Below are 72,089 nucleotides of genomic sequence, written 5' to 3'. Positions count from 1 at the left end.
CTAGGGAGATCATTTACAACCGACACCCATACATCAAACCCTAGAGAAGATAGGAAGACTTCCATTCTGCAACTCCAAATAGCATAGTTTGAACCATCAAACATTGGAGCAGGGATTGAAACTAAACAAACCATTGTGCCCATAGGCTGAAATCTACCCAACCTGGAGAAAGCTCATCTAGCTGGGAACCTACGCTCTGATACCAATTGTTAGACACAATGCACCACGGAGAGGGGGCAGGGGCGAATCAATGGTTCTCTAATATTCTCCTTTTAGCAATCCTATGTGAGCATACCGGTTAATAAATCTAACTCAATAAAGACTTACTGGTTAGTGGGGAGACCAACACAAATGCAATCATACAAGGGACATCACATAATACCATGTACGAGGAAAACCCAAGATGGGAAAAACCTTGGTGAGCAATGCTGCTGGAGTCTATTGCTCCAATCTAGCCTCACAATGAAAACACAACTACAAAGTTAGGGTGCCAACCCATTGAGCTACAACCCCTACCTGATTTGTGGGCTACAACCCAAATGAGCACCAACCCTTGACTTTAGGGCACCAATCGAAGGAGCTACAACCCCTGCACCGAGCTACAACTCTGTGTTCACAATGTAAGCTTCAATCAGAAAAGTAGTTATCTTCTTATAAGTGAATCTTGCATCCTTATCATATATCTTACTCTATCGGTGAAATACCTTCTTTTCTACACTGACCCACTTCTCTTGCTTCTCTTCACCTGCTGCTTCTCTGGTGGTAAGCCCTACCAGTTCATCTCTCTTCTATTCCGCTCTCACTAAATCTCCTCCTCACTGCTCTTCTCTTCACCAGTACAAACACTCTGTCAGTTCTCTGTCTACCTTCTCTACAACTTCCTTCACTTCTGCTCGGTCGGTATGAACCCTACCGGTTCTTCTCTCCTATCGGTTGAACGCTTCAACCAGGTTCTCCCTCACTCTCACTCACTTCTTAGATGCTTGTTAAGCACTTGGCTGATTTTCTCTTACAAGCAGAAGTATCACAGTTCGCAGTAGCACCATATTCATCTATTCAACAACAACAAACAATATCTTTGGCCTTCATACTTATAGCCAAGTTTTCCCACCAAAACCCAATTCAAAAACTAGGTGGTTAGGGTTTCCTCACCATCCTCGAGGAAAACCAAATCCAATCAGATATTGCTGTGTGTGAAAAAGTGAACCTGTAGCTACAAGCGCAACACTTCAATTAAGTCATTATATGGATGGTTAGTAATCAATAATCAATAAGAAATAAACCATAGCAAAGCGACTAATTGCCTTCTAAAAGATGCGAGTATAAGATTGCTCTCAGATTTTTTATAAGCAATACTAGTGACTAGACTACACCAAGAGGAAGGATTTAATCTATATGATATTAAGCTATATGGATGAATAATTCAAGCAATAATAACCAATTCAAGCAACAATGGATGCAAGCAATAATGAATGTAAAATGGATGCAAATTATCTAAAAAAGCACAATAATTTTCAATGACTCCAGAGCAAAATTAGCGTGATAATAATCTCCAAGCGTGTTCTCAAAAATCTCCGGGGTGAATTGGAATGAGAGCTGAAGATTGAATTTATAGAGAATCACAAGAGAAAAAGCTCAATTTAGGATTAATTGAAATAATTGAGAAATCATGTTCAGTTAACCTTGATAGATTCCAATTACAGTTTAATTGAAATGCATTCAAATTAGAAGTCCAAGTTGCATTGGAAAATAATAATAAATTAATTCCATGTATATCTGATAAAAATAGATAATTCTTTAATTTATTCAAGAAAAAAGGTCTTTTCAATGCAACTGAACTTCTTTTTCTGTTTTTGAAAAGCTTTAAGTTCCAATTTTAGAGAATAATTCAATAATTCAATTAAATTGCTTTTCTGATTTCAAGTTCTAAATTTATAAAAAGAAATAATATCTCAAGTTTGATTTCTCTCTCAATTCAATTCTTTTTTTGTTTTATTTTCAATTCAACTCTTTGTAATAAATTAATCCTTTTTGCATGATTGAATGACAAATTTATTAATTAATTAAATATGCAAGGATATTTAATAAATTAAAATGGGATAATTGATCAAAATGATATTCTTGGAAATGATTTGATTAATTAAATAAATATTTAATTAATATTTAGTAGTTGATTTGCCATGTGATTTTTGATAATTAAAGAATTAATAATGTGCTCAAGATTAATTTAATTGCCTTTGGTTAGGACCTTGGTGATGTTGTTGAGATTAGGGGCCGATGGTTTAGATGACCAATTTTAGGGTATTACATTTGCCCCTCTTTGAATTAATGTGCGAGCAGCGATTTGATTCAAAGAATGTGTGATGTCTAGGAGATGCCATTTTTGAACTTGATTGATCATGAACTAGATGAAAAGCAAGGTGTTTAGCTTGATTCGAAGCGACAAAGCTGAATGAAGTCTGATTAAAGTGATACTGATCCTGAACTTGATTGAACTGAGGAATGATAGAAAACAAAGATACCAAACTTGAACCTGATTGATCAAGAAGCATATCTTACTGATCTAGAACTTGATTGATCTTAGATGCAGTGAGTGATGATAAAAAAAAATTGATCTTGAACTTGATTGATCAAGACACGATGAGCGAAGAATAAACCATTCAGCTTGATTAAGAAATGAATACTGAACACCTTCTTAGATTTAGTGTGATCAAAGAAACTCTTTAAACTTTTGATTGAGTTTAAATGAATAATCAGTTTGATTTGAAGCAATGAAACTGATTAACGTTATGAGATTAATTCAGATGAAAGACAAATGTCATCTTGATTTGAAGCAATGAAACTGATATGCCCCTAGCGATTGATTTGATTCAGATGATCGATAGATCTCAACTTGATGTGAAGCGTTGAAGTTGAGATGCCCCTTAGCAATAAGGATTTTTTTCTTTAATTGGAAAGATTTTGCTCGACTTTTGATAAAGATTTGAAAAATTTCTCGACTTATGAGATGTGAAGTCATAAGGTCGTGAGTATGCCCCCTCTGGAGTGAAATCGAAAGATAGCGAGGGTAGTTGATTATAGGCAATTTTGAGCGATGATTAGATATTTGAGCGCAATTTGATTCTGAGGATTTTTTTTTTTGAAAATTTCGGCGATGATTGATAAGAAATTGAGCATAGAATTGATTGTAATGTTGATGTGTAAAATGAAATTGAATTAAGATTCAGTGTTGAAATTGAGTGCAATTTGAAGAAAGAATGAGCATTTGATGAAAAATGTGCTAAGTGGTCAAAATTGTGAAATTGACTAGCAAGATGATCTCGAATTTCGATTTCGATCCCGAAAATGGAATCAAAGCAGGCACATTAGCTAAGGGTACAATTTTCATAACCATAAGAGCAAGTTGAAAAATTAGGTTTTTGGCTATATATAGGACGAAAGTGTCATTTTCAATTCATTTTTACCCTCCAAGTTTGAAAATTCAAAAAGCCTTCTGCGAAGAAAAATGGTGGTCCCTACTCGTCAACATCGATTTGAGTGCCAGAGATGTCACAATCGACCCCGAAACTACGAGCCAATGGTAAGTGATCGATCTTAAGCCTCTTTATGTTTCCAATTTTGAATTTTTTTGTTTATTTTTCATGTTTTTCACGGGTTTTAGGTCGGGTGTCGCGGTTTATTGTGCGAGATAGGATCCTATCTCATACGAGAAATTGGCAAATTGTATTTTATCGTTTGAAGCCATTAGATTTGTCGTACGGGATTCAACCTCATGTCATACGACAGGTCTGTTAAAAGACCATTTTGTCGTGCGATGTGTAAAAGTTTGTCGTTCGAGGCTGTTTACTTGTACGAGATTCTGTTTGACTGTGTTTTGTCATTCAGAAAACAATGTTCATTTTTGAAAATGTAAACATGAAATTTTTTTTTTGCATTTGACTTAGTTGGATTTGCGTGATGTTTAACTTATCTTGTAGGCTCATTTGGAATGTTTTCTGATGATCATTGTTGGTTTTTTTTTTTTTTTTTTTTTTTCTGCAGGTGTGCTTACCTCCTGTGCTCTCCAGATGTGTATATCCTCCCACTATGGCTTTGGTTCATGATTTGTCTAAGGTTGAGCAGGCTCATGTTGATATGTGTGGCTTGACTCACCTAATGAGATTACTTGATATCCGTGTGAACCACATGTTGCTCACAATGTTGGTAGAGCGGTTTCATTCAAAGCATAATACCTTTCATTTGCCAGTTGGGGAGTTGACTATCACTCTCGAGGATGTGTACAGGATCCTTCGTATCCCTTTTGCTGGGGATAAGGTGGATTATGATACTGCATTGTTACCTGGACTACAGGCTCCTAGGAACATATTCAGGGATCCTAATATCTTGACTCGTTCTATGAGTTGGGATATATTGATGGGCAGGTACAGTGAGGAGTATCCACTGGCATGTGTCCTAGCAGGTTTCATTGGTTGCTTCTTGATGCCAGACAGAGGGTAATAGGGTTTTTAGAGTGGATGGGGCCGTATGTTGGAGAGGTTGATAGAAACCCCTCAGAGACTTGGCTGGGGCTCTTGTTTGTTGGCCCACATGTATCTGTAGATGCATGAGATTGTCTATAGAGATGGGTGGAGCATGGCTGCAGGGGTGTACATTTTACAGGTATGGGCTTGGGAGCACCTTCCCATTTGTCGGCCGATAGTTGATGATAGCAGAGAGTTAGGGCAGCCGATTATTTACAGGTATGCTGGATATATTATGTAGCCCCATCTGGGCAAGACAGACTTCTGGCGACGATAGCTTGATGATTTGATAGCTGTCATATGGAGACCGTACAGGGGGTTGGAGTCATGGGATGACTGGCGGGCAGTTCGGAGAGATCTTTTTGTTACATGCCCACTGATTGGGAGGTCACAGACTATTGTGGAGCGATTCGTCGTTTCATGAGTGATGAAGCAGTATGACCGACCTCAGGGTATCTCTCAGGAGTATACAACATATGCTCGATACGCTGATAAGGAGAGACACCAGCTAACAAGTTTACATTGTCTGAGGTGGGATTACCTAGATGATATAGCAGATGCGGGGGTATTGCCCCAGTACAGGGATTACTTTCAACAACATCCATTCCCTCGCTTTACAGATCCAGGAGAGCATGCTCCTCATATTGAGGATGTGGAGGATGATGCCCCCGCACCAGCACAAGGACAGGGCCAGAGATAGGGCCATAGGCAGGGACAGGCACAAAGACCAGATGCTCCTCGACGGACTGGTGGTGATCCTGGTGCTAGCAGCAGCGGAGTGCGAGCTGATGTTGGACAGCAGAGGGGTGAGGGTGGATCCCTTGGGAGAGTAGGCATGAGGTTGGGTGGCAGAGAGGAGGAGCGAGCAGCTCCGAGGCAGGTCTGACAGCGATGGGATGAGCAGGGTGGAGCCACAGGTGGAAATGGCGGTGAAGATGGTGGCAGAGAGCCTGTGAGAGAGTAGGGGGTTGACACAGGATGGTCGATGAGAGCATGCCTTGCATAGTTGCAATCACAGTTGACAGTGGCTCAAACTCAGCTGGTAGAGCAAGACCGACAGTTGGTCGAGGTTAGGGCCGAGTGTGATCGCCAGATCACATCATTGAGAGTCGAGTCGAGAGCAAAGATAGAGTCTCTTCGACAGGAGGTGCTTCTCTAGAGCAGTAGGGCTGCATATTATGTGGTGGCATATAGTGTTGCAGTTCTTGTTGCACAACAGGTGCAACCCTATTCACAGTATATGGCTAGATCAGAGGGAGCACAAGCATCGCGCCAAGATCTTGGCATCAGGCTCCTCCTCCTCCACTAGGCAATGAGGGAGAGGGTGCCAGCTAGATGATTCTTTTTGTAGTTGGGATATGTTTTGTAGACACACCCATTTTTTTGTAGCCGATATGATTCTTGCTCCGATGGGAGTTTGTAGATGTCATTGGACATCATTTTTTACCCTTATACTTGACATTATATATATACGAGATCTGATTTGACTTCATCGTACTTGTGTTGATCAACTATGAGATGTTTCTATATGCTTTATTCTATATGTATGCATTTATTTCAGCATGAATGTATGTAATGCAAATGAATATGGATGTCTATGTTTTTGTTTCTTTTCATATGCAAATAAATGAATGAATGAAAATGAGTAATGAGTAATGAGTAATGCAATTTTTTCGTTTTTCTATGCAATAAGATCGGTGTAAATGAATAATAATGAAATGAAATGAATGAATCTATATGAAATGTTATGTATGCAGCTAAACATCTCAAAACACAAGTACTCAATCGAAGAAATAATGATAAAAAGACCACTTAGCATAAGAAATGATGATGCTTTCAGCTCTCATTCAGAAGATAAAGAGATTATTACTATATCGAAACCACTCTAGATCACAAAAATGTAGAATGAAATGCAAAATGATATGCGAAATGCAACCTAATCCTAGTCACTGGATTTAAAATACTTAAGATTCATCACTGAGCATAATGAACACAACAGGTAGATTAGAGTTCCTTTCTTTTTCAATGTGCAATATTAATTATCTTGTCCGCAATGACCCTTTTTTCATTCATATCCTTGGATAGATTTTTCAGGGACCTGAATTGCATCATAAAGAAATTCTCTCAAAACAAACAAAGAAATGATATGGACCTCCCTGTAGTATATAAATAAGCGGAGTTGAGGTATGTGAGGTGATTTCACCTTAATGTGAAGGCTCTTATCACAGACATCCAACTAATTTATATGGTTCCAGATCATTGGGATCATTCCTACAAGCAGAAAACAAAGAAAATATTATGCCCCCAATCCTTGTTTCTCTTAGTCACAATAGACTTCCTTGAGTTACTCAGAGGGACAATAATCAAAAATCAATATAAAAGACAACATACAAAGAAAATTTGCATTCATAGCTCAAACTGTTTAGCAATTGTTTTCCGTTACGTTGTTTTGCTTGTGAACTCAATGATAAAAACTCTGTAGTAGTCAGGAGACAGGTAACTGACTCGGAGTGGATGACCAGGTTTCAATGACAGAATAATGACTTGGTTGATACTGCTTAGGATATGTAATGTGCTTTATCGAGTAACCTAAGACTAGGACGTTGATCAGTTTCAAGTCATGAGGGTTCCAATGAACCAGGATGTCACAAAAGTGACTAAAAATATGTACAAGCGAAAGCAAAAGATGTTTGAAAGTGGGAAATGCCAATGTTGCGTTGATAGATGGAGTGATTGAGTACAAGAGGCGCCTGTTTGCCAGGTTTTCACCTGCTTGGCAGAGATTCATTTTTTTTTTTTTACCAAGGTGCCTGTTTACCAGGTTTTCACCAGGGAAATTTCTCTCTTTTTATTTTTTTCTTTTCTTTTCTATTTTTTCTTTTTCTTTTGGATTTCTTCAGGACTTTTTCTGATTTTTAGGATTTTTTTAGGACTTTTTCCAACTGTACAAGTTTGCTGGAGCAGAGAGTGCTAAGCGAAGAATTTCTTCATGTGGATGGTGTTAATAAGTTCATGGAGTTGATCTCCTTCCGAGTTTGAGAGTTGATAGGCACCAGGGTGGAATACTGCAGTAACAATGTAGGGACCCAGTCAGTTGGGTTCAAATTTCCCTTTATTATCGCGAAACTGTTTATTTTTTTGATTTTCTCTCAGAACTAGGTCACCAACTTGAAATTCTCTTTGTCAAACTTTCTTGTTATACCCTCTGAACATTCTCTTCTGATACACTTTGAGATGATCAAATGCCACTTGCCGACGCTCATCCAGCAATTCGAGTTCTTGCAATCTAGATATTCTATGATCTTCATCAATAACAAGACCTTGCAACGAAACTCTTAGAGATGGTATTTCTACTTCAATAGGTAATACTGCTTCGGACCCGTACACCAAAGAAAAAGGTGTAGCCCCAGTAGGTGTTCTGATACTAGTTCTGTAAGCCCATAGTGCAGGATTGAGCTGCAGATGCTAATCCTTCCCAGACTTGTTCATTGTTTTGTGCAAGATAGTCAGTAGGTTTTTGTTAGACGCCTCAGCTTGTCCATTACCTTGAGGGTAATATACTGATGACTAGTGTTGCTTTATTTTGAATTTCTCACAAAGCTCATCCAGATCTTTATTCTTGAATTGTCCTCCATTATCAGTCACGATGGACGAAGGTATCCCATACCTGCAATATATATAGTTTAGGATGAATAAGGCGACTTGTTTACCAATTTCCTTGGTGAGCGGAACTACCTCTACCCACTTGGTGAAATACTCAGTGGTAGTTATGATGAATTTATGTCCGTTGGATGAAGCCGAATATATCTGACCAATGAGATCAAAGGTCCATTGCTGAAAAGGCTAGTGTATTATAAATGGTATGAGGCCCCTGTTACTACTTATCAAATTGCCATTAGTTTCATATCCAAAGTCATACTATATTCTAGTCGGTTAGCATTACTGAATCATGCAGTTGGTACACACAGAGAAGTCGGTATGAACAGTCTAGTTGGTTACTGAAGAAAGCAGTCACAGAACACAGTATTCACCGAGCTGTTTATCGAGTAAAGGTTCATGGCTACCGAGTGGTAAAGTTAACTCACCAAGTGAAATGTTTTACTAGATATATTGAACCTAGACATGCACATGAAAACATGTTACAAGATTGAGGCACATCTAACCGTTTTTTGCATTGGAAACTGCACTAGGAGATTTTGCATGATTACAAGATCAATCTAACCTATGAGATATTTTGTTTAATCGAAGAATCTTTTTGTAAGATCGAAGCAATGAATCAGATCACCGCTGTAAGAGATCTATATATACAACATAATTATAGGGTTAGATATAAGACATGATATGATGTGATAAGAGATTCAATGAGATAGCAGTGTGTATACATGAAGGAATACTGTTACAGAGACATAGAGAGGTCACCGAGAAGGTTATCAGTGAATAGTCAAAGAACAGAGTAAACAGAAGGGTTTACCGAGTTCCATTATGGGTTACCGAGGTATGCTACAAGCTAGGTAATCTTATTCAGAGCACATAGAATCTGCTTTAACATTTCAGATGTAAAGTTGCAGATATTTGTAATGATTATATTGTAATATTTTGATGTTGTAAGAGAAACCTTTAACAGGGTAAAAGACTCTAACCAAGTCTATAAATTGTAAATCCTTTAGTAAGGTAGATCTAACTGATTTTAATACTCCTAACAGGGTAAGCTATCAGAAATAGCTAAATGTAGCTCTAACTGAGCATTCTTTATTATTGCAGTAGTGAAGTTGTGGGTGCCATCCCCACCGCAGTTTTTCTCTCTAACCAAGAGTTTCTGCGTGACCAAAATATGTGTGTTATGGAGTGAATCGTGTATAATTGCTATCTGTTGATTATAGTTTTATTTTATGTTACTGCACTATTCTGTTTATGCATAACAGTAAGGTTATTACAAAGGAAAAGTTTTGGAGTACTGATTCACCCCTCCCCTCTCAGTACATTAGCTTTCTATATTGGGCCTAACAATCCCTTGCTGGGGCATGTATGAGATTTCCATGAAGCTAACATTTCTCACAAGTCTTAGAAAATTTTATGGCGTCTTTTTCCGTATCTGGCCAGTAGTAGCCAGCCCGTAATAGTTTCTGAGCTAAAGTAAAACCATTCGAATGAGATCCACAAATACCTTCATGGACTTTTGATAATGCACGTTTAGATTCCTAAATTTCTAGACATCTAAGAAAAGTACCGTCCAAACCTCATCTAAATAAATCGTTAGCTATTAAGTTTCTTTTCTCGTTATGAGTAAGGTTTTCAGGGATAATTTGATCACATAGATAGGAATAGATGTGGCTGTATTGGGATGAGTCGTGTCCAATAATAGAACAAACTATTTGGGTCTTAGGAGAATCATAAGCAGGGTAATATAACTCCTCCACCAGGAAATCAAAGTGAAAATTGGACTCCTGTAGATCAGGTATAGATGCCAAGGTAGCCATAGCATCTGCTGCTCTATTCGCTGATCTAGGAATCTGTTGGAATGATACAAAAGTAAACTACTTCTTGAGATCGTCTACCATCCTCTTGTAAGGCATCAATTTTTCATCTTGAGTCTGATATGTATTGTTGATCTGATTGATGACCAGCTGAGAATCTCCATAGATATGTAATTTAGCAACCTTCCATTCAAGGGCTAGTTTTATTCCATTCACCAAAGCTTCATATTCTGCAATGTTGTTTGTGCAAGGGAATAGAATCTTATAAGACTTTGGAATTGAATACTTTTGAGGAGTAATGAATAGTATGCCAGCACCTGAACCATTTTGAGTAAAGGAACCATCGAAGAACATCTTCTAGGGTTGTTGAGTAAGATGCATTATTGATTCATCTGGGAACTCGATGTGTAGTGGTTGAGTATCCTCAAGTGGAGCTTCAACAAGTTGATCAACAATTACCTGTACTTTTATGGCTTTGTGTTCCACATTTTCAATGTCAAACTCTGTAAGGATCATTACCCACTTTGCCAATCTTCCGGTGAGTGTCGCTTTATTAAGAAGATACTTGAGTGGATCAATTTTGGCCACCAACTTGATTGAATGTGCTAGCATATAGTGCCTCAGTTTCTGTGATGCAAAGACTAATGCCAAGCATGTTTTTTCTATTATACTGTATCTCATTTCATAAGACACCAATGTCCTACTAATGTAATAAATAGCTCATTCTTTTTTGTTGTCATCTTGTTGCGCCAGAAGTGCCACCAGTGATGAATCAGTTGCTGATATATATAAGATTAGTGGCTCACCCTGAATAGGTGGCATCAATATCGGTGGATTAGATAGGTACTCTTTTATCTATTGAAGATGTTGTTCACACTGCTGATCCCAATTGTATATTATTCCTTTTCTCAATACTTTTGTAAAAGGTTGAGCCTTTTCTGCTAGTTGAGAAATGAATCTTCTAATGGATTGGAGACGTCCCTGTAGACTTCTCATTTGACTGATGTTCTTTGGAGGTGGCATTTCCATTATAGCTTGGACCTTCTCAGGATCAACCTCGATGCCCTTCTTTGAAATGATGTAGCCAAGTAGTTTACCAGATGTCACTTCAAATGCACACTTCTTTGGATTTAATCGGAGCTTGAACTTTTCCATTCTGTCAAGTATAGGACCTAACTCTTGAATATTCATTGATCTTTTCATAGTCTTCACTAAGGTGTCATCAACATAATCTTCAATATTCTTATGCATCATATCATGAGAGATAGTTGTAACTGCTCTTTGATAGGTCGCCCCTACGTTCTTTAACCCAAATGACATAATGTTCCAGCAAAAGGTTCCCCATGCATAGGTGAAAGCTATCTTTTCTTGATCTCCAGTAGCAATTTTAATCTGATTGTAGCCGAAAAATACATCCATTAGTGAGTACATCTCATACCCAACTGTCATGTCGACTATCATATCAATATTTGGCAATGGAAAGTCATCTTTCAGACATGCTTTGTTGAGATCTCTAAAAACTGTACAAACTCTGATAGATTTATCTGCCTTCGACACAGGTACTATGTTGGAAATCCATTCAGCATAATCTATTGCTCTGATAAATCCAGCTTTGAGTAGTTTCTCTAGTTCAGCTTTGACCAATAGTAGGACATGCGGGTGCATCTTACGGAGTTTTTGTTTAACTAGTTTTACTCCTGGTGTGATTGAGAGATGGTGCATAATGAGATCAGGATCCAAGCCTGGCATATCAGAGTACATCCATGCAAAGTTTATTTTCTTCTCTAAGAATAGCTGAGTGAAATCCTTCAATTCCTCTGCTGATAGTGATTGAGCTACGTGAATAATTTGTGGTGTCTCTTGATTCCCGATATTCACTGGCTAAGTTGGCTCGATCAATATGGAAGACCGCTCCTAGAAATTACTGGGTAGTATACCAAGTATCTCACCTTCAGGCGCCTCAAAGAGGTTTTCACCTTTAGGTACATCCTTTATTTTCTCTTTTTTAGATTCTGACACTGCCACAATATGGTTTTCGCCATCAGATCTTTAATTTTTATTTTTCTTGTTTTTGCGACTAAGATACTTGATATCCTCTTCAGTCATATTTTCACTCCATTCACTGGTGGAAGAGTTCATAGGTTCGACTGCATTGAGATAATAGGATAATGTATAGTCATTGGAAAAAGTAGGTATATCCATGGGTTGATTCTGTAAAGTACAGTTAATCAATTTGGGATGTACTAAGGACAAATTTTGGATAGGTTCAAGAGCGTTCATGGTATTGTTATACCTTGCATAAGTGTCTCGAGACCAGGAAGAGTCAGATCATGATTATTAAAGTTCACATTAATATTTAATCGATCTAATCCAATAGACATACTTGTAACATTGTTTACTATGCCGGACTGGACGTCATATCGTGGTTTAACAACAATAAGACTAGTAGGCAACTTTTCATTATTTGTATCAGATGATTCAAAATTTGAGGCTGAGTGGGTATCATCATGAATAGGATTGTCATCTGAGTCATCTGAGTCATCAGAGTCATTGGATGAAGTTTCCAAGTCTCTTTTAGGTGATTTAGTAAGCATATGTATGGTATCAATACTAACATCTTTAATGCTACAAGTTCCTTCATATTGTGGTTCATTTGTTATTTGTATCTGACACACCTGTCGACATGATCTCATTGTTTCTGTGATTTTTTGTTGTCTACTCCATTCAGCTTCTTCTGGACTGATGACTGGTTCTTGTTCTGTAGCTTCTAACTCTTCCTGTGTAGTGCTATAACTAATTTGTTCTATTTTAGGATAAGGACACATAGATGAGAAGGTTTCTGGTATTGTTCCTTCTTTCAATGCTTGTTCATAATTTTCTTGCCTCTTTTGTCTAATGTCTTGTATTTCCCTCTCCATTTTTATGCACATCAGCTCTTGAGTATCATCTATGACACCACTAGATTCTTTTGGAGTTTCTGTAGCGAATTTGTTTGAAAGATAGTCAAGACCCCATTCATACTCATTTGAATCAGTCTCCGAATCATCTACTTGTTGCCTGCCAATATATGTGACTAGAACTTTTAATGGTGCAAACAATTCTCTGATTCTGTTGACTTCATCTCTTATATCCTCAGGAACCTCAACTTCTTGTATTATCGTAGCTGATACCGTCGAAGCTTGAGCACTGACTATTTCTTCTTTCTTGACCATTGATTCCTCTTTCTCTTTTCTACACTCTACTTTTGTTTGTTTAGTGTCTGCTTAATGTAATGTTAAAGGTGATATCTTTTTCGAGCCTTTAGACTTAGAAACATGTTTTTGGTCTGATGTCTTTTTCGGATTGTATCCCAGTCTAGCCTTATCATGTGTGGATTTGGTTTGTAGCTGAATTGGTTCAGTAATACCTTCTTTTTGTTTGCCGAAAGGACCAGTACCTGAGTACCCCATGCACTAAATCATTTTATAACCACGACCATATTGGTTTGAGGAAATCTCACAATGTCGTACCTCCTCATTTGGACTATCTTCCTTAAAGAGCCAGTTAAGCACAACATCCTCTTCTATTTCATCCGCCAAGGAGGTAGAAGACTGTATGAAGCGACCATCATATATAGTATTTGGAGCCAAAGTTTGTGTCCTCATAGCCTCTGATGGCTTGCCCAGCTATTTTGGTGATGGAGGGAGAGAAACTAATGATAGTACCGGTTCTATCTTGTAGCCATCCATGCCGATATCTGTAATCTTCAATCTCTTTTCTAAGTCTTTCATCAATGTTTCTGGATCTTCATTTGGAGAGGCTACCCTATTATGAGGCACAAAAGTATCTGCACCTTTTGTCAATGCATTACAGATGACATTTGTATCAGCAAGAATACCGACTTTAGCTCTGTTATAAGGAAACTTTAAGCATTGGTGATATGTTGACGGTACTGCCTTCATTTCATGAATCCATGGCCTTCCTAGTAATATATTGTATGACAATGGAATACCAAGAACCTGGAAAAGGACATATCTCTCCACCGGTCCCACTCTGATTGGTAATGATACCATACCTCTGGAGGTCCTCTCTTCTTCATCATAGGCTTTAATTGTTATTTTCTTGCCTGGATCAATGACATTTTCAGAGAATCCTAGTTGTGTAAGCAGATGATAAGTACAGATATTCAACCCCACGCCTCCATCTATCAAAACATGTTTAACTTTGTGTTTATGGATCATGGCTTCAATATGCAATGGCTAGTTATGTGGATGATTTAATGAATTGTCATCTTCTTCAGAGAAGGTCAAATAGCGAGGTGAAGTCAGATGACTCACCATAGACTGAAATTGATCAATGTCTAAATCTTTTGGAACATTGGTAGTGAGCAATGCTTTGTCTAGGATTTCCTTGTGAGCAGATGAGAGCTGTAGCAATTCAAAAATTGAAATTTGAGCATTTATCTTTTTTAACTGTTCAACCATGCTGTATCCAGAGGATGATGATGAGGTTAATCTTTTAAATTTATCCAAGGTTGATTCCTTTTGTTTGTTTGGCAAGGCTGTTGGATTTGATGTTTCTTGAGTCGGGTTGGAAGAACTAGCTCCTTGGAGGGTAACTTTCTTTTGAGATCTGGTCAGAGCTTTTGCATATCGTGATTCATTTGGTTTATCTTGAACTATAATCACATTGCAATATTCTGAGTGTGAAGGTTCAATCATGTTGATAACGTTGTCCTGGCTGGCATAAGTATAATTTAACTTGGTACCTCCTTTGGTCTTTGAGGAATCACCTTGTTCGTAAGCAGGCAAAGGGTCTTTAAATGCTTTATGATTAGCATTGGTTGGATGATTCCCAACAACAACTTTACCAGCGTCTATGAGATCCTGAATCTCATGTTTTAGCTTTATGCAATTGTTTATGTTATGACCCTTATTTCAATGGAAGTCACAGTATTCATTTTCTCTCCACCATCTTGGTTTGACATCTGGATCATATGGTCTAGAGTTATTTGGCAGTGTTATCAAGTTGTTTGCCAATAGAGTTTTGAAAGCAAATTCATATGATTCTTCAAGAGGAGTAAAATCATGCTTAGGTTTGGAAAGCCAAGGCTTTTCTTTGAACCATTCCTTTGTTTTCTTTGGCGGATTCTCTGCTGCAATCTCAATAGCCTTAAGTGCTTGTGTACCACTAGCTAGGTTGAATATTGTGGATTTTGAGTTGGTTTTGACAGTGTCTACTACCCCATCATTAACAACATTCTTGTTGTTGTCTTTGGCAAATTTCCAATACTTGTTCTTCTCTTTGGAGCTAGATCCTGTTTGTGTTTCTTTCCAAGGTGTGATATCCCCCTTCTTTATGAGCACATCTTCCATTCGAATGGCATTATCTACCATTTTGTTAAATGATGGGTGTACTTGCATTTGTACACTATATTTCAGTTTAGGGACCAAGTTATTGACAAATATATCCATTTTCTCAGAGTTTGGAATAGGTCTTGGGTACCTAGAGAACATCCTCCTCCAGCGTTGGAGAAAAGTAAGAAGAGGTTCCCCTATTTTCTATTGAGTATTACAAAGATCAATCATAGTCATAGGATGTCGAATGTTGTATGAGTATTGCTGTAAAAATAGTTGGATTAGTTCTTCGAATGTTTTTATTCCTTTGGGTAGACTTGAGAACCATTCCATTGCTTGACCCCCTAAACTCCTTGGGAAGAGACGCATGAGGTACATTTGATCGTGCATGAATTCCATACAAGCAGCACTAAATTCCCTAACACGATCTTGAGGATCTGAGGTACCGTCATATTTGTCAAATTTTGGGATTTTCACTCATGAAGGAAATGAAGGTATGTGTAGATTTTTGTCAAATGGAAAGGGACATATTGTTTCCAGAGAATATTATTTCGGGGATTTGTCCTTATTCTTCAGCTCTGTGAGCTCCATCCACAAAGCTAGTAATTGTTTGTGTACCATGATTATAGGTGAGTCTTCCCTTTTAGTAACAAGTGTTTGAACATCATATCCAATAGGAAGTTTGGCACCTTGTTTTGCTAGTTCTAAGAAATAGTCTTCCTTTTCTCGGGTCATGATAGTTTTCATCATTTTTCTAAAGTCTTTGTCTTTCTGATAGTCAAGGATTTCTTTCTTTGGAGGTTCAACATCTTCATCATCTCACTTGATGATGAGGAGTCATTATGATTTTCTGGAATATTACAGTCATTTTTGTTTCCATCATTGTATTCTGTCTCATGTATAGTGGGAGATTTCGGTTCATCAAAAATTAGTCCACCTGATGATGATGGTATGTCAGTGAGTGGATCCTTCATGTAGAATGGATTATCTTGATAGGTGAAGGTTTATTCTTTGCCTTTGGCTTGTTTCTTACGAGAACTCCTGGTTTGAATATGCATCTTTGTGGATTTGTGTGACCTAGAGTTGTTTGTGATGCAGAGGTCAAGATCAATTTCAGAGCTAGTTGTTCTGTTTAGAGTATTGTTTAGGAGAAACAACTGAGATTTTGTCTGATTTCAGGAATGATCTATCCTATCTAAGATGTTATCTAAGTTGATTCTAAGTGTAGTGTATGATTCAGTCTGGTTTCAGGAACAATCTATCTTGTATAAGACGTTTATCTAAGTGATTAAAATTTGATAGGTAGTTGATTGAACTAGCTGAAAGGTGATCGACCAAATCATGCAACGCAAATGGTAGAGGTACACTGTCTTGATTTGTTTATGCTTAGGAAAATGATAACCAGTATTATGTTTGCTGTAAGCTATTTCTAGGCAAGTTTGACTATTCTGTTCTGACAAAACCAGAGACTCGTATGACAGGATTTTCTGGACCGGACGACAATTTAGAAGCTACAGGACGATAATAGTTCTGTTTCATACGAGTTGCTGCCTCATACCATACGACAAACGGGCATGTGTAGGATGACAAAAGACTCAGAGCAGTTCTGTTTCATATGACACGAGATACAAAGCCAGACGACAGAATAAAATGACTCGTACGACACAGAATTGGGTCTAGGACAACAAACGAGAAAACTCGTACGACATAGGATGTGATATAGGACGATGAATTATGAAACTCGTACGACTGTTCACAGGACATAGCCTAGAAATTTTGAGTTTTTTCGATTGCTGATTATGATAACTGAGTATGACCAATTCTGAGATGGACTGATTTTTGACCAGGATAAACTAGTTTCTGACTCGGACAGAGTTTCAACTTAAAATGGACTAGTTTCTGACACAGACAGAGTTTTGACTTAGGATGGACTAGTTTCTGACATGGACAGAGTTTTGACTTAGGATGGACTAGTTTCTGACACGGATAGAGTTTCAACTCACTGAGTTGTTTTTGGTCTTCACTGATTTTTGGTATTTTAGTTTTTGTTTCAGGGATGAAAACATATAAAACAAGTAGTATGTATAGTGACTCCAATCACAACATGCAAACCCTAAGGAATTTGGTGAGGAAAGAAAACCTTTGCTTGTAGACTCAGGTACACACCCAATAGCTAATTAGAATATGGCCGCTGAGTCTCATGCAATGGATTCTCAACACCATATTATCCGACTCCAAACGCTAATGGGGGCATGAAATGACAAGTATCTTGGGAGAGTTACTATCTCTCTTGCACAAAGATTATCCCCCTTTTGGAGATGAACCAGGTAGCTTCTAATTTTAAATTGGATTTAGTCAGGGATCCGTTCAGCACATCGAGGTATAAACTCAATTAAGAGGTCTCCCAGCCTTGAAAACCAAGGTTTAATATACCCGAAGGTAAGGAGGAGAGCTATTCCCGAGCATTGTCGTTGACTTGATTTTCATCAAATCACATTTATTTAATAGTGGGTTGGAGTACTTGGCATCTAGCCATTCCCACTTAGGTCGCTCCCCTCACACCGGCCATAACGGCTTTAAGAGTTTTTCAACCCCTCGGGAGGGCAGGCCTGCTAAAGATGTACAAATCTCAAACAAAGAAAAAACTTCAAGGGTCTGGATTTCTGATGGTCTAGAAAAAGACAAGAGCATACTCTCCTACCTCTCAGAATCTTCTAAATGCACAAAAGACAGATTTGTTCTTTAACCAGATAGCAAGTTAGGTTCCTAAAAATGAATTTAAAGAATACATGATGTTTTGTCGATTCTCCTTTAGGCAACCTGCAAAGACAACGAATCAGTAGTCATATTGTCTTTGTGTGACAAGCATATTCTTCGACAAGCATTCTGCAAAAACTAGTTAGGCTGTAAGAAAACTTTGAGATAGACAAATAAACAGTCAGGGTCAGTCATCAGAATAATCAATCAGAAATGAAAAAAATATGAGATTTGCCTCTTTTACCAGAAAATATAGAATCGTACGACATGAACTTGACTCGTACGAGACAGGATTTAGTATTATAGGAAATAAAATTGCTGATGATGTCGGCTCATACGACAGAGAATTTCTGCTCGTACGATAGAGTATCTGCTTGTACGACAGAGGATCTGCTCGTACGATAGGATATTTGCAATTCATGCGACACCTACAGTTTGTCATTTGAGTCTTTAAAAATTGTCGTACCAGAGGTACGGATGAAAAAAAAAACCGAAAAATCTGAAACCTGGAAAATAGCAAAAAAAAGTGATCATTCTTGGAGGTAAAAAAAAATGTAGTCTTCGTGCCCCACAGTGGGCGCCAGAGATGTGTGTGAAAAAGTGAACCTGTAGCTACAAGCACAACACTTCAATTAAGTCATTATATGCATGGTTAGTAATCAATAATCAATAAGAAATAAACCATAGCAAAGCGACTAATTGCCTTCTAAAAGATGTGAGTATAAGATTGCTCTCAGATTTTTTATAAGCAATACCAGTGACTAGACTACACCAAGACGAATGATTTAATCTATATGATATTAAGCTATATGGATGCAAGATGGATGAATAATTCAAGCAATAATAACCAATTCAAGCAACAATGGATGCAAGCAATAATGAATGTAAAATGGATGCAAATAATCTTAAAAAGCATAATAATTTTCAATGACTCCAGAGTGAAATTAGCGTGATAATAATCTCCAAGCGTGTTCTCAAAAATCTCCAAGGTGAATTGGAATGAGAGCTGAAAACTGAATTTATAGAGAATCACAAGAGAAAAAGCTCAATTTAGGATTAACTGAAATAATTGAGAAATCGTGTTCAGTTAACCTTGAGATAGATTTCAATTATAGTTTAATTGAAATGCATTCAAATTAGAAGTCCAAGTTGCATTGGAAAATAATAATAAATTAATTCCATGCATATCTGATAAAAATAGATAATTCTTTAATTTATTCAAGAAAAAAGGTCTTTTCAATGCAACTGAACTTCTTTTTCTGTTTTTGAAAAGCTTTAAGTTTCAATTTTAGAGAATAATTCAATAATTCAATTAAATTGTTTTTCTGATTTCAAGTTCTAAATTTAGAAAATGAAATAATATCTCAAGTTTGATTTCTCTCTCAATTCAATTCTTTTTTTGTTTTATTTTCAATTCAACTCTTTTTTTTGTTTTATTTTCAATTCAACTCTTTTTAATAAATTAATCCTTTTTGCATGATTGAATGTCAAATTTATTAATTAATTAAATATGCAAGGATATTTAATAAATTAAATTGGGATAATTGATCAAAATGATATTCTTGGAAATGATTTGATTAATTAAATAAATATTTAATTAATATTGAGTAGTTGATTTGCCATGTGATTTTTGATAATTAAAGAATTAATAATGTGCTCAAGATTAATTTAATTGCCTTTGGTTAGGACCTTGGTGATGTTGTCAAGATTAGGGTCCCATGGTTTAGATGACCAATTTTAGGGTATTACAATTGCTCGATCTAATCACTCTGACATCCATCTGCACAACTCCGCCATCAACGTGCCTTTTAGAACATGCCTTCCTTCTTCAGCAACCTGCAAACAATCTATCCGCATACTTCTTGGTCAATCACCATTAATGGCATGATGGGTTGCTTCAACTACTTCGATCTGCTCGACCAGTCTATCCTTGATCCTTTATGGTCCATTTAATCTCGAGCCGCGCACTTCTGTAACTTCACCTCGAGCTTTACAGTCTCCTTTAAAGTCGACCAACTCTACACCTACCCCATCGGTGTACATTCCATCTTTATCTAATGTAGGTTTGCCACCTCGATTCCATGTGGTATCCAAGTCAACCAGCTCTGCCACCTTGACTCTTCATGTCGATCCACATAGTATCATCGACCAAACATTCTATCGGTTCCTCCTTTTTGCCGATTTGGTAACCCTACCAGTCTCTCTCACTTTACTGGTTACCTCACCATGTCTTCCCTCATCTTGAACTGTTGATGGAACTCCTTGACCAGTCATCAGACATGTCCATCTAGAGCATGCTCATTCCCACAAAGTGGGAATTGTTCTTCATCTTCACCTTGTCCATTTTACCGATGAACATACATACTGGTAAACACTCTTGATGACAACATGTCATCCATCTTCATCAGAATTCATCTTAGTCAGGCCACATTCTACTCTGACTGCATCTGGTCAGCCTTGCCTTCTCCCTGATCACATGCACTTAAGGCCTTCCCTCAATTCATCGGTAGATCCGGTGTGAACCTTCAAGTACATCCTTTTACCTATTCACTCTTATCTCACCAACTATAATGCACATAATGCATAATAGGAGATAAGATCTACTTACCGGTGGAGTGACACCTTGTCTTCTGCATCTTGTAATATACTCATGTGGCTTCCTTGTTTGTGCAACATCTCTTCAAATAGGCACATGTGATCTGATATGAGCACATTCACTGTCAGTCATTGCTTCTCATGATGACTGCATCTTCATCAGGTGGGAGTCCTTCTGTTCTGCAACCTCACAACATACCTGTGATCTGTTCATTCTCCTCTTCTGGCATTGATGTGATTCAGACAACATTCTGCCTCTTCATCACAAACAACCGCTCAAACACCTTTCTATCTCATCACACAAGTAAGGCACTAACTTGTGTATAGGTGACTCCTGAGATCATCTTCCTTACCTTACTGGTGTTCTACAACACAAGGTGATACCCAAGATATCACATCCTGTACTCCTCCATAGCAGTGTTGCACATACATCTCTTTTACTAGTAGTCATCCATACCGGTTGACATCAGTGACAACACAATGCCAACAATTATCTATATCAGTGATCCCCCTTGTGTCCCTCCTCTTATCACTGATCCCCCTTGTGTCCTTGTGGTGTCCCTTGTCATAATATCTATGTACTTGTTTTCTATTTTTTAACATATGAGAGTTGCCCCCTTATGGAAGTACTTATGTTAAAAAAAAGTATAGTTTTCTAATATATTATGTTGTTATAGTTTCTTTTGCTCTATTTGAGGTCTCCATACTCGGTATTTTTTCTAGTGTTTTTCTATTGGTCTTGTTAGATATTGTAAACATTAATTAGTCTTCACTAGCTCTTGGTTACAAATTAGATGATGGTTCTTCATGTGTTCTTCACCCTAGTTTACTAATTATTTTCACAGACAAAATAGTGCTTTCCATGGTCGACATTATTAAATTAAAATAGATGAATGAGAATAATAGTTAAATGGAAGGGGAGGCTTAGGATAAAGTTTTGTGATAATATTGATAAGCTCTGTGTAGAAATGTCGAGTGCAGAAGGTGAAGGTGAAGTTCCACATGGCGGGCGTCACGCAGGCAATTCAGGTGCATAAGAGCAGAACTAGGCTGGGCGAATCCAGTTCCACAATCAACATCTAGGAGGAAGCAGTGAGCATTCGAAGGAGCTCTTATGGAGTGATGAGAGAAACCAAGTAATTCCGATGGAGGCAGTCAAGGAAAGAGTCAACAATGGATGGTGAGCATTTGACAATTCGGGTCATGGATTAGAGATGGAGGCTAGGATGCAACCAAATTTTGTTTCGGATCACCAAACGAAATATAGGACACAATGGATTTTCAAAAATGGGCATTGGGTTGATTCTCTCTCTCAGACTGGGAACAAAGGACAACCTTTTCCTCTTGGAGTACCTAGATCCTTAGGATCCATAATGGGTTTTCAAGAAAGGAATCGAAATTTCACCAAACCTCCTTGGACTCAAAGAAGGAATCAATTTGGATCCCACTACTCTAATCAACCTACTAGCAATTGGCCCTCTAATTTGTAGGAATGGAAATCCAAGGACTTTTAGAGATGGAATAATGGATGGTTCAGAAAAATGCCGGTATTGGAGGTGGATATCTTGTGTAATTGGAGATCTAGTCACTTCAAAGATGGACCTTCAAATGGCCGACCTGATCATAGCTTGAACACAACTATCAATGGAACTAATCACCATCCAAAAAAGAAGCCAAAAATTGGTAAGGACTCTCTAACACACACTTGATCAATATCTATTGTGGATGAAGTAGTAAAGAAAAACAAAGAATTCCTGGAAAAAAATGGGCTTTTCATTGAATGGTGGGGTTTAGATGGAAAGCTATGAGGTTATCAATGATTGGTGTAAAAGGAAACGGGGAGAGAGCATAGCAATTAAGCTGATTATAAATGGTTTTTATCTAATCTCCTTCTATTCCTTGGAAGACAAACTAAAGGCCCTAAACTCTGCCCCACTTTTCATAGATGGAGCCCAGATGCATCTCTTTGATTGGAAACCAGGTTTTAACCCTAGGGAAGAAGCTATCCTTGAATCATCAGTATGGTTCCATCTATACAACTTGCCATCAGAATTCTCAGGGGATGGGATCTTCAGAAGTATCAGTAGTAAGGTAGGAAAGTTCCTCTATCTTGACAATCCCTTAGAAGATCAAAACATGGGAGTTTATTTAAGGATTTGCATGAGTGTATAAATGGATGCAAAGATCCCATTAGAAACTGAACTGATGTCAGACACAAGCATTTGGACCCAAGTGATTGATAGGGAGGACAAGCTTAATTTGTGTCTGCAATGTAAGTCACTATCCCACACCCCGAACAACTACCATTCCAAAGTCTCTGTTAGCTCTCTCCATAAATTTGACCAATTTTTTTTCAGTATCTCAAAGATTAACCTGGGTAGGGATCCAATTTCAGATATGAAGAAATATTTGATTGATTCAATATGGCTAGAGAACTTAATCTAGGAGGTTGGGAATATGGATAAGTATAGGCGAGATCCACAAATTCCTATTGTCAACTCTCTTAATGACATGGCGAGCACCCATAACAATGAGGTGCCCATTGCACAAACAATAGTTGAAGAGGAAAATGTTTCAGAGAAGACAAAATATGTTCATAAGATAATTGGACCCCTCCAGGTTGATTTGGATGGACCAGAGTTTCTGGGCTTATCAAAAATACCATTGCGAAATATGGAGGCACAATTTGAGGAGATGATATTTCAGCCATTAGAGAGAAAATTGGATTGTAGAGATCTAGTGAACTCCGCCTCGAGGGATGTGGAGAGGCAGGACCTTGATGAACCTCTAACAAATGTGGATGTAGGTGAGTTTAACTCTAAGTCAGACATGTATGATAGTTTCAAAGAATTTCAGGATGGAATATTGGAGGTGAGGGTCATAGAGAAAATTTAGTCCACTTGGAAAACCTCTAAAATCAAATAAAAAAGGTAGAGGGGCCAATTGTATAACAAATCCAAGTTGACAATGGTTGGATGTTGAAAAGGGCATACTACACTTTTTCAAACAATTCTTAGAAATGGGAAGGAGTTACCCCTTCCCAAGGAGCCATGAGGATCTAAAGCTGGAATGCTAGGGGCTTTAATGCCCCTAGAAAGTGGCACCCTTTCAAGTACCAAATTGAGTCTAGTAAGGCGGATCTAGTGCTGGTATAGGAAACCAAATGGAGTAAGATGGAGTAGGAGAGAAAGATGAAGTTTTGGAGGCAATGCGAGGGTGTTTTTGTAGAATGTTTGGGGGCTTTAGGTGGAATTGGAGTTCTTTGGAATCTTGCAAAGGCTTGATGTTCTATAGTGGAGGCTCACAGTAATTGGATGATGGTAGTTTTTCAAGCATTTTGGGATAATTAGTGTTGGAAGGTGATCAATCTGTATGGACCCATCACCACACCCGTTAAGAGGGAGCTATGGCAAGAACAATCCAGGAAACTTAGTTCTGATAAGGATGATAAGATTATTATTTGGGGGGATTTCAATGCGACCCTTAATTGTTCAGAGAAAATAGGAGGCTCAATGCTCAAGAATCGAATCCAAAAAGGTTTTGAGGAATTTGTGGATTCTAATCAATTAAGGGAAATAGCGGTAAGCAATGGCCAATACGCTTGCATTGCGGTAAGAATCGAAGGCAGGGTTTCACTTGCATTGCGAAGAAGTTAGACATATTTTTTTCTCTTTGGAGACTAGTCATTGGTTCCAGACATGGTGGAGTCTTCAATTCTTCCTTTCAGTATATCAGACCATGTCCCAATCCAATTGATATTTGCTTCAGACCCATATTCTGGTTGATCTCCTTTTAGGTTTGAAAAGATGTGGATCAGGGATCCCTCCCTTTTGGATTCATTGAATCAATGGTGGAAGGAATGCATAATTGGAAATCACTCCAAGATTTTTATTTTCCACAAGAAACTCACATATATTAAAGCCAAACTCAAGGAGTGGAACAAGGTTCAATTCAAGAACATTTTCATAGAAAGTCAAAGAATTGAAGATGAATTGAGAGATCTGAATGATGTGGTCATAGCTCATGGTATGAGAGATGAATAATTCATATTGAAGCAAAGGCTAAAAGTAGAACAAACAATAATTTTGGTTAGGGAGGAACAATTTTGGAGACAAAAGTCACGAGAGCTATGGCTCAAGGAAGGGGACAAGAACACCATTTTTTTTCACAATTCTGCAATTACAAATAGAAATAGAAATAGAATCCTGGAATTGGTCAAAGAAGATGGGACTGTGATCTACTCTAAAGATGAGATCAATCAAGAAGTGGTGAATATTTCCTAAACCTCCTGAACTAGGATAATCAAAGTGTAAATCAAAGAACTTTCAGAAATGATTTGCTCAATCAAATTGCCAGCATCATTTCAGATGAAGAGAACAAGGAGTTATCTAAGATGCTCACTCTGGAGGAACTCAAAAAAGGATACATTTCAAGTAGCCCTTGATAAGGCCCCTAAGCCTAATGGATTCCTAAGGTTCTTCTATCAAAATTTGTGGGAGATCATCAAGGATGATCTGCTTAGGGCAGTTGAGGAATCTTGAAAAAAAGCAACAATTTTGGGAGCCATCAACCATACCTTCTTAGCCCTCATCCCCAAGAAGAAGGAAGCAACAAGTGTGGGTGAATTTTGACTAATTTCTTTATGTAATAATTGCTATAAGTTAATCACCCAAGTAATGGCAAATAGACTAAAGAAGGTGTTGGATAAGATCAATTCAGAGAAACAGAGTGGGTTTTCCCCAACTAGGTCTCTCACAGAGGGGATAATTATTTCTCATGAAGTAATTTACACAAACATGAAGCTTAGGAGTCCCAAAATGATCATCAAAGTGGATATTCTAAAAGCATATGATCTAGTATATAGAAGCTTCTTGTTAGATGTTTTAGCTAGATTTGGTTATGATCACCCCTAGATTGAATGGGTTAGAGGATGTATTAAATCTTTGAAGTTCTCCATCCTTATCAATGGAATGGCCAATGGATATTTCAATACTAGCAGGGGTTTAAGGAAAGGAGACCCATTATCTCCCTACCTTTTCATCATAATGGCAGAAGTGTTGGGCATGAGAATCACATCCACTAGGATACAGGGATAACAGAAGGGTAGAGATCACCCCTAGTATTGAGCCAATCACACATCAACAATTTGTTGATAATACCATCCTTTTTGGAGAAGCTTCTAGGGGAGAAGACAAAAGTATGAAGTCCATATTAGACAATTATAGTAAAGCTTTTGAACAAACTATCAATTGGTGAAAATCCGAATTTTTTTATCTCAATGTTCAGCCGCATCTACAACTAGACATAGCTAGAATCTTGGGTTTAAAAGTGGCACAATTTCCTGGGTAATTATTAGGCCTTCCTCTATTTGGAGGTATCATAAAAAAAAGTGTTATTGGGATAGATGGATTGAAAATTGCAAAAAAGAAAATGGAGCTTTGGAATGGAAAATGGCTAACCTTTGCGAGAAGATTGATCATGCTCAAGGCTGTCTTATCAACTATTCCGATCTACTCCATGGCCTGCTTGAAACTGCCGACATCAGTTGAAGATAGTCTCAATCAAATTCTAGGAAGATTCTTTTGGACTGGACCTCATGATGATTATAAAAAACCCCTTCTTTCCTGGGATAAGGTTTACAAACCATGGAGTGCTAGAGGTGTTAGGATTCGACAACTCAAAATTCTAAGAATAAAAAAACCATCCAAAAGGCTCAGCCATCTAGAATTTCATATGTGAAAGTAGGGAAATAGTGTCAAAATACATCACTTGAGAAGTTCGCAATGGCCAATCAGTATCCTTTTGGGATGACTCATGGGATGGACATAAAAAACTAGGGGTAGATCAAATCTTGAGGGAGATCAAAGCTGCCACTTCCAAGGTTTGGGGAACTAGGGTATGCAATTTTGGAGTAGTTAAGATTGATGGAATGGATAAATAGTGTTGGAAATACGTAGATTGCATCGATGCCCCCTAATGTAGAAAGACTCTCTAGCCAACATTCTCAAAGATAGATCCATTCCAGTCTCTTAGGAAAAAGACAAAATCAGGTGGTGTGCATCAAAGGATGGGGATTACAAGGTAAAACCTGGGTATAAGCTCAAGAAGAAGATTTGGAGGACAATCAATGGCCAATCAAAATCCTTTAGGGTAAAGATGTCCTACCCAATGTAGGTGTTTTCTCCTGGTTAGCCATGTAGGGTAGAATTTTGACTTAGGATAGACTTGCCAAAATTGGGATTTGTGGACCCAACAGATGTCAGTTGTGCAAGATCAATGTGGAAACTATAGATCACCTTCATTGGACATGTCCATATGCTCAATTATGTTGGAAATTATTCCTAGAAAATTTGGACCTCCAACATTCAGAGCCTCAAAGCATCAGAGAGTGGTTCATCTCTTGGCCAACATCGATCCATAAAGGAATGTTCAGTAGCATCCAAACAGTTCTCCCTTCAACATTGATATGGGAAATCTAGAAGGAGAGGAACATGAGGGTCTTCAGGGACCAATCCATGCATAGGGGAATTCTTGTGTCAAAAGTGGAGGCAAAAATTGTTGAGTTGGTAAATGAAGTGCCCAAAAGACATATTAGATCCTCTAATGCCTTTACAAATCAAGACAATGAGCTAATGAAGAAATTTTTAGGATTGGTGGTTCCTATGGGTTATGACTTGTCTCAGTTGGAGGTTTTAGACAAGCACAAATATATAAGTTGGCAAGCTCCAGAGAAAGGATGGATAAAGATAAAATTTGACGGAGCTTCCTTGGGTAACCCAGGACATGTAGGTGCAACCTGTATAGCTAGAGATGACCAAGGTATCATTGTCGGAAGGTCAGTTGAATATATTGGGAAGACCATGAACAACATAGCAAAATTTAGAGCAGCCTTGAAAGGGGTTGAGCTTGGTAGGAGATTGGGGGTTGGAAAAATCTACTTAGAAGGGGATTCTCTTTTGACAATAAATGCAATCAGAAACCAATGGGTAGTGAGAGAGTTGGCTTCCTCCAATAACATAAGCGCTCAAAAGTTTTGAATAATTTAAAATATTCTATATATATCAAGAAGGCAACAGGCTTGTAGATGACCTGGCTAAACATGTTGCAGAGCATAAAACCATCATCGACTCTCTCCACTTTGAACAATGATTTAGATATGACAATAGTCGGATGTGGAAAAGATCACGGGTATGAGAGTTATTTCAATGGGACAATTTCCAAGGTGGCTGGCATGTGGGGATGTGACAAGGGAGGACACAATATACATGTGGCATGTTTGGAATTTTGACCAAGTGACCAACTTATTAATTCAAAAAATCATCAAAATGTTTGGTTTGCATTGGAATCCGTACAATTATTAGATGGCGATGATTTAAGCCTCCATGTCATATGTGAGGCATTATAGTAGTAAAGGCCTTTCTCAGGATTTAATTTAAGTATGGGTTGGGGGATGATCTCATTATGGTAGACAATCATTTTGAATCACATCCATTTTCAGAGTTGAGAGCTATATATTTGGTAAGTGTGGAGGCAATGTCAATTCATAGTTCCCAACTTTTGAGTGATTTGGTTGTCGTAGCCATGGTTACCCTTGTTCTGCTGGAATCAACCAAGTAGCAAATGGCCTTTCTTGGGGATATTACGGAGAAGCATCTCCTAATGGTTCTAGAGTCAAAACATCCTCTAATTTTGCATGCAGTCAGGAAGGTTTTGGGTGTGGAGTTTTTGAAGGCGACTAACAAGTATAGGGTGAACACGAGCATTTTGACTATGTTTCTGGCAACATGCATTCAGTTGGGAGTTTACAAACCCAAAATGAAGAAGGTTTGTGAGATGATATTTTGACATTCCTTTTTGGGGGAAATTGATGCAGTTTTGGATAACATTGACGACCAAATTCAGATTTTGTTGGCCCATTAATGTAGAGAGGATGCTCACTCCTATTAGGTTTTCTCACTCTTGTTGTCTCCTTAGGTTGTCTCTTGAACCATCCAATGGTTCCACTCTTTCCAACCTTCCAAAGGTTGTAGGGCCCACCCTTAACTGACCTTCTTAAGGTCCTTATACTAAGGTGACCTCCTCTTATTTAGTGAGTGTCCAACACTCCTTATTAGAGACCTTCCTACTCAACACCTTGACCAAGAGCCAACCCTCTCTACCATAGGATATTCATTACATATGACTAACACACTTAGGGATGATTTTACTTAGTTTTCAAACCCTAACCCTTCATTTATGGACTTTTGTGTTTACCGGTTTCAAGATTTAGGACCAATTTTCTCTTTTAGGCCTACTAGGAGACCTAGTCCAATTAGCCCTACCGGTGAGGTATTTTGCACTTATCTGCCCAAAGCCCTAAAAATTGGTATGAACTCTTTATCTTTTAAGATACCCTTTTGGAAGCTTCATATAATATCACAAAATCAGACATGGGTTTGGTCGCTAACCATCCTAACCCTTTTTAGGCCTAATTCCCTCCTTTTAAGCCTACAAAATAGGGTTTTGCTCAAATGCCTTCACCAGTCCAAATGATAATAGATTATGATGATTTTTTTAGGTCTATACACCCATGAGGATGTACAATCCAACTTGGAACCAAATCCATCCAACAGATTTACCCATCTAGGGTCTACTGTCCATGATCCCCATTGCTTGCCAACTCAACGTGCAAGCCTAGGGTATGGTGGCAAATCTAGAGTTTATCCTCCTTTGTCTTTAAAAAAAATTGAAAGCACACTTTACAAGACCTCCTATCATTCCACAAGTTTTCAATATGAAGTTCCACCCTGGAATGCTAGGTATGCACCATAGAGTCTTCAAAACCCTTGTTTTAAAGGTCTTTAGGACCCGCCTGCAATAAAAATGACAAAAATTACAAACTGTAACACTTCAAGACCTAAAATCACCATGAAATGAAAGGTATTTGTCTTCTCTAACAATTCATGCCTTGTTCTGGGCTTGGAAATCCATATAGACCATACAAAATCAGTTAAACTCAACTACTACTTGCTGAAAACACAATTTTTGAAAGGCTAAACTTTCATTTCTTCCTTCAAATCTTCAACCGCCATTCTCATCAATTGTCCCAAGCATTATATTGGTCTTGGGTTGGTTACAAATGTATTTTAAATGAAAAAGACAACCAACTAGCCGTTGGTGTTTGGAAAATGCAAATGTTGCAAAGTTGCTATGAGCAACTTTTGCAACTTTTTACAACTTTTACATAGTTGAGCAAATTTTGCCCAAATAAAACCTAGGTCACTTCTAAAGGTTCACATGACCTTAAACCTCCTAAAATTCATCAAACCAACCTCTTCTAACACAATACCAACTTATTCTACCAAATGCTCTATCTGGCACCCTTAAGAGCCAATAGGCCAACATTGGCCAAATAATAACTCCTAGGTTCCTTACAGCATCTGATCACTTATTCAAAAACCTATTGAAATTATTAAAAACCAAAATCACATGATTCCAAACTCCCAAAACCTACACAACAAAATTGCTCAAGTGCTCCTGCACCATGCTCCGGGGGTAAGAAGAACTCAAGTCTCTTGAGTGGATAAAGCTTGGACAATGGTACCATGTTGGATGATGTCTCTCTCTAACATTCATGTAGCTTCTAACTCTAGTAGCCTTGCCCATTTGATCAGATAGTCTCTATAGACTCCTTTCCTAGTCTTTTTCACAACCTTAGAATCCAAAATGCAGTCCAATATGACCGGTTGGCTTGGAGGTAAATCTTGTAACCAGTCTACATCTTCTATAGCAGTAGGTTCATCTTGATTTGCAGCTATGTGAGACTCTTTGTATGGATACAAATCACATACATTAAACATTGGGGATATGCCTAAGATTGGACGTAACTCTAACTAATATGCATTATTGCCAGATTTATGCATCACTTTAAGAGGTCCAATCTTCTTCATTCATAGCTTACTAGGTTGTCCCTTGGGTAGCCTCTCCTTCCTCAAGTAGGCCAACACTAGATCACCAACCTTATAGTGTACTTCTCTTCTTCTCTTATCTGCTAGTGCCTTGTACTTCTCATTGTGCTGCTGCAATGTCTTCTTGACCTGCTCATGTATCTCTTTTATATTCTCTACAAAGTTTTCTCCTCGTGCACTTCTATGGTCCATAGGACTAAGGTCTCTAAGTTCTAAGATGTCCCTAGGATGACATCCATAAACAATTTCAAAGGGACTCTGGCCTGTGCTTCTATTAACTGAGTCATTTTAGGCATACTCTACTTAACCCAATACTAGATCCCAAGCTTGTCCATGTTATTTGGTGAGACATCTCAACAAGTTACCTAAGGATCTGTTAACCACTTCAGTTTGACCATTTGATTGTGGATGGTATGCTGATGAAAAGGAAAGTTTTGTGCCTAGTTTCTTCCATAAGGTTCGCCAAAAGCGACTTACAAATTTAGTGTCTCTGTCACTCACAATGCTAAGCGGTAAGCCATGAATCCTCACAACTTCCTTGAAGAACAACCTTGCTATGTAAGAGGCATCATTTGTGCATTTGCAAGGGACAAAGTGTGCCATCTTGCCGAATCTGTCCACTATGACAAAAACAATGTCATACTCTCTTGGAGTCCTAGGCAAACCAAGTACAAAGTCCATGCTCAAACATTCCCAAGGTCTGGTTGGTATGGTCAATGGCTAATATAAACCTGCATTGTTGGAGGTTTCCTTAGCTTTCTAACATATGGGACATTGCTCCACAAACCTTCTAACATCTAATTGAAGTTTAGGCCAATGATAAAACTATCCAACCTGCTCTAAGGTCTTGTCAAGACCAAATTTACCTCCTAAGCTACCTTGATGCTTCTCCTTGATGATATTGTCTCTCATAGAGCATTAAGGTATGTAAAGTAAGTCTCCTCTAAAAAAAAGGCCTTCCTACAACATGGAATCAAAATATGCAACATGACAAATATTAGTAAACTTGGTGCAAACATCATATGTTCACCAAAATCCTTGTCACCTTGGTATAGGTCTTTGAGATCACTTAACCCCACACTTTGGAGCTGCACCTCTTGGATGGTAAGAACTCTTCTACTTAAGGAATCTTCTACCTTATTGGTGACTCCTTTCTTGTGTTTTATGGAAAAGGTATAGGCTTGCAAGTGCTCAACCCATTTGATGTGTCTTTGATGTAACTTCTCCTGTCCATTCAAGAAGCTAAGTGCATGGTTATCAGTATAAACTATGAATTCCTTGGGAAGTAGATAATGCTGCCATTTCTTAAGGGCTTGTACCATGGCATACAACTCTAGGTCATAGATAGAATACTTTTGTTTTGCCTCATTGAGCTTCTCAGAGAAAAATCCTACCGGATGACCTTCTTGGCTCAAAATTGCTCCTATTGCCAACTTGCTAGCATCACACTCCACTATAAAGAGCTGATTGAAATCAGGGAGCCTAAGATAAGGTAGTTCTGCTACTTTTTGTTTCAACAACTCAAACCCATTGTCTATTGCACTAGTCCACGTAAATTGGTATTTCATTCCTCCTTTGATGGTGATCAATATGGGTGCACATACATGGCTAAACCCTCTAATGAACTTCCTATAGAATTAAGCTAGCCATTGAAAAATTCTCACATCTCCTATTGATTTAGGAGTAGGCCAATTAACTATTGCATCTACCTTTGTTGGATCCATTTTCAAACAACCTTGAAAAACTACAAAACCAAGATATACTAGTTCAGTTTTGAAGAACTCACAATTGTCTAAGTTGATCATCAACTTTTCTTGATGTAGCTTCCTCAAGACCTGATCCAAATGTCTGATATGCTCCTCCCTTAACCTGCTAAAAACTAGAATTTCATCAAGATAAAAAATCACAAATTTACTAATAAACTCTGTAAGCACTTCATTCATGAGTCTCATGAAGGTGCTAGATGCATTTGTGAGCCCAAAGGGCATCACCAACCATTCATAACGCCCCTGATTGGTCTTAAAGGCTATTTTCCACTCATCTTTGGGTCTGATCCTTATTTGATGATAACTTGATTTGAAATCCACGTTTTTCAAGTAACAAGCTCCTCCTAGGTAGTCCATGGGGTCCTCAATTATTGGCATTGGAAACTAGTATCTGATGGCAATCTTGTTGATGGCTCTTGAGTCGGTGCACATTCTCCATTTTCCATCTTTCTTAGGTACCAAAATAGTAGGTACTGCACATGGGCTTAAACTCTTCTTTATCAACCCTTTATCTAGCAACTCCTTGCTATTTCTTCATTTTGAGGAGGGGTCATTTTGTAAGCAGCTTTGTTTGGCAAGGTAGCTCCAGGTATGAGGTCTATCTGATGGTTCACATCTCTGTATGGGGGTTAAACATCTGGTATCTCATTTACAACAATGTCTTTATATCGGTTCAACAAGATGTTCACTTCTTGAGGTACTACCGGTTTGGGTTCAGTCTTTGCCTCTTGTTTTGGTTTCACTATGCTGGCATATCCTTGGTCCCCTTCATGCTTCAACTCTTTTAGGAACTCCTTCCCACTAAGTAACATAACGCTTGAACCTACATGTCTTTCTTCTCCCTGAACAACCAAAGGATCCATTTGGAGCTTCCTCCCTTCCTTGGTGATAACATAAGAGTTCTAGTATATCACATAGTACTCTGTCCTTATACTCTCCAATTTCAAAGTCTATCCAAGCTTTCTCATCAACTAACACATGTTGTCCTTTACTCAACCATGATACCTTATAAGGATTGGTATGTGGCAACCTTTTCAACTTGAGTTTGTCAACCATCTCAACTGCTACAATGTTCTCAATAGATCCTAATCCACTATGACCCTACAAATCTTACCATATGATCTACAAGTGGTTTTAAAGAGTGTCTTTCTTTGAGTAGTTTCTTTGACCTACAGTACCTTCAACTAGGTTCTCCTTAACATTAGGTTCTCCCCATTGAGAACTGGTCCAACTTTACTGATTGGTGAGGTAACACTTTGATTGTCTTCCTCCTACACCAACCGAGTTCTCCTTTCACCTACATAAGAACTTGAAGTCTTTTCAGGACATCGGTTCATTGTGTGGCCCACTTGATGATAATGAAAGTATTTACTGGTGAAGATTGTGGGTCCTCTTCCTGGGGTACCAAATCTACCCCTAAAATTGTTTCTTCCTCTAGAGATGCCTCTAAATAGACCACTCTTGCTAAAGTTATCCCCACTATGTTTAGATTGATTGCTTTCTTCATTCTTTCTAGAGTTATGTCCCCTTCCAAAGGTGCCTCTTCCTCTGAATCCTCTAGCACCTTTGCCTCTTTGATTGAATTCACTTTTCCTCTTGATCTTGTCCTCTGCTCTCAAGGCCAACTGAAAACTCTTATGAACTGTCTCAGGTGCCATCATGCTAATTTCATCTTGAATGTTTTCTCTAAGGCCATTTAGTTATCTTGCTACCTTCTCCACTTCTTCCTCTTGTTTCCTTGCTCTTAGAGTTAGTTTGTTGAACTCCTCTATGGAAGCACTCACATCCATTTCCCTTTGCTTCAAACTCATCAACTTCTTGTGTATCTGCACCTCATAATCTAGAGGTAGGAATTGAGTTTTGATTTTGATTTTGATTCTCTCCCAAGAGTTGATTTTCTTTCTCCCAGTTTGTTCCCTTTCTTCTTGCATCATGTTCCACCACACTAGAGCTGATCCTTTCAACTTTGTCCTAGCTAGAATGACCCTCTTTTCTTCTATAACCTCCTTGTATTCAAAATGATTGTTCAAAGCTTCTATCCAATCCAATAGCTCTTCCCCATTTAGGCTTCCACTATAGACTGGTAAACCATATAGGCTATCTTTGTTGACTGATTTAAGGGCATCCAAGAAGATTTTCTGATCTTTATCCAACTCCTTCTTTTCTATTACCACTCCTATCACATCTACATCTTCATCATCAGTTTCATCACCCCACTCTGTGATCTTGCCCTCACCTTTCTTGGAGTCTTTCTCCCGAGCTTCACTAAGAATGTCTTGGACCAACTTCCTAATGGCCTCTTGACTCATTGCCTTAGGTGGCATGCAACTGGCTTTTGATTCTACCTCTTGGTTTGACATACACCACTTTGTTTACTCAAGTGGCTCTAATACCAATCTGATGTAAAGAGGATGCTCACTCCTATTGGGTTTTCTCACTCTTGATGTCTCCTTAGGTTGTCTCTTGAACCATCCAACGGTTCCACTCTTTCCAACCTTCAAAAGGTTGTAGGGCCCACCCTTGACTGACCTTCTTAAGGTACTTAGACTAAGGTGACCTCCTCTTGTTTAGTGAGTGTCCAACACTCCTTATTAGAGACCTTCCTACTCAACACCTTAACCAAGAACCAACCCTCTCTACCATAGGATCATTCATTACACATGACTAACAAACTTAGGGATGATTTTCCTTAGTTTTCAAACCCTATCCCTTCATTTATGGACTTTGGTGTTTATCGGTTTCAATCTTTAGGACCAATTTGCTCTTTTAGGCCTACTAGGAGATCTAGTCCAATTAGCCCTACTGGTGAGGTATTTTGCACTTATCTGCTCGAATCCCTAAACACTGGTATGAATTCTTTATCTTTTCAAATACCCTTTTTTGATATTCATACAATATCACAAAATCAGACATGGGTTTGGTTGCTAACCATCCTAACCCTTTTTAGGCCTAATCCCCTCCTTTTAAGCCTACAAAATAGGGTTTTTCTCAAATGCCTTCACCAGTCCAAATGCTAAAGGATTTTTATGATTTCTTTAGGTCTATACACCCACAAGGATGTCCAATCCAACTTGGAATCGAATCCATCCAACGAATTTACCCATCTAGAGCCTGCTGTCCATGATCCCCATTGCTTGCCAACTCAATGTGCCAAGCCTAGGGTATGGTGGCAAATCTGGAGTTTAGCCTCCCTTGTCTTAAAAAAAATTTGAAAGCATAATTTACAAGCCCTCCTATAATTATACAAGGTTTCAGTATGAAGTTCCACCCTAGAATGCTAGATATGCGCCATAGAGTCTTCAAAACCCTTGTTTTAAAGGTCTTTAGGACCCGCCTGCAACAAAAAAGACAAAAATTACAAACTATAACAATTCAAGACCTCAAATCAACATGAAATGAAAGGTATGTATCTTCTTTAACAATTCATGCCTTGGTCTGGGCTTGGAAATCTGTACAAACCGTACAAAATTAGTTAAACTCAACTACTACTTGCTGAAAACACAATTTTTGAAAGGCTAAACTCGCCTTTCTTCCTTCAAATATTCAACCACCATTCTCATCATTTTTCCCCGGCCTTATATCAGCCTTGGGTTGGTTACAAATTTATTTTAACTGAAAAAGACAACCAACTAGCCGTTGGTGTTTGGAAAATGCAAATGCTGCAAAGTTGCTATGAGCAACTTTTGCAACTTTTTACAACTTTAACATAGTTGAGCAACTTTTTCCCAAATCAAACCTAGGTCACTTATAAAGGTTAAAATGACCTTAAAACCTCCTAAAATTCATCAAACCAACCTCTTCTAACACAATACCAACTTATTCTACCAAATTCTCTATTTGGCACCCTTAAGAGCCAATAGGCCAACATTGGCCAAACAGTAACTCCTAGGGTCCTTACAACATTTGAGCACTTATTCAAAAACCTATTGACCTTATTAAAAAACAAAATCACATGAGTCCAAAATCTTGGAACCTACACAACAAAATTTCTCAAGTGCTCTTGCACCACCCATCAATACTATATGTCTCGGGATGCTGGGAGGGAGGTGAGGAAGTTCTGTTTTCTTCAGACTATGGAGTGGGAGAAATACAATCAAGGTTGTACAATGAGAAATATAAATTTATCTTTTATTATCTTTGTGACAGGTAGTCTGGAAAGGTTAGAAGGGTATGATTTGGGGAAGTATGTGAGGGAGGAAGGTTTGCAGGGCAAGCGAGATATGAGGGTGGATGAGAATGGTGCTATTGTAGAAGGGAATGACTTGGGGATCCGTAGAGGGGAACTGTGGATTCCAAATGACATGAGGCTTGTGGAGAAAATGGAGGATGGGGAGGATCAAGGGGACTGCAAGAGAGACTGCCCAATTGTTGTACAAGCCCTTGCTGCTCAAAGAGTATACGAGAATATCTCTAGCCCCCCTTAGAAAGCGACTGATGATGCCTTTGTTTCAGGTTTTTTTTTTGTTTTCTGTCAAATATCATAGTTTTTTATATGTTTCTATTTGTAGCGACGTGAATATATAATAGTAGTAGAATGCAGGTGGGAAGAATTTTTTTTCGCCCAAATTTTGTATCCGTGGCTAGAGTAGTTTTGTAGAATAGGTGCTATTTAGTGGCCTTTTTTGTGATTTCCTGTTTTGTTGCTAGATCAAACCCAACATTTTGGATGGAGGAAATGATATATAGAAACGTTTGGTGGATGTATAATTCCTCTTCTATCAATATAGGTGTTGACCTATCCATCTATTTACTTACTAAAAAAAAATAGTTCAATGGAGGGACAAGAATTTTTCTATATACCTTATCAAGTATTGTTCCTTGATCCTCTTCAATTGTAAATCTTGATAATGGCTTGAAGTTGCAGGTTTCCATGAGGTTTCCTCCCACTTCACTACTTAGCCACTTCTCGCCTTATAAATGAACACTATTTGACTTGAGATGAATATTATCTAAATTCAAATACACATTTAGTGCATTCAACTTGTCGTCTGTGGCGCCAATGCCTAGCTATGCTGAAATTGTTCTCACTTTGCCCCTACTTCTGAGTGAAATACACTCAGATAAACAAAGGACTCGTTGGTGAAATTTTAAGTTTTGACAAAGTTCAATCTCATCTTTTTGACTTGATGATGCATATGTGGATGCACACATTAGAAGGGATGACCATCGACAAAATATTTTGTTGTAGCTAAAGCTTTTGAAATACTTTAATGACCCAACGAGAAGGTTGCAAGTGACTTGGTTGTAGAAAAAAAATACCTCGTGGATGTACACATGCCCAGAGTAGATGAAAAAGATGATTCTTGAAATGTCGGTGATGATTCTCACATGTCCCAATGACTCAGTGATGGAAGAGGTTACTTGACCATGATAGGCATGTAGGATCGTTATAAGAAATTTTTGACTCCCGCATTCCACTGATGATGACAAATGTGGAAGTCCCGTGTCCAACCCCTACTTTTGGCATTTGATGAATAAAAAATGTCTTTGAATATTCATATAAGAGATAACATTTTATAAAACCCCTACGTCCTTAATATATTTGCAATATATTGCTTCAAATTTTTGGGATATTAAACTCCCCAATATGAACACATATGATATAATATTACCTAGTGGGTGAAGCCCTCGTGCTTTAACAAAGATGCCCATCGGTTTTTATATGAAACATTCCACCAGAGATGGTGGGATTTTACAAGTGTCTTTTCTTTTGCATATTTTCCGTGTTTCCTCAACAATCATGATTGTTTCTTTAACTCCTTGCATGTAGAATTAGTTTTTACGATGACTCATGCCTTAGGCTCAGGCATGGCCACCATTTGGACATTTCATCATTTTTTGGAATGAAACGGTTTTATATGTGCCTTTTCTATTTGGAAATTTATGCCATTTGATTATGTTTTGATCTGCTAGGTATCCAGGTTCATTTTCCAGTTTTGACCATGGGCATGCTTGAAGATCCTTTTTGAAATTGAGACATCGCAATTAAACTATCACTTGGCCTTCTCTTTGCCTTTCAGAATTTTTGTTTCAAACTTAGTGGGGTTCATTCTTAAATCTCCACAAAATTTGCACATATCCTAATGAAATGCAACATGATAGTGGAAGCTTTATGAGAATTATCTCTTCACTCTGTCCCGATTTCCTAAATAGGCGACAAGTGGAAATTCTTTCGGAGGCTTCCCTTAAAGATTTTATAAAGACATGAAAAGGATATTGGTGATGAATTTGTCCCTTTTGACATGTGGCCCATGTAAAGAAATCGCAATCATTGCCTTTTAGGAAATTGAAGCTCTGCAAAACCTCTGTGTGGTTGACCTTTAGGAAGAGCCCATGCCTTTAGAAAATAAAACCATGTAGGCCATGAAGTTGTAGATCAAGATCGATTGATCTAGCTTTAATAAGAAGATCTACATATTTTGGAAACTCACATGGGTCATTTGCTTGAGAAGGATGAACTTGTTGGCATTGTGTTGTCATTTATGTCAACTGGTATATGATGGCAACCAGTATAAGAGATGTATGTGCAACACTGTCATTTATGCATATTGGATGTGATGTCTTTGATGTAACCTAGCTAAGCGGGTAACCGATAAGGAAGAGAATTCCATTCAGTACAATGGCCATTGGAGTCACCGATATAGAAGTTAGTATTTGACTTGTGTTGAAGATATGGACGTGAGACCGATATGATATAAAAACCGGTAAATGGTGACATCTCTAAGAGGGAAAGATGTTGGGATGTTGATTGTGATGAAGACAAGGAATGTTACAAAAACTCACATCAACACCAGAGGTGAAGTATATGCATTGCCACCGATATGTTGTTGGATGTCAATCTGCAGGACTTCCATCGAATTAAAAGAATTCTGATAGAAGCAGAATGAGATGAAAAGGATCCTCTCCCACCAGTAAGTGGATCTTATCTCCTATTATGCATGGAATGCATCATAATCCTCCAAGATAAGAAACAAGAGTTAAAGTAAGGTGATTGAAGGCTCACACCAGATGAATCAATGAAACACTAAGTTGCCTTAGGTACATGAGATTGGAGATGTGCACTAGATCAGCCAGATAGATATGATGAGTTGACGCTACAAAGATTGAAGGATATAGTTGTCACTTTGACAAACCAATTGATAGGAGAACCAATCTATTGATGAAGAAGGCAAGTTTGAGCAGTTGCAAACATATGGAGTTTGTTGAAGTTTGATGACATGGTGTCATCAAGGTGGTTACCAATAAGTATGTCCATCAGTAAAGATGAAAAAGTACATATGCAAAAGGCTCTCATCTATTTAAGATGTGCATGAGGTAGGTTGGCAAGTGTGCTGACTGGTTTAGGTGTTCTAATGGAAGAGAAGCAAAGTGCAAGGGTAAAACAAACCAGTTAGGGTATAACTGACAGGGTTTGTGAACTGGTAGATGAACCTGGTTGTGTGATTGGTCAGTGATCTAATCTGGACCGACATAGAAGACCTAGAAAAGGTGGATGCTGACAAATGGGCCACATGGAGTTGAAGTGGCATGCATGCACAGGTCGGTGTGGTGTGTTGGTGAAGTTATTGGTGACTTGTCCAACATTTATGGCGTCTGCGAAGCTCGAGGAATGAAGGAAAAGGATTGCAGCTTGAGATCAAGGAAACAATGAAGATCCAATATAGACTAATCTTGCAGATCGAAGTGGGTGAAGGAAACTACATCATGCACGTGATTGACCAGACACAAGGCCGAAAATCATGCTACAGATGGCTAAAGATAGAAGATGTGAATTGCAAGGTAAACAAAATGATGATGCTAATTGATGGAGTGTTGATCATCAATCAAGGACATGATATCTGATTGGATATGATATGTCATGATGATCAGAGATCAGATCGGATGCAGATCCAGTGCATGGCAGAAACCCTAGCGTGCCAATATTCAAACTCACATTTAGGCGGGAAAAATTGGCTATAAGAGTGCAAGCCAAAGATGTAGTTGTTGTTTCTACATCAAAGAGAAAATCAATCAAGTGGTCAATGACAATCAGAGAAGAGACTGAGTGTGTGAAAGAGAATCGATCTGAATAGCATAACTGACAAGAGTGAGGCAACTGGTAGTCTGCCATTAAGTCTGATAGAGGAGTACATTAGTTGTGACTGAACTGACAAAGAAGAGCCACAAAAGATTGAGGTGAAGATCTGGTAAGCCGAGAACTGACAGGAATCAGATAGTAGACAACTGACTGAGTGAAGTAGATTGGTGGTGGCTAGCAGTGGTGTGATCAGAGAGTAAAACCGACAGTGAAGAAGAAGAGGCTAAACCGGTAAGGTTGTAGGAGAGAGTGAAGGAGAGGAGGATCTAAGTGATAAGAGAACCGACAGAGAGCAGCGAAGAGGAAGACCAATTGAGAAGAGTAGAAATGGAAGAAAGATTGTAGAGATTACATAACACATTTGTAACCGGGTATTAACTTTTGTATTTGATATATGACATTGTAATCACTGAGGTGGAGCTCGGTGCAGGGGTTGGTGCTCCTTGGGTTGGTGCTCCTTGAGTTGGTTCCCTAAAGCAGGAGTGGTACTCCTTGGGTTGGTGCCTAAAATGTTGTAACTGAATGTTTCATTGTGAGGCTGGATTGGAGCAGTAGTCTCTAGTATCATTTCTCATCAAGGTTTTTCCCATCTTGGGTTTTCCTCATATATACTGGTGTTATTTGATGTACCTTTGTGTGGTTGTGCTAAGTAGTTTTGTTTTATCTTACCAGTAGGTTATCTTGGCATTAGGATCGATAACTGGTAATCACTCTTAGTTTTAAGAGGTTAGAAGAATTGGAAACCACTGATTCACCCCCCCTCTCAGTGCAATCTTATGTTCAACAATTTGTATTAGAGCATAGGTTCCCAGTTGATAAGATTTCTCTAGCTTGGATAGATTCAGGTATTTGAACATAATGGTTTGTTTAGTATCAACCCCTACTCCAATATTTGATGGTTCAAACTTTTGTGTTTGGAGTCGTAGGATGGAAGTCTACCTATCCTTCCTTGGTTTTGATGTATGGATGTTAGTAGTAAATGACTGCCCTAGCAAAGTCAGTCCTCCCACTGATTCAGATGGAGAAATAAGAAACCAGTGTAATTATATAGAAATGAAGACTATATTCTATGGGTTATCAGATGATTTTTTCTCACAGGTGGACAGGTGTAGATCGACAAAAAGCTTATGGGATAGATTGAAGAAGCTCTATGGAAATGAGCCCGCTAATGCATAACCGGTTTGTGAAGACAAGATGAGAAATGAAACTCATGTTCCTATAGATGATGAAAGAAGATCTGTTAGTAGCCGCAACAATGATGAAGAAGGAACCCACCTCTTTATGGCTCAAGAATTAGAAGATGAGAGGCACACATTGGAGAATGATCATGCAAATCCTTCCTACTGGTGAGATGTGTTTGGAAATGATAGTGAAGGTGAAGATAAAGATGAAGCATAAGATGATCTTGAAGGAGAACTTGTAAGTGCACTTGAAGAAACTAGTAGAGTGAGGAATGAATACATGTTATTTAAGAATGTTGTAGTTGTGGAACAAAACCAGTTGATCAGATCCCTTGAAGAATTTGAGAAATGTATCTTAGAGTTGAAGACTCAACAAGAAGACACCAAGAAGTGCCGGTGTAAATATCTAGAGTCTAAGTTATTGGACAAGGATAAAAAGTATCAGTAGCTAGAAGGAGAAATGGAGAATCTTCAAAATGACCTTGAGAAATGTCAGGATGAGCTCAAGGTAAGAATTCGGTTTGATGGCAACAATGATGCCTTGGAAAAAATGTTGAAGAAGCAAAATCACTCCAAGGACACCAAATGATTAGGAAGTGGTGCAGGTGAATGCTCCACCAACAAGAATGTCCCCCACAATGACATTTTGTTTGTCTCCTCAAATGGATATAACAAGGGATATACCTTCACTGTCTAGAACTCTCCCCAGAAGAAGGTTGATCTAACCACAACCGGTGAAGACATGAAGCTAAGGATGAAGACCGGTGCTACAAGAAGGAGAAACAATATAGATCCCAAAGGAAAAGGGAAGATAGGAGTTAGAGGAAGATGCTCCGGTAGAGATGGTGGACCGGTGCAGGAAACTGGTATGTGCAGTATGGTACCAACATGAATACTAACCGGTAGTGAAAGTTATGTAAGACAATGAGGTCTAGGATCATTGCATTATCCCTAGTAGCATGGATTGAGGAGTTTATGTCTTCGGTGGTACTGATGAAGACCTGAAAGAAATATGTTGGCCCGATTGTTGATCATGTATGCATGCATCCTTTGTGGGCTAACCGGTTTGATATATGACATGATAATAATATAGTATGGCATTGTGTACATCAAGGATCATGTCATATGCTATGTTGGATATGATGGAGATGATATATCATTAGTTGATCACATACGCACAGTGAAATTGGTATATAGTGCAGATTGAAGCTTCAGTTTAGAACTTGACAGGTAGTGAGGACTCAAGATCTATGATTTAGGGGGAGTTGACAACCATATTTTTTGATTTGTATCTGGCCTGCTAGATGTAGGGGGAGTGAAAATTTCTATGGCTATACCGGTATGTTTATGTCTTTGGAAGTGTCTAGGGTTGTGAGATATTTCAATATCTAATTGAAATCATAACTAGATCACCGTGTGCGTTGTCTGCAAAAAGGGAAAGTTAATTGCACAAGAAGAACATGCATTTGGTATCAGAAGAGATACAATTGGTATCAGTGTTAGGTTCAACACTTGGTATCAACAATTTGGGGTCAGAATGGTTTCTGCATATCAAGGGGAGATGATGCAATTTGACCAATAGGTATGTTGTATTCAATGACACATTTATCCTTAATTGGTTTCAGACTTGTATATGGATGTGTTGCCAGTTTGCATATATACTTGATTGCTGAACAATTGGTGTCACTTGGTGGTTGAGCCCTCCATCTCAAGTGCTATGATTTGAGACGATGCAAAGTATGAAGGTAAAAGGAGGAGAAGCATTTGGTAAAGAAAAAGGGAGAGAAAAAACTCTGTCTGTACCTGGTAGACACAAGAGTAGAGAAACCCTGTTAGTGCCCTTTGCCATTGTTGTCAAAGGGGGAGAGAAATTTTTTAACTTATGCCACATATTGCATGTGTGGGAGTCCATGGAACACATAAAGGGGAAGAGAAAGAATCTGTAGTATACCAGATACTATATGTGTTGACATCAATGCCAAAGGGGGAGATTGTTGGCATTGTGTTGTCATTGATTTCAACCGGTATAGGATGGCAACTAGTATAAGAGATGTATGTGCATCACTGTCATTGATGCATACCAGATGTGATGTCTTTGATGTCACCTAGCTTAGCAGGTAACTAGTAAGGAAGAGAATTTTATTCACCACAATGGCCATCGGAGTCACTGGTACACAAGTTAGTGTTTGGCTTGTGTTGAAGATATGGACAGGAGACCTGTATGATATAACAATTGGTAAATGATGACATCTGTAAGAGGGCAAGATGTTGGGATATTGATTGTGATGAAGAGGGGGAATGTTACACAAAATCACATCAACACCGAAGGTGAAGTATGTGCAGGCCACTAGTATGCTATTGGATGTCAATCTGCAGGACTTCCACCAGATTAAGAGAAGTTTGACAAAAGCAGAATGAGATGACAAGGATCCTCTCTCACGGGTAAGTGGAGCTTATCTCCTATTATGCATGGAATGCATCATAGTCATCCAAGACAAGACAAAAGAGTTAAAGGCAGGTGATTGAAGGCTCACACCGGATGAATTGGTGAAACACTAAGTTGCCTTAGGTGCATGAAATCAGGGATGTGCATTGGATCAACTAGGTAGACATGATGAGTTTCCGGTATAGAGATTGAAGGATATGGTTGTCACTTTGACAAACTAATTGATAGGAGAACCAGTCTATTGATGATGAAGGCAAGTTTGAGCAGTTGCAGACATATGGAGTTTGTTTAAGTTTGATGACATGGTGTCATCAAGGTGGTTATTGGTAGGTATGTCCACTAGTAAAGCTGACAAAGTACATATGCAAGAGGCACTCATCTGTTGAAGATGTGCATGAGGTAGGTTGGCAAGTGTGCTGACTGGTTTAGGTGTTCCAATGGAAGAGAAGCAAAGTGAAAGGGTAAAAACAGACCCGTTAGGGTATAAATGGTAGGGTTTGTGAACTAGTAGATGAACCTGGTTGTATGATTGGTCGGTGATCTGATCTGGACTAACACAAAAGACATAGCAAAGGTCGATGCTGACAAAGGGGCCACATGGAGTTCACATGGCATGCATGCATAGGTCGATGTGGTGTGTCAGTGAAGTTGTTGGCAACTGGTCCAACATTTATGGCAACTACGAAGCTTGAGGAATGAAGGCAAAGGATTATGGCTTGAGATTAAGGAAACAACTGATATCCAATATAGATTGATCTTGTAGATTGAAGTGGGTGAAGGAAGCTGCATCATGCTTGTGATTGACAAGACACAAGGCCAAAAATCATGCTACAAACAACTAAAGATATAAGATGTGAATTGCAAGGTAAAAAGAATGGCGATGCTAATTGATGGAGTGCTAATCATCAATCAAGGACATGATATCTAATTGGATATGATATGTCATGATGATCAGAGATCAGATCGGATGTAGAATCAGTGCATGGCAGAAACCCTAGCGTGCCAATATTCAAACTCATGTTTAGGCAGGAAAAAATGGCTATAAGAGTGCAAGCCAAATATGTAGTTGGTGTTTCTGCATGAGAGAGAAAATCAGTCAAGTGCTTGATGATAATCAGAGAAGAGACTGAGGGTGTGAAAGAGAATCGTTTTGAAGAGCACAACCGACAAAAGTGAGGCAACTGGTAGTCTACCATTAAATTTGATAGAGGAGTACACTGGTGGTGACTGAACTAGCAAAGAAGAGCCACAAAAGATTAAGGTGAAGATCCAGTAAGCTGGGAAATGACAGGAATCAGATAGAAGATAACTGTCTGAGAGAAGAAGAGCAGTGGTGGCTAGCAACAATGTGATCAAAGAGCAATGAGCAGAGAGAAGAACCGACAAAGAAGAAGAAGAGGCTGAACCGATAAATTTGCAGTAGAGAGTGAAGGATAGGAGGATGTGAGTGAGAAGAGAACTGATAGAGAGTAGAGCAGAGGAAGACCAGTTGAGAAGAGTAGAACTAGAAGAAAGATTGCAGAGGTTACATAACTTATTTGTAACCAAGTATTAACTTTTGTATTTGATATATGACATTGTAATCATTTATTTGGAGCTCGGTGTAGGGGTTGGTACTCCTTGGGTTGGTGCCCAAAATGATGTAACTGAATGTTTCATTATGAGGCTAGATTGGAGCCGTAGTCTCCAACAACATTTCTTACCGAGGTTTTTTCCATCTTGGGTTTTCCTTGTATATACTAGTGTTATGTGTTGTGCCTTTGTGTGGTTGCATTGAGTTATCTTATTTTATCTTACCAGTAGGTTATCTTGGCATTAGGATTGATAAATTGTAACCACTCTTAGTTTTAAGAGGTTAGAAGAATTAGAAACCACCGATTCACCCCCCCCTCTCAGTGGCATCTTGTGTTCAATCGAACTCAAAATTTCTTGTTCCATAGACCAACGTTAAAACTTATCTCTACCATTGTAGATCTCTCTGATCAGTTGTTAATGATCTGGTAGGGGGAAAAATATTTCTCTAGTTGATCTATCACATTGATATTCATAAACAATTAATCTTTTCATGAATGGTACTTGGCTCATTCCTCGTGTATTGTAGTTTATGCCATTGCGAGTCCAATGAGTAAATTAAAAATCAAGCCTTAGTAGCTATCTTAAATTTTTTTAAAGTACAAATTATACCTGAGTTGATCATAAAATCCCCATTCTAAACCAATTTATCAAAAGGTTACATTTCTTGCAATCACGACATGTCAGAATTCTCATATTCAAAAGCACACATATGTAGCACAAGGAAGAAGCAATACAAAGTAGACCTTTGAAAAACATCAAAACATGAGGAAAAAATTCTTTAGGGAAAAAAGATAAAGGTCCACACGGGCACATAAATATTCAGTAATAATCATATTAATATATGATTTCCAACAATACTAGTAAGAGGTCCTTTCTTTTAAAAGGAAACAAAAGGAACAAATTTACATCAAGTTCTCATAGTTATAATGAAACAATTAGGCTAATTTAATCAAGGATAAAACCCTATATAAAAGAAATAAATTGTACTAGAAAGGTCACAACACTAGATAGGGAATGCCAATTAATCATGTGTGTGTTTGATTTTTAATTACCCCTTTTCATAAGGTGAAACAAGGAAGAGGATACATCGACATTAAGCTACATAGTTTGGTAAATCCCTCATAGCCAACCAGATAGAGCCTTGCTGCTAGACATGCATCTATAGTCCTAGGCGACAAGGATATCACTTCAGTTTCTGATGAATATTTCTCTATTGCACGTCTATAGCATCGATAGAGTTATTCACATCACCTAAACATAACATTCTTAAAGAAACATTACCTTTTTCTCTTCTTTTTCTTTTTCTTTTTTGCTTTATTTTTAATCACTCAAGATTTTGCTGATAATAACATTAGATTATTAGGTTGGATACCAAAGTGGTAGCAAGGGCAACCTTTAGATTTTTTACTTAATGCCGATACATGTCTCTTAAATGCTTCATATTAAGAAAAATTAATTACTTATTGTGAATGATCTCAGGGATGCCGCCACATGACTAATGATAGGACCAAATTAGTACAACAAATTTTTGACATATTAGTTAAAATATCAAGCCAAATCAAACTAAATCTTTAGTTATAAATAGGTGGAATAAACAAATTTAATTCCCACACCTTTTAAAAGAAAGGACAATACAAATATCCTTGGTATCATTAAAAGGACATTCAAATAAACTTACTAATAAAAAAACTTTGAGCATGTTGTGCAAGAAGTCTTTAAATTTTGGAAGGGGTGTGATTGTAAACCTCAAAAAATGGGTGCAAGTGGCAATGAAAATTTAGAAAAACAGAGTTAGGCAACTTGATGTAAAAATTTGAATAAGTTATCAACATTATTTCAAAAATATGTAAGAATAGAATCTATAGAAAATTGAATGTAGTTTCTAAAAAGAAATCTATTTGGCAAAAATTTGAATTTTCAATGCAGTAGTACAAATTTCAAGAAAAAGATAAGAAGTAGGTGTCTATCTGACCACCCTAATGAAAATCAAATCATAATATTTTAGATATAAGTAGAAGACTCATGTTTGGATGTGACACACACTTTTGTAATTTTTTTTAAAATAAATAATTAATTATGAATTTTTTACTACAACCTTTTAAAAATATAAAAAACTGGTATGTTTGACAACCATAACTTGGTCAAAACTTTATGAAATTTGATTTTTTTAATCCTATATTATGCGAAGCATTGTTTCAAATTCAAAAATAATGATATCGTTTGAAAGTTATAGATGTTTTCAATTAGCCTATCAATAAGGACTTTAGTCTAATTCAATTAGAAAAGGAATAATAATAATTTATTAAAGTCAAAATAGGTCATAATTTATATTGTTGGAAAGATGAGAATCTCCTTAAAAAACCCTTTTCATTTCATCAATTTTGAGTTAAAAAAAGTTGTCAGCCACCAAGGCGAAGTCTAGAAAAGCAAGGAAAACTCCTAAACACATTGTTTGTGTTGAATTTTCCAGGTTTGACAATGTCCTAGCCAAATACCAAAGCAATCCCGAGGCAAATACCATAGTTGTAGATTTTTGTTAGAGGTAACGATTATCATATATATTCGTAGGTAACAAATATCTGATATTATTGGCTACAGATTTTTTTCAGAGGTAACGAATATCAAATATATTTGTAGGTAATGAATATTTGATATTATCAGATATCCAATTTTTATTAGTTTTTTCTTTAAATATAATTTAAAATATATAATATATTATATATTAATATATTACATATTAATACATAATATAATATTGTAATATGTGTATTTTTTTTCAGAATGTTGAAATGGATTAAACCAACATCACATTAATGAATATACTCTTTGAATGACTGATGTGCACTTTCTTTTGGTAGGTAGATGCGAATTAATTAATATACATTAATGTACGTACACTTGAGTGAAGAAAACAAATTACTTGCAATAATGGCTGGATTTGAAACTTAATTCCTATTGGCGAAGGTTTGGTTTTAATAGCACTGTGTTTGGCTATAAACCGGTTAACTGCGAATGATTTGGCATGTCTCTTAAATGTTTATTAAGATATAATATATTACAATATTAATATATAAAATATAATAATGTATATTATATATTAATATATATTTATTATTATATATTAATAATATATATTATTAATAAAAGGCATCACATATCGAATAATATCTAATATTCGATCATATCAAATATGGAATATCATCAACCATCCGATATATTTTCATAAGGCGCCAACAATTTGGTTGTCTGATATCTGATACCTTTTTTATGATAGGAGAGAGAGAGAGAGAGAGAGAGAGAGAGAGAGAGAGAGAGAGAGAGAGAGAGAGAGAGAGAGAGAGAGAGAGAATTAGGGGGAGGGGTAGAGGGGAGAGATGGTGATGCAGGAGAATCTTCGGTCCGTGGCAATCTTGCATCAACCAAAAATATTTCCTTTCTATTTTCTTTCTGTTTTGTAGTTTCAGCATTTCATTATGTATTTTCTGGCATTGGCTCACCGTATCTTGAGGAGTTGGATTTTTTGTTGAGGAATTTATCATCTACCTTATTCCCAAACCGCAGAGCATTTGGATCATTTTCTGACAAGTTATCGCTACCAGTTTCCGAGACAATTTTCTGGTACCCGTTGCCTAGACCTATTTGCATTTGTGATCTACTGGATCCCTTCCATAGATTGCAAAGCCCTGAGCATTGATTCTGATGTTCTTTGGTGTGTGGCCGACCTTCTGTTTGATCTACACTTCATCCTTTGGATTTTTTGGAGGAATTTCTTTGGCAAAGGCCAACCTTGTTATTTTTACACGTTAAGTCTTGTTCTTTGGCATTTGATCCCTTTTGGGTTGATTGGATTCCCTTGGATCATACAAATCATTGTAATTGAGCATTAGAATGTATATCAGTTAAGATATAGAACATATAAGATAGATCTTAAGATTTGAGGTCCCAGTTGTGACTTGTTCTTTAATTAAGCATGTTTTAGTAGCCCAGTGAGCCGGTTTCTGTGACCCAGTTGTTCCCGGTTGATTGTAATAAGTTTTCATGATATAATTCATTCATTTCTGCATTGCCTCCATCATATCCTTGTGTTTCCATTGTGTTTAATCTTGCTGATAGGTCCAAATTGATCTCCTTGAGGTCCCTCCTAACTAGTGATTGCACCAAGTGGTATCAGAGCGAGCTTTCGTTCTGGAGATTGTGTTGTCCTGAGAATTTTGTTGTAGGGTGGTAGACTGTGTATCTGACCTACAACTATAGAGGACTGGCATGAAGATGGCACAGAGAGGAAATAGGAATGGTGGAGCACGTGGGAATGCAGACCCTGCTATGATGGAAATTTCATGAGGAATTGCAGCCCGATTGGAAGCTGTTGAGATAGCCTAGAGAAGAGGTTGACATATTGAAGATGTGAGTGAAGATGAAAGAGAAGAAGCCCCGACAGAATAAGTAAACCCACCGACATTTGATCTGGATGAAGAAAGGTTTTTGAGGGTTTTGAGTAGGGTGAATACTAAACCTTATTTTACCCCACTGGAATATGATGGAAAGTTGGATTCAGATGAACTGATGGATTGGTTCTCGGAGATGGAAAACTATTTTGATTTTGAGAACACTGCAGAAGAAAGAAAGGTGAAATATGCCTATACCTGGTTGAAAGGTCATGCATCTCTTTGGTGGGAGCATTTGCAGGTTGATAGACAGAGAAGAGGTAAAGACAAGATCAAGACATGGGATTAGATGGTTGCTAAGTTGAAATGAAAATTTATGCGAACTGATTATCAAGCAAGTCTATTCTAGAAGTTGTAGAATTTGAACTAGAAGGAATCTAGTGTGAAGGAGTACACCAAAGCATTTTACATGTTGATGATGAGGTTGAACAAGTTGAAATATATTTGAATGGATTGCAAATGTCTATACAAGATTAAATCAGTTTGATCAAATTGTAGAGTGTTGAAGAAGCTTACCAGTATGCCCTGAAAGCAAAAGAGAAGTTGAACAAAAGACATGAGTAGGGACAAAGAGGTAGAGGTGGAAGGTTTTCCAGAGGAAGATTTCAAGGAGGAAGAGGACATACCGAAGGTAGAGGAACTTGTACAGATCATAACAAGGATAAGGAAGTGAGAAAAGAAGGTAATTCATACCGAAAAGATGATAGAAATTTCTACCGGAGGAGAGAATGGAATGGATACAAGAATGAGAATTTTGGAAAAGATGACATAAGACAAGACAAGAGAGTGTTTAGAGGAACTTGCTATATGTGTGGAGGAGATGGACATTGTGCTTTCGAATGTAAGAAGATAGAGAATACCGGGAGAACAACTGTGGTGGAAGAAAGCCCCAACAAATCAACTAATAAACTAGAAGATGGAGAACTGTTGATGATGAAGAGAGATTTGTGTCATACCAGAGGAGATGAAGAGCCCTTGCAGAGGAAGAATTTGTTCAAGACCAGATGCAAGGTATTCTATAAGTGTTGTAAAGTTGTTATTGATAGTGGTAGTTCAGATAATCTTGTTTCAGAAGAGATGGTGAATAAATTGAATTTGAAAATTTCAAAACACCCTAAGACATCAGATCACATGGATTCAAGATGATCATAAGCTGTTAGTAAGTGAGCAATGTTTGGTGAAATTAAAAATTGGGAATTTTCATGATGAAGTCTTGTGGGATATTATGCCTATGGATATTTGTCACCTTTTGTTGGGTAGACCTTGGTAGTTTGATAGATAGGAAATACATGATGGGAGGAAGAATGCATACACTATTGTGGCCAATGGGATGAAGAAAACCTTGTTGCCCTTGGAGGAGCCTTTGAAGAGTGAAGTCTATATGAATGCTAGAATTTGTTTGGTGGATGGAATGAGACATGAGAATATGTGTTTTGCCTTAGTTCCTAAGAAGACTGAGAATCCGAAGTATGAAGAATAACAACCAGAAGAGATAAAGTAGTTACTGTCATAGTATGAAGACATCATTTCAGATAATGTGCCTGATGGATTACCACCTGTGAGAAGTATTAGTCATTGCATGGCCCTGGTTCCCAGAGCTAGTTTGCCTAACAAAGCTGCACACCCGATGACACCGACAAAGAATGAAGATTTGAATAGACAAGTGCAAGATATGTTGAAGAAAGGTTGATCAGAGAAAGTCTGAGTCCTTGTGTAGTACTAGCAGTATTAGTACCTAAGGGAGAATGGAGGATGTGTACCAATTCCAGAGCAATAAAAAGATCATAGTGAAATACTGGTTTCCTTTTCCTAGGATGGATGACATAATGGACTGTTTGAGTGGATCCAAATACTTTACAAAGATAGACTTGGAGAGTGGATATCATCAGATCAGGATCAAAGAAGGAGATGAGTGGAAGACAACATTCAAGACAAATGAAGGACTCTATAAATGGTTGGTGATGCCTTTTGGGTTAACTAATGGACCGAGTACTCTCATGAGGCTGATGAATGAGGTATTGAAGAAATTCTTGGGTAAGTTTTTTATTGTATATTTGGATGACATTCTGATTTTTAGTAAGACAAAAGAGGAGCATTTTTTGCATTTAAGACAAGTTTTGCAGAGTTTGAGAGAAGAAAAGTTGTTGATAAACCTTAAGAAGTGTACTTTGATGAAGGAAGAGTTAGTCTATTTAGGATTTGTTATATCCGAGGATGGTTTGAAGATGGACCTTGAGAAAGTGATAGAAATTGTCGAATGGCCTACACTAAAGAGAACTGGAGAGGTAAGATCATTTCATAGATTGGCTAGTTTCTACCAGAAATTCATCAGAAATTTCAGTTTTGTTTGTAACCCTATGAATGAGACAATGAGGGGAGATAGGAAGGAATTCAAGTGGACCACCAGAGCAAACAAAATTTTTGAACTCTTGAAGAAGAAAGTGATGGAGTAGCTTGTGTTAGCTTTATTGGATTTCAACAAAGTATTTCAAGTGGATTGTGATGCAAGTGGAACAACAATTGGAGCCATATTGAGTCAAGAAGGGAGAGAAGTAGCTTATTTTAGTGAGAAGTTGAATGATGCCCATAGGAGATATTTAGTGTATGGTCATGAATTTTATGCCATAGTTCAATCCTTGAAGAAGTGGAGACATTACCTATTCCCTAAGGAGTTTGTGTTGTATACGGATGATCAAGCCTTGCAATATTTGAACAATCATAGTAATTTGTATCATAGACATATGAGATGGGTAGAATTTTTGCAGAGTTACACATTTGTGTTGAGGCATAGAAGTGGGAAATCTAACAAATTTGCTGATGCATTGAGTAGAAGAAGGAATTTGCTAACAGAAATGAGAGTGACAGTATTAGGATTTGAGGAGTTGAAGACCTTGAATGATGATGACTCGGATTTTGCAAAACCTTGGAGAGAATGTAGAGAACTGGTTACGATAGATAGAAGCAAGTGGTTGGATTACTTCAATCAGGATGGGATGTTATTTAGAGGAGTTTAGTGGTGCATACCTAATATTTCCATGAGGGAGAATCTGATAAAATAGAAACATAGTGGAGGATTAGCCAACCACTTTGGTGTTGATAAAACAATAGCATTGGTGAGTGAGCATTACTTTTGGCCCTAGATTCATTAGGATGTTAGTAAATATGTGCAAAATTATAGAGTTTGTCAAGTTGCAAAAGGTAGTAGTCAGAATGTGGGATTGTATAAGCCTTTGACAGTACCAGAAAGACCTTGAGAAGATATCAGCATGGATTTCATACTTGGTTTGCCTAAAACAAAGGGAGAGAATGATTATATATTTGTGGTGGTGGATAGACTCTCAAAGATGACTCATTTCATACCTTGTAAGAAGACATCAGATGCAGTGCATATAATTGACCTATTTTTAAAGGAAGTGGTGAGATTGAATGGATTACCTAAGAGCATAGTTTCAGACAAAGATACTAAGTTTGTTGGTTATTTTTGGAAAACACTTTGGAAGAAGATGAAGAAGTTTTGAAGTTCAGTTCTACTTTTCACCCACAGACTGATGGAGAGATAAAAGTAGTTAACTGAAGCTTGGGAAATTTGTTAAGATGCTTAGTTGGAGACAAAGCCAGAAATTGGGATTTGATTCTTGTACAAGTAGAGTTTGCCTACAATAATACAGTAAACATGAGTACTAGAATGACACCTTTTGAGATTGTTACTACAACACACCCTAGAGGTATATCAAAATTAAGAGATATTAGCAGTGAAGACCAAATAAGTTCAAATGCAGAAGAATTTGCAGATCACATAAAGGACTTACATATTCAAGTTAAGCAACATTTGGAGGACATGAACAACAAGTAGAAGGAGAAAGCATATGAGAAGAGAAGACATAAGGAATTTGAAGTTGGCGATGAAGTGATGGTGTATCTGAGAAAAGAAAGATTCCCAGTTGGAACTTATAACAAGTTGCAGATGAGGAAGTTTGGACCTTGCAAGATTTTGAGGAAGTTCAGTTCCAAAAATGCATATGAAGTGGAGTTACCGGATAGTCTGAGTATTTCACCTGTATTTAACATTGTAGATCTACATCAATATCATGAACCATAATTCAGTGAGGATAGTATTGCAAACTTGGAGAAACAATTGCCCCGGAAGGAACCAAATCAGATTGAAGACATTTTGGACAATAGGATTGGGCGTAGTACCTAGACTAGTCAGTATAAGAAGTATCTTGTGAAGTGGAAAGATAGACCAGTTGGAAATTCATCTTGGATTTATCAGGCAAAGGTAGACTGCCTTGGTCTTCCTCTCACCCCAGCAAAGTGAGAGACTCACTTTTTCAACAACTTTAGATGTTTGATGCAGGAGCATCCCCAATTCGTGGCAATCTTGCATGAACCAAAAATATTTCATTTGTGTTTTGCTTTCTATTTTGCAGTTTCAACAATTCATTTTGCATTTTCTAGTGTTGGCTCACCAGATCTCAAAGAGTTGGATTTTTTCTTGAGGAATTGATCATCTACCTTTTCCCAAATTGTGGAGATTTTGGATCATTTTTTGGCAAGTTATCACTATCGATTTCTGAGACAGTTCTTTGGTATAGATTGCCTAGACCTATTTGTATTTGTGATCTACCAGATCTCTTCCATAGCTTGTGGAGCCCTAAGCATTGATTCTGATGTTCCTTGGCATGTGGCCGACATTCCCTTTGATCTACACTTCATCCTTTGGATTTTTTGAAGGAATTTCTTTGGTAGAGGACGACCTTGTTTTTTTTACACATTACGTCTTGTTCTTCGACATTTGATCCCTTTTGGGCCAACCAGATTCCCTTGGATCATATAAATCATTGTAATTGAGTATTAGAATATAGACTAATTAAGATATAGAACATAGAAGATAGATCTTAAGATTTGAGGTCCCAGTTGTGACCTGTTCTATAATTAAGCATGTTTTAGTAGGCCAATGAGCCGATTTCTGTAACCCGATTGTTACCGGTTATTGTAATCAATTTTCATGATATAATTCATTCAATTATGCATTGTCTCCATCATATCCTTGAGTTTTTGTTGTGTTTACTCTTTCTGATCGGTCCAGATTGATCTCTTTGAGGTTCCTCCTAATTGGTGACTGCACTAGATGGTGGGAAAGGGAGAGGCAGGAGAGAGGGAGAGAAGGGAAAACAGAGAGGGGGTTGGCAAAGGATAGGGGGGAGAGGGATAGTTAAGTAGATAAGGGGAAACACATGGACATATATGGAGAGTTTAGAAGAAAGGGATTTAGAGAGAGAGTAATTAGATTTAGGGGAGATGGGAGAGATGGAAGTATCAACAAATTGAGAGTGAGAGATGGGGTCAAGGGAGAGGGTATGTGCAAGCTAGAGGGGGGAGAAGAGGAGAGATGGGTAAAGGAGAGAGAGAGAGAGAGAGAGAGAGAGAGAGAGAGAGAGAGAGGCTGGGCAAGGGAGGGGGAGAGAGGAGTACAAAAGGGGTAAGGTCCCCCTATCCCTTGTTAACCCTTGTTAACCCTCTCTCCCTCTCTCTCCCTCTCTCTCCCTTTCCCCTTTCTCTCCCCATCTCTCCCTTTCCCTTTTGAACTCCTCTCCCCCCTCCCTTTCCCAACCCCTCTCCTCTTCTCTCTCTCTCTCTCTCTCTCTCTCTCTCTCTCTCTCTCTCTCTCTCTCTCCTATCGCCCCTCTCTCTCTTCCTCTCCCTTTCCCATTCTTTCCCTCTCCCCCCTTTCCCTCTCCCTATCCTAAACAAGGTATCAGATATAAGATATAATCAGATATCCGATACCTATGAGAAAGGGCACCAACCAAAAAAAATGGCACCCTTATGAAAAGACATCAGATAAAATCAAATATCCGATACCTATGAGAAAGAGCACCAGCTAAATTATTGGCGCCCATATGAAAATATATTGGATATCAGATAATATCATAAATTGTTGGCGTCCATATGAAAAGATATTGGATATTCGATATTATGTGATATTCGATACCTGGGCCACACAAAAGAGGACAGTGGGCCATTTTGAGCATTCCAACAGTCCCTACATTCTTTTTGCAGGTGACAAACATGAGTTTTCAGATAGACAAATAAATTTCTACTTTTATGAGAATCTTTTACACAAATTTTTCATTAGCAATCAGTTTTGAGCATCTTTGTTGAGGTATAATGGGAAGCAACAATCACCAAAAGAAAAAACCTAAAAGAAAACTTTCAAAAGAGAAAATTGAAGCATACAGACAAAGAGATAGAGAAATTCATAGGAAGAGAAGACAAGGTATGTCAAATATTGGTGAAGCCTCTACAAATGTTATTTCAAGTGAAGAGGAAATTGAATATGAAAATGTTGAGCATGATAATGAAAATGAAAATGTAGATATTGATATTGGAAATTTTGAACATGACATTCAAATTAGGAATGAAAATGTTGAAATTTATATTCAAAATGTTCAACATGATATTGACTTTGGAAATGAAAATGTGGGAATTAAAAGTGGAAATGTTGGAATTGACATTGAAGGTGAAATTGTTGGAATTGGCATTGAAGGTGAAAATTTTGGAATTGACATTGAAGGTGAAAATGTTGAACCAAGTGAACATTATGTATCACCAAATTACTATTAGGATAATCGGTGAACAACTGAGAGGGGGGGGGGGGTTGAATCAATTGTTAACATATTATGTGAATTAAAGCACTTAAAACCTTATACCAGAATAAATGATTAAGTATTAAAGCATAAATGAAAACCAGAGAATCAATACCATGCAACCATAACACATAATACCATGATTTGTACGTGGAAAACCTGGTAAGGGAAAAACTAGGGTGGGAAACCCTACCTATAGTCAGATGATACTTCTATAGCAAGTATATGATTACAATAGGGGCCTGCACATGCAAGAAGGCACACTATCTAGAGCACACTGCTCATCACAATGGAGTCTCACTAACTACAAAGATGTCAACCACCTCAAGATATTTGGACACCAATCCAGAGAGAAGAACTACTGGTGATAGCATCAAACATGCCAGATTACAGTTCTGGTTAAGCTCAATACCGGAGGCCTAAAACCTCTTACATAAACCCAACTTGATCACCTATTCTTGACCAAATCCTCTACACAAATGATTATTACATTATTCTCTCCTTGCCATATCCATATGATCTACAATGAGATCATACATATATTTATACCAATGCAGGACCTAACCAATTAGGTCAGCGACACAAATGATAATTCAATGGATCCATTACATAATCCTAAAATAAAATCATAACACACATCAGCCTAAGGCCAAACAATAATCATCCAATCAATTAAACATCCTGGAAGCACATTAGAGGATCCACCAACATGTTTCAAGAAAACCGGTCCATAACCTAGATAGCACCAGACCTAAATTAGATCCACACATGCCAAAGCAATGACACCAATTAGTCGAGGCACAAACACAATCACCATCAACATCCTAAGTCCCTTCTAGAAGTTGCACCAACACCACTTATGCATTACATCAAAGATCTTCAATAAATCTCTGCCGGTGAAACCCTTACCAAACCTATAAAGAAAGCTTACTAGAACATGAGATAGCATCCGATCATCAAGTCAATACCAAATAACTAAACATACTTTAGAAGCATATTAACCCTCCATAAAAACTTATTCCATCAACTAGATCACACCGGCAACAGTCAACTGATAGTCTTCCCAATTCAATTCTTCTACCAGAAGCCGGTAAACAACCATAACAACTAGTGTTGACATCAATGATAAAAAATCAATGAAACACATAATCAATTCCATCATATGGCCAAAAATCTTCCCTTTGGTAGTGGTGCAACACTAGATGTGAAAAACATCCAAGTGCCAAGAAAATGCCAAACAAGTCTCCCCTAATGGAAGACCAACAACAATCTCCCATAAAATGATATAGCAATGAAGCTCTGAACCAAATCTGAATCAAAAAGACCATATACCGCCAAACTCCCCCTAAGGAGTGTAATCCATCTAAAAAATAAATAGGAATAGTTTTTCACATATATTCCTCCCCCTTTGACAACAATACCAAAGAATCAAACAATAAAAAACTCTAAATCTCAAGGCTGACTACTCCCCCTGAGTAGTAGCATTATTTCATCAATCTAGAGCAAAATATAGCTCTAATAATGCATACCAGACTGATTCACATTTGCATCATTTAAGTCTCTATTAGAGGGGTAGAAACCCCCAATCTATCTCTCAAATATTCATATGATTCCCGAGATAAAGGTTTAGTGAAGATGTCTGCTATTTGTTCTTTAGTGTTCACATAAACTAATCTGACTTCTTTTTCTTCCACCTTTTCCTTCAAAAAGTTATACTTGATTGATATGTGCTTATTCTTGGAGTGAAATACCAGAGTCTTTGATATGTCAATAGCTATAGAGTTATCACAATGGATAACAACCAGATCATTACAACTTACTTGTATATCCTTCAACATCTACTTCATCCATAGAATCTTAGTACAATTGGTTGCGGCTGCAACATATTCAGCTTCAACAGTAGATAAAGAAATGCATGACTTCTTCTTGCTGATACATGAAACCAAATTCTTCCCAAGGAAGAATTCTCCATTGGATGTTCTCTTTCGGTCATCAACATCACCTCCCCAATCTGCAACTATATATGCACATAAAATAAAGTCATCATCTTTAGGGTACCATAAACCAAATTCAGTTGTTCCTTGCAAATACCAGAATATCCTTTTTATTGCACTTTCATGATTTTCTCTTGGATTAATTTGAAATCTTGATACAATACTGATTACATTCATTATATCCGGTCTAGTCCGAGTTAAATATATAAAACTACCAATCATAAAAAAATAGGCTGCATAAACAAGAAATTGTCTAACAACTTCAATTCTAGCTACCGGTGCAAAAGTTTCACCATAATCAATTCCTTCCTTCTGAGAATATCCTTTGCAGAACAATCTAGCCTTGTTTATTACAACTTGTCCATCCTCATTCAATTTGTTTCTAAAAACCCATTTAGTTCCAATAACATTCTTATTTTTAGGCCAGGGAACTAAAGTCCAAGTATTGTTCTTTTCAATCTAATCTAATTCATCCCCACATCTTTCATCCAACATTCATCTTTACAAGCTTCAATTACTGATGCCGGTTCAATTTGAGAAATGAAATATACATCTTGATTTTCCAATCTTTTCCTTGTCATAACTCCCATGTTTTTGTCTCCAATGATCTGATTTTCAGAATGATTTAGCCTTACATACCTTGGTGTTTTCTGATTTTTTAGGTTCTTTATGCCGCTCTTTAATCACAGTTGAGTTTCTTGATGATGCCGGGGTAACTAGTTCAGTATTGTGTTCTGGTACAGGCACTACCGGTTCAATTATGGTCATTTCCACTATTAGTTCACTATCATAAGATTTAGCTTGGTCTTTGTACTATTCATCTACTTTCACATTAGCACTCTCCATAATTCTCTAGAATATTTTGTTATAACATCTACATGCTTTTCTTTTCATTGAATAAATGAGAAATACTCCTCCATCACATCTAGGGTCAAACTTTCCAATGGAATAATCTCTTTTAATATAACACTTACTTCCAAAGATTCTAAAATATTTAAGAGTAGGAGAATGACCAAACCATAATTCATAAGGTGTATATACTCTGTTGAATGTATGAACTCTGTTGAATGTATATAATTCTATACTTACTGCTTCTCTCCAATATATATGAGGCAAATTAGCTTCCATCATCATGCTTCTAGCTGCATCCAAAATGGTTCTGTTCTTTCTTTCCACAATGCCATTCTGTTGAGGTGTCCGAGGTGCAGATAACTATCTCCTAATACCATTTTTCTCACAATAGATGTTGAATTCATTGGATGTGAATTCACCACCTTGATATGATCTCAGACACTTGATTTTCATTCTTGTCTCTATCTCAACCATAGCTTTAAAGATCTTGAATTTTTGAAAGGCTTCATATTTCTCCCTTAGAAAAGCAACCCACATCTTTCTAGAATAGTCATCAATGATTAACATGAAATATATATCTCCTTGAAAGATTCTTGTATTAGCAGGACCACATAGGTCAGTATGAATCAACTCAAGAACATCATTAGATTTGTTAGGTATGCTCTTAAAAGAAATTCTAATTTGCTTACCCATTTGACATTCCTTACATACTGGATTATGAGGCTTCACAATATTAGGTAAATCTCTAATTGCCTTAATTGAACTGATCTTTACAATGCAATCAAAATTTACATGACACAACCTCTTATTCCATAGCCAACTTTCATCAATATGTGCAATCAAACATGTCTTTTCACTGGAGTTCAAATGAAAGATGTTACCTTTTTTCTGTGTACCAATTGCAATCTCCAATCCTGATTTGCTAATGATTTTGCACTTTCCATCCTTGAATTGTAATTAAAATCCTATGTCTACCAATTGTCCTACACTCAAAAGATTATGCTTTAGACCTTCAACATAATAGACTTTATCAGTGTTATGCTTACCGTCCAATGAAATAGTTCCTCTTCCTTTGATCATGCATGCCTTGTTATTACCAAATTTGACTTGACCACCATCAAGTTCTTGCAGGGTTAGAAACTTTCCTTTGTCACCTATCATATGATGAGAACATCCACTATCTATTACCCATTCATCTTTGTCTTCAACTTTTGCTGCAAGGGCCTTTTCCTCATTTTTGGTAATTGGTTCTGGATCATCTTCCTTCATAGCATAAAATACCCAATCTTTTCCATTCCTAGATCCACTAGTTGAATCTCTTACCAGTTCTTCCTTTGAGTCATCAGTTACTCCTTCCTCATCAGCTCAGTAGCATGGTTTTGTTTTGTTTCTCTGGTACTTATGCTTGATTTGATATTCAGGGTTAGGCTTAAAAGATATTCTTGCTCTTTCTTCCAATTTTGAATTCCTTTCAAGACATCTAGATGCAAAATGACCTATCTTATTACATGCGAAACATTTGAAAGGATATTTTCCTTCATACTTACTTCTTGACAAACCTTTGGGTATCCTTCTAGCAAATAGGGCTTCAAGTTGCTCAAGCTCTTCATCTTCTTTCCCGATCTCTTCCAATTCCTTTGCATACAATACTTTCCAATCTTACTTGTCGGTTGATGATGCAGATGCCTTAAATGCAGTATCAATCTTTGTAGCTCCAGGAGGACCAAATTTATCAAGATCAAAAGAAGATATCTTCTCAACAAGAGTATCTCTATTGACATTATAATTAGGTATAGCTCTTAGCTCATTAATTGTAACTATCTTCACCTTATATGCCGATGGGAAAACCCTTAATAATTTTGAAACAATCTCTTCCTCACTCAGAGATCCACCACAACATTGAATTCCCAATATAATTTCATTTACCTTTTCCATGAATGCAAAAATTCTTTCATCTTCCTCCATCTTCAAGCTTTCATATCTTACCCGGTAACAATCAAGTTTTGCAATTTTAATAGTAGGATCACCTTCATTCAGAGTCTCCAACTTGTCCCATATAGCTTTTGCCGATGATTTGTCTAATAGTCCCATGATTTTCTGATTTGATAAGGCACTTAAGAGGGCTTCTCTATCTTGTTCTCCATGTTCTTATCCAAGTCTGCCGGTGTAGGATTCCTAAATGTCGGATTATGAGGAGTGTAACCATTCTGAGTTATTTCCCAAATTTCCTTTCCAATGCATCTTAAATGAGTCTCCACCCGAATCTTCCATACTCCATAGTTTGTTCCTTCAAGCCTAGGATTGTCCTTCCAGAAAATAGGAGTTGAACTATTAGTTTCCATAGGATCTTCCTCAAGTGGTTAAGCTTATGCAAAAAGAGGACTAGTCTTTGATACCAATTTTTAGGATAACTGGTGAACAACTGAGAGGGGGGGGGGGGGTGAATAAGTTGTTAACAGATTATGTGAATTAAAGCACTTAAAACCTTATATCAGAATAACTGATTAAGCTTTAAAGTATAAATGAAAACCAGAGAATCAATAACATGCAACCATAACACATAAAACCATGATTTGTACGTGGAAAACTCAGAAAGGGAAAAACCATGGTGGGAAACCCTACCCACAATCAAATGATACTTTTGCAACAAGTATATGATTACAATAGGGGCCTGCACATGCAGGAAGGCCCACTGCCTCGAGTGCACTTCTCATCACAATGGAGTCTCACTGACTACAGAGATGTCAACCACCTCAAGATATTTGGACAACAATCCAGAGAGAAGAACTGTCAGTGATAGCATCAAACATGCCAGATTACAGTTTTGGTTAAGCTCAATATATAAAAATCACCTTTATTGGTGTCACCTTAACCGATGCTATATATTGAGAACTAACATTCTCTGTGGTTTTTCCCTTCTTGGGTTTTCCACATCATATCTAGTGTTCATGGTGTGATCAGCTTTGTGTATGTTCTTTCATGTTATTGTTGGCAATTGACACTCAATTGGTTGGTTTCACTATGTTGTCATTGATGGCAACATGGTATCTTGTTCTGTCTTTATGCTTTGGTTCACTTGTGTACTGATAGGCACTTAACAGACAGTACTCCGGCACCAACAGGATAGAAGGATTTCTTTGGTTACCGACAATGAAGGCCGACAAGGTTTAGAAGAAGGTTATCGATATTGGAGGCCGACTTCTCTTGGATCCAACATCAGAAATTGTTTTTGATATTCATGTATTTATGTTATCTAACCGATATGTATATTGATATTGTAATTATCTTTGTAAGTCGACATAAGGCATGATAAGTTGTATAGGGTATAGGTCAGTTGGATTAGATAATTTTTTCTGGTAATTGTAATGGTAATGGATATGTGGATGTGAAAGAATGCAAATATGTATTAGGAAAGAGATGATAAATACATCAGAGTGACTATGTATGTGAGGATATTTATGTAAGGGTTATTCCGGCAAAGGGTTTAGGGATTCAAACTAGAATAGACAAAGCCTAACCAAAACTATATTTTGACATAAGAGATTGTATATTTTGCAGTTCAACACTTCTCCAGATAGAAGTCTAGATTTATATGTAGTCAGTGAGTCTCCTTTTTGTGATTGAGTAGTGTTCTCTAGGCTGTAAGCCTTCCTGCAAGTGCAGGCCCCTATATTTTGTAATATCTCTTCATATGGCCAGTGTATTGATATTGTGGGTCACAAATCCCACTGTGGTTTTTCCTCTTTGAGGTTTTCCACATATATTTCTATGTGTTATGGTTCTCATTTATGTGACTGGCTTATTGGTTGCTTTACTTCTTTCAAATATGTATGTACCGGTATACTAGTTGGTGTATGCATGTTTTAATAAGGCTAAAATTGATCTTTCAGGTATAACACTAATTCAACCCCCCTCTCAGTTTTATTGGATTCCAACAGTTATATCTATTTTTATTAATTCTATTGGTTATTCCAAATCTATGAAATAATTGAACAAAAAGTTTAGTTGTCAACTGATTCACCTCCCCCTCAGTTGCTCAGATATTTAACAATTGGTATTAGAGATTTGGTTCCTTGGAAAAAAGCTTAACCGCTTGAGGTAGATCCTGATCCAATGGTACATAAATTATCTATTCCTATCTTTGATGGATCCGACTACAACTTTTGGAAAGTGAAGATGAGAGGTGACTTGATCTCTTTGGGATACAACATTTGGAAAGAAATGGAAACTAAGTATGTACAATTGACAAATGGTCTTACCACTCTAGATGAGATTCAAGCCTATGAAGAAAATGAAAAGGCAAGGTATTATATCTTTAGTGCTTTATCAAATATTGAATTAAAGAAGGTTATTTCATTGATACTGTTGGACATTGCTGCTGCTAGGATATGTTGTTGTCATTGATATCAACATATTCCTTCTTGTGATTTATTGCTCTGGTAGTTGCAGATTGGTTTATTGGGATCATGGTTTGGTGGATGGAGTATTTCTTGTATCATTACATCTTTCTGTATTGGTTTTAGTGATCCAAAAGATTAATTGATCATATCATATGATCCGGTTTGTAGTTTGTTTTTTCTGATTAGTGCTTTGCAGAGTTCAGTATTTCCTACGACATATTTCGGTGTGATCAGATCTTGAATTGAGTTTTTGGGAGATTTTTTGGGATTTTCTTGTGTATCTTCATTTTAGGTTGTTCATGATTTGGTGCTCCGTAAGTTATCTTTCCTTGTGATAGTTGCTGCTGTTTGAATATTATTGAGTTTCAGATGTTGATCGATGAAGATTTGATAAGTGGTGTTGGTACAACTATTACAATTGATTATAACGTTCTTACTGGTGTTTCCTAATTATTTCCTATTTGTTTTGGTGGTTCACATTTATTCTTGTGTAAGATTTTGGTGATTTTGTTGATCTAGTGGTATTCTTCTTGTTATGCGGTTTTTTTTGTGTAATTTCCGGTGGTGTTGCTTGTTTGGAGATATGATTAAGGTCCATGTTATGTCATGTATATCATTATATTGGTTCAGTAGTCAATATTTGTATCATGTGATGTAATTTTGTAATTCTGAGATGAGGGTTTAGTCGATCTTGTTGCCAAGGTTGATGAATTATATAAAGAGGCGGTATAGTCATGTAAATTGGGTATTGGTGTAGTGTCTGCATTATTAGAAAGTGGTGTATGTGCGAACAAAGGAATTCATCTTTTGGTGTGATGTATTGAGAACATATTGGTGTACAGAAGACAAAGGTGCTTAACCAGAACTATCATTAGGCATTAGCAGATGCTATTATTGCAGTTCATTCCTTCTAGATTGTAGTCTGAATCTTGTTCTAAGTCAGTGAGACTTCCCTGAGGGTTGTATCCTTCTAGGTCATTTTATTTTGAGTAGTGTGTTGGATCTCAAATCAATAGATTGGAGGATTCTAAGAATATGCCAAATTCTATCTTTAAATTCCCCAACTGACTTGGTCAACTATAGAGTTATTAACTCTCTCACTTTAGGCTCTGCAAGACTTAGGCGGGTGTACCTATTCACTAGTTGTTCACTTAGTGTTGTTTATAGCAGATTGTGTGATTTTACTCAAGCCTAAATTGTACCTCAGAATGGCATTGGCTTTTGGGATAGAGATATAGCAGATGAGTTCAAGATTGTCATTTAATGGAAGCTATTCGGTCTTTGTTATCTATTCTATAAATCTAAATGTCTATGTTAATCCTATTCCTACCTGATATCCTAATGGAAACTATTCTATGCTTGAAAGTAAAAGTGTAATTGATCTGAAAAGGTTGTCACTCTCAAATGATCAGTGCCTTACCTCTTGTTGGGCTACAGAGTCTAAATTTCCACCGGGACTTAATGTGTAACTCTTATGGGACAATGTTCAAACCCACCCTCCGAATGAATCTATCAGTTATCCTTCCTCCAATAGATCTATTTTAATCAACTTTTGCAATAGTTTGCCTAAATGAGTTTAACCCCTATCCCAGGAGACCATTCAGGGAAGAAATGCAAGGAACAATTATATTTCACAGGCACTTCTTTATTCAAACTGATAACAACAAGGAAATAAACTTCACTATGAAGATTTTAAAGTAACCTTATCTCTCTGAGACAAAAGAACTGCCTACAGGAAAGTATTAATCTGTAACACTATAGAAATGAATGCAACTGATTATATTGATACGAGTTTTTGTAAGTACAAAATGTCTCAAAAGTTATTATTCTGAAAATCTTATTCTAATTCCCTATTCTTACAAAAGTTCTTATATATATATGAGACCAAAAGATGCCTTCCCAAAGAGGTACATCCTTTGGGATGTTTGATTATATTTTATTAACTACTAGAAGTATTTAATTAATCCCAACATGTTTATCATTAGTGCAGCACCTTCGGGTTTCATTCCTTTGAATATTTCAATCCGAAGTCCTTTTTACTTTATCCACGTAGGTCTCCCCAATCATTCCATCAGGCTTCGACACAACATATTCATCTCTCTTCCGATGGACCAAGTCATCCTGATGAATCCTCCCTTGGTTGGGTTTTAATTTTGCTTTATGTCCATTAGAACAAGTTATTCTGATACATCCACCTTCTATCCCTCTATGGCATTCTGCCCATCAGGCATCGACACAACTCCAAAAATGTTTCTTTGATGATGCACGTTACCTCGATAAGTCTTTCTTTGTGGTCTGCACCTTGCTTCCCTTGTCGGGTCATCTCTTCGGGCATCAGAATGAATCAATTTATGTTTCCCCAAAACAATATCATATTCCATTGATAGTCATTCTTTACTTCGGTGAAACTGACATCATCGTCGATGTATCTCTCGGTCTCATCGATATCTTCATCTTTGCCAAAACTTTACTTCAAGTGTCCACATTGATGTAATATTTCATCGAAATCTTGCTTTTGATGATATCCTTTCCTCGCCAAGTCCCTCCATTGTTTTATTGATGTTAGAATTCCATCGAAACAATTTCACTATCTGGCCCTTGTACCAGTATCGATTAAATTCCCCCTTTCGATGAAAGAAGAAAACCTTCCTTCGATCTCTTATGTTCGATCGATAACAAGTTATCGATGGAAATCTCACATGTTTCTTCAATGCCCTGCCATGTGTCACCTTGTGCTTGACCCGCAGATCCACCTATTCACCACCTAGATCTGTCCAATTCACTTGAGCTTTAGCTCTCATCCTTGCCAGTCTGTAAAACTTCGGTTTCCTCAGGATGTGTGCGTGCACGTGGGGTCCTTTGGATTGCCAAGCTTCCTTCACGCCAAAAGATATTTATCTTTTGACACTATCGTTGTGTGTGGCTTTGCACTTAAATGCAAAATATTCTCTCCCCACAACCAATGTGGGATAACACCTTATGCCTGAATCCCGCAAAATTCTCTTTTCTCTTGCTCACTGTTTTGCTTTCCTTGGGGTAACATAATCCGCTCGAATTTCCTTCCTTGAGCCTAGCTGGACCATCCCCATTGGTGTAACTCATCGAGCCCTTTCCTACCATTTTCACCCTGGGAAACCGCCATTGGATTCATCGGTATAAGTTTTTACCGATCAACATGCACCCCTTTTCTCTTCAGACGATCTTATTAGGGTAACTTATGCCGATAAGTCAATATTTCATTTTCTTTGCAGGATATGATTTCTTTCTTGAATACATAAGTTTATGAGCTACTCAGTGGATTTCATAGGAACTGAATCAAAGGTGCAAAAGGCATATAGACCATAATATTTGAGGTGCTTGATGGACTGCAAATTTATTCAATCAGGATTTGTGGATGTATTTTAGAAGTGTTCACAGAATCATTCTACTCATGGGACCCTAAATTTGCTAGAATTTAAGGTTCCAATACAGTGAGCTCTAGGCAGTGAGTTTGAATGCATGTGCATTCCCCATTGTAATTATTTTCACATACTACTACAAAGTATCATCTTATTGTGGGTAGGTTCCCACCGTGGTTTTTCCCTTAATCAGGTCTTCCACATCAAAAATCTTGGTGTTGTGTTTTGTGCTATCAATTTGCTTATCTTTGTTGTTAGTGCAATTTATCAAATTTGCATTTGAGGTTAAGTTTGTTAATCCGGTGAAAAATGAATGGCAACTGGAGGTGTTATCTTTAAGAAGGAGAGTTCGAGAGTCAATGGAAGTAACTATGCTATATGGAAGAACCGAATGGAGGTGCACTTGAGTTGTCTTGGAGAAGATTACTGGAAGATTACAAAGGATGCCTATCGTGTTCCTCAGAATGGACCGGTTATTGCTGCCAAGATCAAGGATACTGAAATAACATTAGAGATAAGGAAGCATTTCTGAGTTCCCTGACTGATTCTTAGATGACTAATGTAATTAGACTTTAGACTACACATGAGATTTGGGAGAATCTTGAGACCTTGTATGAAGGACATAAACAAGTCAAAGTTGCTAAGTTGTAGAGTTTGAAAGGGAAGTATGAGATGCTGAAGATGGGAGAAGATGAGAACATAAACTCCTTTATGCCTAAGGTTAATGAACTTGTCCTAGGTATCAGATGTGCTAGTGGAACCCTTGAAGAAGATGAAATTGTTGCTAATGTACTAAGGTCATTTCCTCCCACTTATAAACATAAGGTAGCTACTATTGATGAGATTCAGAGCGCGACTACTGTGACAAGAGATATATTGGTTGGTAAGATTATTGCATTTGAATTGAGCGAGTTTGGTGAATCACATGGAAAGTCTGAGACAACATTTAGAGAATTTGTATCCGGAAAGCAAAAGTATGATCCTAATGAATGAAGAGTATCTAGACATGAAAGAGAGAGAAGAGAGATGGAAGAGCAAGAAAGAGAATTGAATGAGCTTGAAGCATTGATTGACTGAAGATTGCCTAAGGGAGCTGGTAAGTATGCTGGAAAATTTCCTTTGAAATGTTTTTCTTGCAATAAGATAGGACATTTTGCTTCTAGATGCCCGACGAGAATGTATAAATATAATAGGCATGATAAATTTGATAAGCATGATAGGAATGATAGATATGAGAAGAATGAGAAGTATGATAAGACCTACAAGTCTGACCAAAAGTATAAGCATAAGAAGAACTGTTATTATGCTACTGATGAAGGTGTTATAGATGAAGAATCAGAAGGAGATGAAATTGTGTTTATTTCTATTAAAGAAGATGGATCGATACCTGTTGATTTCACAAGATGCACTATTGAGGATAAATTTTTAGTTTCTAAAGTTGAAGAGAAAGATGAATGGGTGATTGACAGTGATTGTTCACATCATATGACTGGTGATAAAAGAAAATTTGTGAATATGGAGAGATATGATGATGGAATAGTAAGATTCAGAGATGAAAAAGCCTGTGTGATCCATGGTAGAGGTTTTATTTCCTTTGATGGTAATCATACCATTGATGATGTCTTATATGTTGAAGGTTTGAAGCATAATCTTTTAATTGTTGGACAGATGGTTGACAAAGGTTATGATTTGCAATTCAAGAATGAAAAATGCAAGATCCCAAATAACTCCTTTATATAGATTGCATCAGGAACTTAGACTAAAGGTAATATCTTTCATTTGAATGCTGGTGAGAAAAAGTTGCTTGATTGCTCAGATTGATGAAAGTTGGTTATGGCATAGGACAATATGTCATGTTAATTTTGACTCAATGATTAAGACCATTTCTACTCAAGCTGTTAGAGATTTTCCTAAAATTGTTAAGCCTGCTAATCTGGTATGTAAGGAATGTCAAATGGGAAAGCAAACAAGAATTTCTTTAAAGAGTAAGAAGTATACATCTAATGGATTACTATATCTTGTGCATACTAACCTATGTGGACCTACAAGTATAAGAAGTGTGCAGGGTGACAAATATTTCATGCTATTGATTTATGATTATTCCAGGATGATGTGGGTTGTCTTTTTGAGGGAAAAATTAGAAGCATTGGACAAATTTAAGATATTCAAAGCAAAGGTTGAGACAGAGACAAGACTAAAGGTGAAATGTCTAAGATCTGACAGAGGAGGAGAATTTTGTTCTTGTGAGTTTGATTTATTTTGTGAGAACAATGGGATTAGAAGACAATTATCTGCTCCTAGAACCCCACAACAGAATAGAGTTGTTGAAAGGAAAAAATAAAACTATTTTGGATACTGCAAGGACTATTGACTGAACAGAATGTTCCGAAGATCTATTGGTGAGAAGATATTAGCACTGCTATTTACACATTCAATCAAGTGCATATAAAAGGTGATACCGGCAAGACCCCTTATGAGCTATGGTTTGGTCATGTTCCTACTGTGAGATATTTCAAATTTTTGGAAGCAAGTTTTATATCAAGAGAGATGAGAATATAGGAAAGTTTGATACAAGACGTGATGAAAGAATTTTCTTGGGATATTCAACAAAGAGCAAAGCCTACCGGTGCTACAATAAGAGATTAAGAAAGATAGTGGAAAGTGCAAATGTGAAGGTTAATGAGAACTATAGAAAAGAGATTAGAGCATGTAGATATGATGATGATCAGGATGTTGTTTTAACATTAAATTAGACTAAATAATTGAAGCAGAATGATCTAGTAGAGACTGTTAACCTGAATGCTGCTACTGTCGGTGGAGAGGTGCAAGAACCTACAAAATCAAAATAATCAGAAGACTCTGAGGTATGTAAGATTGAATCATTTTGAAAATCAGATCATTGGTGATAAAAATAAAGGTGTGATGACTAGAAGAAGACTAGTTGCTGAAGAGGTATGTTTGATTTCCAAAATTGAACCTAAAGATGTTGTTGAGGCTTGCAAAGATGAAAATTGGATGTAGGCTATGGAAGAAGAATTTAATCATATTGAAAAGAATAACACATGATAACTTGTGCCTAGTGTTACCCCTTATTTATCCGCTTATAGCTTATCAATTAGGGGTCATCATGTTATTAAGTATTGCAAAGCTTAATTCTTCATCAATTTGAGTTTCGTACTTGTCTGTTGAACCCTTTATAAAGTTCAAAATTCTGGTTCAAAGGAAATGTGGTCTATTAAGTTCTAAGTCTTCATTAGCATAGTCATTGCACTTGAACTTTGAACCTTTCCGGTTCAAGGTTCAAGGTCCAATCGGTCTTTTGTCTTATGTATTGCGGCTGTCCCTTTAACACTAGTCCTTGTGGTCGTCTTGAACTTGAACCGTTGAACCACTCTTGGAATGGTTCAAGGTTCAAGGTTCATTTTCGCATCATTGAAATTTTCTTTTGTTTCCTTCTTCCTTGCCGCAAGTGTTGATATTTTGTCTTTGAACTTTGAACCAATGAACTTCTTTTGAAATAGTTCAAGGTTCAAAGTGTTGTTTCAAATCAGCCCGATGGTGTTTAGGAGATAAAGGTGATGCGATGGGAACAGGATATTCCTAGTTTTCCGTGTTTTCAAACTTTAATTATGGAAATAAATCATGAGAAAGCATGTCGACTGTGTGGAATTGATTTTTAATTAATGAGCATGTTAGAACTATATCAAATCATGGGAAGTTTTACATGGATAAATGAGCTGGGGCGAAGCATGCTTTGGTACTTTTCAATGTTTTCCAACCTTAAATATGATGCTTCTCAGGTAAGAAAATTATTGTTGCTGCTGGCGAAGAGTAAGGACGCGGAAGGTAATTTAGCTCATTTTTTTCGAGGGTTACATAGTTTGATGGTGAAGATAGGTGAGTTTAATCACTTACCTCCCCTGCTTTGTTTTAGCTCTGAAATTGGTTAGTGTAATTATTTGCCTCGGGGTTGAATGCTATCTGATTGATGCAATTTTAAGCAAACATGAGACCAACTCTTCCGAACTTGGGTTGAACATCATGCTTAATTAGTACCCTTCCAGAATTAGATGATACAAATTTAGTTCAGGATGAGTTAGAGAATTTTCTAGGAAGGGCTAAGAATCCAGAGGCCAATTCCATGATGGAAAAGATAGTTCACAACGGTTTGGTTGAAGCCGCTGCTTTCCCAATCGCTGTTCCTTGCCCAGAATTAGTGTATGCATGCATGAGCAAATATGATGCTAGTAACAGGTGTATTAGGGCTTGTAATTGAGACATTTTAGTGCAGATTGACAGAGAAACAGTAATGGCTGCAATTGGCATCCCTCACAAAGAGCCATACGAAGATTGGTCCATAGGAACCTCATATGCATTTTTCTCTGAGAAGAAAAGTGTTTATCAGAGTGTCATTGCTAGAAATTGGCTCCTTAAAATGCAGAAGGGAGGTTCTAGGTTACCTAAACCCTTGAAAAGGGAGCATTTTATTATAGAAGTGAGGGATATTGTAATTGTTTTGAATAGGCTTAAGGGGAATTCACATGCCTTCTATTGGGAAGACTGGATGTATTTTTACATTCAGGTGTTATTATCTGGCAAGAAATACCTTGATTGGGGGCAAGTAATTGCAGAGAGATTGCATGAAGGTTTGAGTAATTTTGTTGGAATAGCCAGTT

This window comes from Cryptomeria japonica, chromosome 5, assembly GCF_030272615.1.
Source record: "Cryptomeria japonica chromosome 5, Sugi_1.0, whole genome shotgun sequence".
Taxonomy (NCBI): Eukaryota; Viridiplantae; Streptophyta; class Pinopsida; order Cupressales; family Cupressaceae; genus Cryptomeria; species Cryptomeria japonica.
Note: the sequence above shows the minus strand (reverse complement) of the source record.